This window comes from Furipterus horrens, unplaced genomic scaffold, assembly GCF_987537825.1.
Source record: "Furipterus horrens unplaced genomic scaffold, mFurHor1.1.pri manual_scaffold_17, whole genome shotgun sequence".
Lineage (NCBI taxonomy): Eukaryota > Metazoa > Chordata > Mammalia > Chiroptera > Furipteridae > Furipterus > Furipterus horrens.
In genome coordinates, this window is record NW_028327187.1 from 56,614,329 (window position 1) to 56,686,417 (window position 72,089).

The 72,089-nt window shown below is 40.0% G+C and overlaps 1 protein-coding gene across 2 annotated transcripts; it reads left to right on the forward strand.

Moving 5' to 3' along the window:
• Positions 1-20,097: 20,097 nt before the first annotated feature.
• On the forward strand, positions 20,098-60,482 carry LOC149991045 (thymosin beta-15A). 2 transcript variants are annotated; one of them, XM_090265091.1, is made up of 2 exons: positions 20,098-20,198; positions 60,108-60,482. In XM_090265091.1, the coding sequence occupies exon 1, from the start codon at positions 20,099-20,101 to the stop codon at positions 20,195-20,197; it is 99 nt and encodes a 32-aa protein (XP_090121217.1). In that variant the 5' UTR covers position 20,098; the 3' UTR covers position 20,198; positions 60,108-60,482. The 2 variants fall into 2 exon arrangements, with proteins under 2 accessions (XP_090121217.1, XP_090121216.1); XM_090265090.1 differs by lacking the exon at positions 60,108-60,482 and adding an exon at positions 21,136-21,222.
• The last annotated feature ends 11,607 nt before the right edge of the window (positions 60,483-72,089 follow it).

Here is a 72,089-nt window from a genome sequence, read left to right on the forward strand (position 1 = left end):
TTTTTAAATTGCTAAAAGTAAAGAGGAGTCTCAGTAATAGGAGTATAATGGTTTTTTATAGGTAATGCTTTTTTTGTTTTAAGAGAGAATATAATCTTGTGTTAATATATCAGTTTTTATGTGGAGATCCCTCATATTGACATATTCAATATAATATATATTGATTGACATTATATACTAATATCTATAAAGGTGCCAATAATTCATTAAGTTCTCAAAAAGTAAAAAATACACACACAAATTAGTATGTTTGTAGGGGCACCAAATATTCCCTGTAAAAAGTTTCAAAGGTCTTCTAAATATGTAAATATGTAGGGGCTTCAGATGTTCTTTGTAAGAAGTAGCAAGGACTTGCTAAAAAGCCTTGGAGAGAGGAATGTAAGGAGAAGTATTGTAGCAATTGGTGATTTACAAACTAAAAGGACCTCAGCCTCTATCACCTTCCATTTGCTTGTGTCTGGTTTATAACATTTGTGAAAGTTATACTTTACAGAATATCTAGCCCTTTGAAGATAAATTGCTTTGCAAAGAATTCGTCCCTGACTGGGGAGCTATGCTGCCGCCAGAGGTAACCTTATAGCCTTGCGAATTTCTGTTCCTGTTACTGCCAAGACATTCCTACAGTCCTGCCCAGTCCCCCTCTTCCTAAGGCTGTTTCCTGCCAAAGAAGAAACAAAGAGGCATTGCCAGTATATAAGCCCCTGCTTAAAAAATCCCAGGACATCAGAGCATGTCAGAGACCAGCTCAGGGTCTGCCCGACTTGCCAGCAATCATTAAAATCCTTTGCTTACTTTATACACTACTTCAGAGTGTTCAATCTCGCCTGTGTAGCCATAACATGTTAATTGAGAGGAACTGTGGGATGGAGCACGAAAAAGCTCGATACTTGTATCCAACTGCTTACTTGACATCTTCACTGAGATTTCTTATAGGAATCCCTATGGGAAGCCGGGGTGCTTGGTGGTGGCAAATATAGCTCAGCCCCAGATTTGGAAAACCACTGGGAGCATGGCAGCACATAGAGCCCACTCCACACACTGGTTTTCCTGTGGGGAACCAGGCCTGTGTTTCTGTAATAGCTTGAAAGCTTGCTTTCTGCTAAAGGACCCCCTCATCCTGAGCTGAGAAAAACAGATGTTCAGTGTGTAACCTTGAAGCAGTTTCTTAGGGCCTATTCTGGGCTAATTTTCAAGAACAGGATGTGGCTAGACAAGTTATCCTTATCATCCATGCAGGTGTGACATTATTTTCTCTGTTATGTAAAAATAATAATCATATAAGGCAATAATTGGCACAATGATTCATAACTTTGTTGGATGTAATCCACATAAATAATTAGTAAAAGCCTGTCAAGGCAGGGGCAAACTGCGCTTTCTCCTCTAGAAAATGACCAGTTTTGTCCCCTTTTCTCCACAGGATTCTTGCAGTCCATGCCATTTATTCATTTCATCCACAACACCGTGGACCCTGCTGGTCGGAGGTCTGCAACAAATCCCAAATGTTATATGTCAAAGATGGAACTCCTTAGTCCCTCTACCAACCTGTCCATAGTCTTCTCACTTCCAGTGACATCATTTTTTCAATACTTTCAAATGGAATTCTAACATATAGGGATCTTGACTTTCTCATTCACCATTGTATTTCCGGGGCCTGGAAGAGCATCTCACATATATTAAGTGCTCAATGAATATTGAATGAATGATCACTGGCCTCAAGAAACATTTGATTAAAAATTATTCAACAGTATACACAAGTTAATATATGAAAAAAATTGAAAGATTTCTGTCCTTTCTTTTCTGTTAGACATGTAGCCATTGTTTAGTTCCTAGTTATTTTAAACCTGAACAACTGTCAACTCTTTGTAAGAGGTCTCTTTACCACCTTATAATGTGAACAGCTTACAGGATAAAATCCAAAGTGCTCAACGTGACATTCTAGTTTATCTATGATTTGACACTAGTTTAACATTTCTACCCTATTTTTTCCCTACTTAACCATTACGAATCCTGATGCTCCAACTTTATTAGACTTTTAGGTATTCCCTGAGTATGCCCTACAGTTCCTTTCATTCTTATTTTCCCTTCTTTGTGGAATTCCATTGCTCCCATTTCTTCCCTCACCAAATGACAGCCATCTATTATAACACAATTCAAATGTCATTTCCTCAATGCAGGCATCCCCAACTCTCCCAGGTAGAAATAGGTTTAACCTCTTTTCTACTTTTTCCTGAAACTTATTGATCTTGATGTAGTAGTTACAATGATAGAAGTCATAGAATTATAATGTTAGATTTGGAAATAGTCTTGGGTAATCATGTGGTCCAACTTCCTCATGCCATGGAGGGCCAGAGAAAGAATCCATATCTTTTAATCTGCCTTGTTTTATTATTCATCGTCGGCAGCCGTCCGTCTCAAGAGACGATGGTGTAGCTTCTTAAGAGTCTATCTGCACCGCCGAGAATGGCGGTCTGCTGTTGCCCATGCAGCAGACCCCCCCTCTCTTCGCAGCTGAAGGATCCAAGGGAAAGACGGAGTCAATACAGCTTGGCTTCAGGTGCGCCGCAGGAGTTGCCGGTGTTGACTACAACGTCAAACCGCCTTAGGGACTCCGGCTCCGGATTTTCTGTCGGGGTTTACTCCCTTAGCCTTTCCCCTGAAGAGGTATGCCGCAAGGCAGCGGAGGTTTTTTGGGGTCAGAGTTTTCCTTCTCTGATGTACCCTGACTGGAAGATCGAACCAGCGACACTTAGCTCGCAGACCGACGCTCAATCCACTGAGCTAAACCAGCCAGGGCAATGTTTTATTATTATTTGTGTACATATTTTATTTTCTCTACCTGACATATTACTGGGGGCATAAATAGTGTCTTATTTATCTTGTGTTCCCCATGATACCTAATACAATCTATTATACATAGTGGATATACAATGTGTTTTATAATTGACTTGAGAATTAATACCAGAGAGATAGATAAAGTAGTTACCATTCATAATAGTTAATATTTATTAAGTGCATGCCTTGTGCCAGGTACAAAACCAAAGCTTTATAAGAATTATCTAATTTATCACACAACCCTATGAGATAAGTGCTATTATTAATTTTCATTTGCCCAAGATCTCATGGTTGTAGAACCTGAGCCAGAATACAAATTTGTCTGCTTCTATATCTTTTGGGTTTTTTAAAAAGATTTTTAAATTTATTTTTAGAGAGATGAAAAGGGAGGGAGAAAGAGAGGGAGAGAAACATCAATGTGCGAGAAATACATTGATTGGTTGCTTTTCACACAGCTCCAACTGGAGACCTTGCCCACAACCCAGACATGTGCCCTGACTGGGAATTGAACCAGTGACCTTTTGGTTCATAGGCCAGCACTCAATCCTCTGAGCCACACCAACCAGGGCTAGCTCTTTTGATTTTAATCATTGTGCTATAGTGCAAAGCAACATGGTGGGATCTAAAACATTATGAATTTGGAAGATGATTAATAGATAAGAGACTAATTTTTATTTTCTGGAAGACTTAACAGCTTGATTTAGAAAGGTAGCTTGGGGCTAAATTGTGGAAAGCTTTGAATGCCAGACATGGAATGAGAAGTCATCTCCCTTCCTCCCTTTTTAATCTGTACCACCCTGTATCCTGATTATGTTTTGAAGCTCAATTCAAGCACTACTTATTGTATGAGAACTTCCAGAATCCTCCAAGTCAAAATGAATTGCCCCTACTTCCATAGTACATTGTTTATGTACACTTGTATCTGCTATCATGCATAATACTACTATGCTCATGGCAATATTTGGTGGATGTGTCTGTCTTATTCACAATTTGTAAATTCCTGGAGAACAGGCACACTATTTTATTTATGATTATATATCTATCATTCCTTATTTAGAAACTAATACATATTAGGTGTTCAGTAAACCTTAATTAAATGCTTCCTTGAAAGAATACAGACATGAATAAGGCATGGTTTCTGTTTGCAAGAGAAGCCAACAATTTACTGAGGGAAACAATATATTATTCCATATGAGTAGCTACACTTGCGATATGTAAAAAGGATGTAGAATTCAACAACCAATTAGAAATTGCAATAGAAAAAATAACTCATTCACAGTAACCCCAAAATCTATAAGGCAACTAAAAGATAGCTAACAAAGATGTATAAGCCACTATACATAAAAGTGCAAAATTGTACTAAAGGAAATTTTTAAAAATATCTAAAAGTGGAGAAATATATCTGTCAAGAACTGCACAGAGTCTGGGATTTTATGCTATATAAAGCTAACACAAGAGTGCTGTAGTTTCATTGATTCTGGCATCAGACGTATTATTCACAGCAAAAGCAATAATCAGTTTCATGTTGGTTTATGCCTTTTTCCAATGCCTTGCACATCTCACAAGGGCAATATAAAGGACCCATGATGGATGTCTGCACACATAGTGGATTGTGTTCTAGGAGAGGAACAGTGACAGTGAGGTTTCACTGCTTTTATAGAAAACAGAAGCAAGCCTGTACTTTTCCTATGGGGAGATGTTTCCTTATCCCTCAGGGTTGCTCATTGCAAACATGACCATGAGAAAATGCTCAGGTAAATGTAAATATTCCTCAGAACTTGCATTTTTGGCATAAAGAGAACATGCAAAGATGTTCAGGACCCATGGTGGACTGTCTCTCCCCAAAATACTGTATACATGCATGGGAAGACTTCATGTCAGTAAGTTAGCAATTCTTATCAAATGAATTCATAAATCTAAAAACATTCCAATCAAAATATTAGCAGGCCCATTTTTTGTGTGTGTGAAACTTGACAAATCGATTACAATATTGGAAAAGACATATATGGGAAATGGGTATATGAAAGATGTGACACTGCAAAGGGGCGAAGAAAGGATTGATAATTTAATAAGTATGATTGAAAATTGGTCTTCTTTACAGAAAAAACTCTAAATCCATTCCTTATAAAAAAGGAAGTCTATATGTGTAAAAGACCAGAAGGAAACAGTCAAAAATTAAAACCAATTAGAAATACAGAAAAAAAATCACAACGTCCTCAGAGTAGAGGAGAATTTCCTGAACAAAATCCAAAACACAGTTTTGAACGACAAAATTGATACAGCTGGTTCCATGAAAATTATGTAATAAAAGACATAAGAAACAGAGATCCAAGATGGTAGAGGAGTAAGTGGAAACTACACTAACCTTCTCTCAGGACCAATCTGGAATTACAACTAAATTGTGGAGGAATCATCTGGAATAACCAACTGAACAATAGCTGGAGAGAAGCCTTATCGTTCGTTCGTTCGGCAGCCGTCCGTCTCGAGAGATGATGGTGTAGCTTCTTAAGAGTCTATCTGCACCGCTGAGAATGGCTGTGCAGTCCGACTCGGGAGTGACACGGTATCTGTCTCCTCCCGTGTTGAATCGACATCTTGCGATGACACTGGAGTGTCCTCTCCAGTGAAGCTGAAGCTACAGAGCCTGGGCAGGGTGATATGGAGGGTCTGCTGTTGCCCATGCAGCAGACCCCCCCTCTCTTCGCAGCTGAAGGATCCAAGGGAAAGACGGAGTCAATACAGCTTGGCTTCAGGTGCGCCGCAGGAGTTGCCGGTGTTGACTACAACGTCAAACCGCCTTAGGGACTCCGGCTCCAGATTTTCTGTCAGGGTTTACTCCCTTAGCCTTTCCCCTGAAGAGGTATGCTGCAAGGCAGCGGAGGTTTTTTGGAATCAGAGTTTTCCTTCTCTGATAACCACAGGCAAATAGAAGAAACCACTTCAACAACAACATGGCTGGTATGGGGTTCATAGAAGACTTGAGAGGACTGGCTAGGCTCCCATGGGTGGCAGCTGAAGTTCCAGAGGGAAATGTCAGTGCCTGAGGGATTCTCCCCAAGAAGTGTGGGGTCTAAACCCCAAGCTTGCATCCCCAGCCTACAGCATCAGAGCCAGAAAGGAACCCAGATAACATCCAGTTGTGAAAAGTGGCCAATGCATAAAATTTCATTTGCAGCCACTTACCCTTGGGTCCAGCAGAGGGAGGGCAGAGTGGACACAAGACACTTGAGGAAAGTCTGGGGAAAGTGGCTTTAGGGAGAGAACTGAGGGAACAGCAGATGGGATTCCTGTGCTAACTGATTCCCCATACTGATGGAGCTATCTTTCTTGGGCAAAGCACTCCTCTCCAAGTGGCATCAACCTAAGGAGAACCAATGGCCCCGCCCACAGGAATTACTCTGCCTCACTATGTGGAGCTTCAGCCTGACTGCTGATTACAGAGTGACTAACAACTGAAGGAGACAGCTACAGACTGTGGATCACTGGTAGTCTCAAACAGGCTGCCTAGGTCCAGGCTGGGACACGATCTGACAACACCAGTGGCAGATACAGAAAGAGAAGACAGTGGTAAAAACCAGATGATAATGAGATGAATTCCACCATAGTCTTCTTCATGCTTTGTGTTATTGTCTCTGCAGCACAGCCTGTTAAAATATTTTTTAAATATTTTATTTATTTATTTTTAGAGAGAGGGGAAGGGAAGGAGAAGGAGAGGGAAACATCAATGTGTGGTTGCCTCTTGCACACCCCCAACTGGGGACCTGGCCAGCAACCCATGCATGTGCCCTGACTGGGAATTGAACCAGCAACTCTTTGGTTTGCAGGCCAGCCCTCAGTCCACTGAGCCACACCAGCCAGGGCCTGCACAACTTTTTAATATCCATTTCTTGTCCTTCAAATCTGTGCCTATTGGGTCACTAGTTATTATATTATACTTTATTTCAAATCTCATATTTCACTCTTCCCTTCTCTTACTCCATTTTGCCTTCTTATTTCCTCTTCTTATTTTTGTTTTAAATTCTATTTTCTCTCTTGCTACGACTTGTTTCCATTTTGCACTTTTACTCTTTCTCCCCTCTCCAGTCTCTCAAAACCATTTTTCTTGTCATCATTCATCTCACATTTTTTTTCTTGTTCTTAAAATACCCTTATTTTCTCCCCATCTTTATCAATTTTTGCTCATTGGTTGTGGATATGGTGGTAGTTGTTGCATTTCTTCAATTTTATTCCTAGATCTTCATTATTTTTGTAATTCAGATCTCGAATTTTACTGTTCCCCTCTCCTACTCCATTCTGCTTTCCTCCTGCCATTTCTTTCTTTCTTTTTTTTAATCGTATTTTTTCCCATCTTAGCCTACTTTTCATTCCTCACTCTTAGTATTTCTTCTCCCTCTATCACCTCAAAATCACTTCCCTTTCTTCTAGATATCTCTTAAGATTTTATTTCTTTTTTTCCTCTTATTCCCATCCCACATATATTAATCTTTGTTCATTGGCTGTCGATAGCACTGTAGTGGATCTTTTCCTCCAATTTGATACCTAATTTTCTTTTCTAATTTTTGTTCTCTCTCTCTCCCTCCATATATCTATATATTTCTGTTTAAACCTAATACTACATGCTTCTCTTCTCTTACTTCATTCCTCCTTCTTCCCTACCTTTTAAAATTTACTGTATAAATTTACTTTTTTTCTCTCATTGCTTTGTTCCTATTCCTTACTCTTATTATTGATCCTCGCTCTACCCTCTCAAAATAATTTTTCTTTCAGTTAGTCATCTCGTATTTATTTTTCCTTTCATATAATAGCCTTACTTTCTTTACACCTTTATTAATACTGGCTCATATGCCATTGATAGGGTGATTGTGGGTGGAGGTTATTTTTGCAGGCATGGGTCTCTTTCTTGGACTGTTTGTTTTTGTTCTTGAAGCACTTGTACAATAGCATACAAGACATAGTGGGCAAAGTGACTCTCAGCCAGCTGGAGGGAAAGACTCACCAAAGAATGACCCAACAACAACCAAAACCTAATTACAGCCAGAGAGCCCACATAAACAGCATAAAGGACATCTCAAGAGCACCAAGCTCAAGTGATCTAGGAGACTGCACCACTGAGTCCCACAGGTCTCCTTCCACAGAAAGTCATACCATAAAGACAGATAGGCAAAGCAGATTAATCTAAGACGCAGAAACAAGAACAGTCAACAGAAATGGAGAGACACAGAAACAACCCCCAATCAAAGGAAAGGAAAATCCCCAGAAAGAGTGCTGAATTAAATAGAGCCATGCAAACTATCAGACACTGAAGTCAAAATAATGCTTATAAGGATGCTCAAGGCGCTCAGTAAGAACTACAAAGAACTCCAGGAAAGCTGCGGGGAATTTACTGTGAAATACACCAGCATGAAAAAGGACATAGAAACTATCAGTAAGAGCCGGGAGGAAATAAAGAATACAAATTCTAAAATTAAGGACACAGTAAAAGGAATTAAAAGCAGGCTAGATGAAACAGAGGATTGGATCATCGATCTGGAGGACAAGGTAAAAAAAAATTCCCAGACAGAGCAACAAAATTTTTAAAAGACTTAACAAGAATGATGAGGGGTTAAGGGATCTGCAGGGCAACATGAAAACAGAATAATATCTATATCATAGAGATACCAAAAGGAGAAGAAGAGGAACAAGGGATAGAAAATCTTTTTGAAAAAGTAATGACAGAAAACTTTCTTAACTTGATGAGAGAAAAAGTCATGCAAGTCCAGGAAGCACAGAAGGTCCCAATCAAAATCAACACAGAGGCCCACTCCAAGACATATCATAAATAAAATGGCAAAATTCAAAGAGAATCTTAAAGGCAGCAAGGGAGAAGCAGCTGCTAACATACAAGGGAGCTCTGATAAGGCTATCAGCAGATTTTGCAATGGAAACACTACAAGCCAGAAGGGATTAGCATGAATTATTCCAAGTAATGAACAGCAAAGGCCTGCAACTAAGACTGCTCTACTAAGAAATGCTCTCATTTAACATAGAAGGCGAATAAGGAGTTTCCCAGGGGAAAAAAAAGAAAGCTAAAAGAATACATCTCCACCGAACCAGCATTTAAAGTGATGTTAAATGGACTGTTTTAATAATATGGGGGGGGGCAGAGGTACAAAAGGAAAAATGGCAATGAGTAAGTATGTATTGGTAATAACCTTAAATGTAAGTGCATTAAATTCTCCAATTAAAAGACATAGGGTAGCTGAATGGATAAGAGAACATGACCTGAATATATGTTTTCTACAAGAGACCCACCTCAGAAAAAGAGATATATGTAGTCTGAAAGTGAAGGGATGGAGAAAAATACTCCAAGCAACTGGACATGAAAAAAAAGGCTGGATAGCAATGCTTAGACAAAATCGGCAGCCGTCCGTCTCGAGAGACGATGGTGTAGCTTCTTAAGAGTCTATCTGCACCGCCGAGAATGGCTGTGCAGTCCGACTCGGGAGTGACATGGTATCTGTCTCCTCCCGTGTTGAATCGACATCTTGTGATGACGCTGAAGCTACAGAGCCTGGGCAGGGTAATATGGAGGGTCTGCTGTTGCCCATGCAGCAGACCCCCCCTCTCTTCGCAGCTGAAGGGTCCAAGGGAAAGACGGAGTCGATACAGCTTGGGTTCAGGTGCGCCGCAGGAGTTGCCGGTGTTGACTACAACGTCAAACCGCCTTAGGGACTCCGGCTCCGGATTTTCTGTCGGGGTTTACTCCCTTAGCCTTTCCCCTGAAGAGGTATGCCGCAAGGCAGCGGAGGTTTTTTGGAGTCAGAGTTTTCCTTCTCTGATGTACCCTGACTGGAAGATCGAACCAGCGACACTTAGCTCGCAGGCCGACGCTCAATCCACTGAGCTAAACCAGCCAGGGCATTAGACAAAATATACTTCAAAATAAAGGGCATAAAAAGAGACAGAGAAGGACACTTCATAATAATACTTAAGAATCCATCAAGAAGCTATAATCCTTGTAAACATATAAGGAGCCAAAATAGGAGCACCCAAATATATAAGGGAAATCTTGTAGGAGCTCAAGAAAGAGATTGACAGCAACACACTCATAGTATGGGATTTTAACACATCATTGTCAACAATCGATAGATATTCCAAGCAAATAAACAACAAGGATATTGTGACACTGAGCCACACTCTAGACTAAATGGACTTAATTGATATATACAGAACCTTTTACCCCAAAGAAGCAAAATATACATTCTTTTCAAATGCACATGGATCATTCTGAAAGATAGACCACATGGTATGACACAAACCAGGCCTCAACAAATTCAAGAAAATTGAAATTATATCAAGCATTTTCTTGGATCACAATGGCTTGAGACTAGAAACCAATCTTAAGGCGAAAAAACCTCAAAAACATTCAAATTCATGGAGATTGAATAACATGCTATTAGATTATGAGTGGGTTAACAATGAGATGAAAGAAGAATAAAAAGTTTCTGGAAACAAATGAAAATGAACACACAATATCCCCAAAACTATGGGACACAGCTAAGCTAGTCCTCAGAGGGAAGGTCATCGTATTATAGACCTACCTTTAAAAAAGTAAAAAAATTTCACCCCTGGCTGCTGTGGCTCAGTGGATTGAGCGTCAGCCTGCGAACCAAGTGTCACTGGTTCGATTCCCAGTCAGGGTACATGACTAAGTTGCACATCAGGTCCCCAGTTGGGGGCGTGAGTGAGAGGCAAACACACAGTGATGTTTTTCTTCCTCTCTTTCTCCTTTCCCCTGTCTCTAAAAATAAGTAAATAAATAAATAAATTATTTTTTTTAAGTACAAAAATTTCAAATAAACAACCTACTGCTATATCTACAATAACTAGGGGAACAAGAATGAAAAGATCCAAGAACAAGTACAAGGAAGGAAATAATCAAGATCATAGCAGAGTTAACTGACATATTATAGAAATTAAAACAAGAATTAAAAGAATCAATAAATCGAAGAGCTGGTTCTTTGAAAATATAAACAAAATTGACAAGCCTTTAACTGAGACTCATCAAGAAAGAAAGAGAGACGACCCTGATAAATAAAATGACAAACAAAAGAGGAGAAATTACAACTAATAACACAGAAATACAAAGGATTTTCAGAAATTACTATGAACAACTACATGCCAAGAAATTTCACAACATGGGCAAAATAGACAAATTTCTAGAACACATAATCTTCCAAAACTGAATCAAGAAAAAGCAGAAAGCTTGAGTAGACTGATAACAACTAGTGAAATTGAAGCAGTAATTTAAAAAAAAAAAAAAACAGCACACAAAATACTTGGACCGGATGGCTTCACAGGGAAATTTTACCAAACATTTAGGGAAGAACTAACTTCTTTCCTTCTCAAACTATTCCAAAAAATTCAAAAAGTGGGAAGACTCCCAATCTCTTTCTATAAGGCCAATATTATCCTAATTCCAAGCCAGATAAAGACACAACAAAGAAAGAAAACCACGGGCTAATATCACTGATGAACATAGATGCTAAAATCCTCAACAAAATATTGACAAACTGGATCCAGCAATACATTAAAAAGATCATACACCATGATGAAGTGGAGTTCATTCCAGGGATGCAAGGTTGGTATAATATTCACAAATCAAAAAACACAATACACCACATAAACAAAATGAAAAATAAAAATCACATGATCATATCAATAGATGCTAAAAATGATAAAATACGCACCATTTATGATCAAACTACTCAGCAAAGTGGAATAGAGGGAGCATATCTCAACATAATAAAGGCCATATAAGAGAAACCTGAAGCCAACATCATACTCAACTCGCAAAAGCTAAAAGCTTTCCCCCTAAGATCAGGAACAAGACAAGGATGTACACTTTCACCACTTCTATTCAACATGTTATTGGAAGTTCTAGCCACAGTGATCAGATAAGGAAAACAAAAGGCATCCAAATTGTAAAAGAGAAAGTAAAACTATCACTATTTGCAGATGGCATGACAGTGTACATAAAAAACTCTATAGGCTCCACCAAAAAAAAAAAAAAAAAAAAACTTGACCTAGTAAGTGAATTTGGCAAAATAGTAGGATATAAAATCAATATGCAGAAATTGAAGGCATTATTTGTATACCAACACCGAACTATCAGAAACAGAAACTAGGGGGGAAAAATCCCATTTACTATAACAACAAGAAAAATAAAGTACCTAGGAATAAACTTAACCAAGGAGGTAAATGATCTGTACTCAGAAAACTACAGGACACTGAAGAAAGACATTAGGGAAGATACAAATAAATGGAAGCATATACTGTGTTTACGGATTGGAAGAATTATCATCATTAAAATGTCCATACTACCCAAAGCTATCTATAAATTTAATGCAATCTCTATTAAAATAACAAGAACATATTTCACAGAATTAGAATAAATATTTCAAAAATTTATATGGAACCCAATAACAACCCCAAATAACCTCAGCAATCTTGAGAAAGCAGAACAAAGTAGGAGGGGTCACAATACCTGATATCAAACTATGTTACAAGGTCACTGTAATCAAAACACTCTAGTACTGACCTAAGAACAGACACATAGATTAATGGAACAGAATAAGAGCCAAGAAATAAACCCAGGTCTCTATGGTCAATTAATATTTGACAAAGGGGAAGGAGAATATAATGGAGTAAAAATACCTTCTTCAACAAATGGTGTTGGGAGATCTGGCCGGGTACATGCAAAAAAAAAAAAAAAATGAAACTAGACCACCATCTTACACCATACACTAGAATAAACTCAAGATGGATAAAAGACTTAAATGTAAGTCATGACACCATAGAAGTCCTAGAGAAAAACATAGGCAGTAAATTTTCAGATATCCCAATTAAAAAATGGGCAAAAGACCTGCACAGACACTTCTCAAAGGAGGACATACAGAGGGCCCACAAGGATAGAAAGGATGCTGAATATCACTAGCCATCAGAGAGATGAAAATTAAAATCACAATGAGATATCACCTCACACCAGTCAGAATGGCCTTCATTAACCAATCAACAAATAAAAAGTGCTGGAGAGGATGTGGAGAAAAGGGAACCCTAGTACACTTTTGGTAAGAATGCAGACTGGTGCAACCACTGTGGAAAACAGTATGGAATTTCCTCAGAAAACTAAAAATGGAACTGCTTTTTGATCCAGCAATTCCACTACTGTGATTATACCCTAAGAACCCTGAAACACCAATTCAAAAGAACCTATACACCCCTATGTTCATAAAAGTGTTATTTACAATAGCCAAGTGCTGGAAACAGCCTAAGTGCCCATCAGTAAATAAATGGATCAAAAAACTGGTACATTTACACAATGAAATACTATGCAGCAGAAAGAAAGAAGGAACTCCTACCTTTTGTGACAGCATGAATGGATCTGGAGAGTATTATGCTAAGTGAAATAACCCAGGTGGTAAAAGACAAATACCATATGACTTCACCTATAAGAAGAACCTAATGAACAAAACAAATTAGTAAAAGAACCAGAGGCTTGGAAATAAGGAACAGACTTACAGTGACCAGAGGGGATGGGGGAGGTGACCAGAGGAAAAGGGGAGAAAGAAGGGGAAGTGTCTAGTCAAGGAACATGTATAAATGAGCCATGGACATGGACAACTGGGTGGGCATTGACTGTGGAAGTGGGAGCAAGGGGTCTTTGAGGCAGTGGAAAGCAAATGGGGAAATTTGGGGCAACTGTAATAGAACAACAATAAAAAATGTAAATATAAAAAAAACATAAGAAACAAAGTTATGGTCAAAGGACAAGCAATGATTGGTACAAACTTTTTAGAAAATCACTTGTCTACATCTACTGAAGCTGAACATATGTATGTCTTATGACCAGCAATTCTACTTCATGGTATATGCCCAAGAAAAATGCATATATATGTTCACTAAAAAACATATATAAATACACTCACAACAGTACTGTTTGTAATAGTGCCAAATTGGAAAAAAAATCCCAAATGTCCATCAACAGTAAAATGATTCTTATTTAATCTTTGTGGTATACTCATACATTGAAATGTGGTACAGAAAGAAGAACAAACTACAAATACACATGACAACATGTATGTGTTGTTATAAATCTCACAAACCTAATGTTGAGTAAAAGAAGCTAGACATGGGAGCATATATTGGATGATTCCATTTACTTAAATTACTAAAGAAGCAAAAGTAATTGTTGGGTGAGGGGGTTACCATTCTTGGGCATAGTCTCTGAGAGGGGGCACAATGGAGGCTTCTGGGGGTAATGGTCATGTTTTGTTTTGATCTGGAGGCTGGTTATATGATTGTCTTATTGTGTGAACATTCATCAAGATGTACACTTAAGATATGTTAATTTTTTTGTACAAGAGAGGACCCAAAAAACCTGGAATTTATTTATTAAAAAATGTGCATTTATTCTTACATGTTTAAATTTAAGTCCCCTTCAAAGTACTCTCCATTTGCTACAATACATGTATTGAGATGTTTTTTCCACTGCTCAAAAGGTTTTTTAACTCATCGATTTTGATGCCTTTTAGTGCTTTAGACATTTTTTGTTTCATCTCTTCCACATCAGCAAAATGTTTCCCTTTGAGGACAAAAAAAAAAAAAAAGTCACTTGGGGCAAGATGGGGTAAATAGGGAGGGTGGGGCATGGAGGTCATGCCATTTTTGGTCAAAAGCTGCTGAATACTCAGTGCAGTGTGGGTAGATGCACTCTAAATCACCCATCATAAAATGGCCAAAAGTATTGAAAGAGTCTTAAAAAAAGAAAAAAAAAAGCTCACTGAAGGTGAACACAGCCTCTCACATTGTCAGTTCATACACTGATACAGATGGGTCCCTAGAACATTCACCTAGTGGGGGAAGCCTGTACTACAAGGGCTCCACCCTCCAGAAGATAATTCTTTTTGGGGAGGGGGTCTCTCCTCGTATGTATATTGTACTTAACATTTAGAAAATCTGCCTAATAGGATACTTTCTTTTATACATGGGACCCATCAGTCAAATTGCATGTGTATCAAAAGTATTTCTTCTCAATTTTATTCCAGTTATACTTATTGTAAACCAACAAAATAAGAATGCATAAACAATTTGCAAAATATAGCCCTGGCTGGTGTGGCTCAGTGGATTGAGTGCCAGCCTGTGGACAAAAGGGTTGCCGGTTCAATTCCTGGTCACAAGCCTGGGTTGCGGGCCAAGCAAGAGGCAACTCATTGATGTTGCTCTCTATCTATTTTTCTCTCCCTTCCCCTCTCTCTAAAAATAAATAAATGAAATCTTTAAAATGAGTCAGAAAGTTAAGGGACAGGAGAACCATAGAGTTATTGCCCAGCAGTTTTAAGGGCCTGATTGAGGTTCATGGTCATAGAATTTAAACTGAAATTAGTCATGTGGTTGTGTATTTTCCTCCAGCCAAGTTTAGCTGTGTGAGTTTAGGCTGTGGGGTGTATTTGGACTTAGCCAGAGTTATGAGTTTGCCAGGGAAGCAACAAAAGGGAATGTGTATGTGTGTGGAGGTATATCTAAAAAGAGTGAATACAAAGACTGAGCATAAAATTTGAGCTAGGGAAGGAGGGGAAAATCTGGTAGAGCCAATGCACTAGAGAATCTGATGAGGTTGAAGGATAGTGGAGTCTGGTTACCAAAGGTAGTCACCTGGAAAAAGAGGAGGCAATGGTCATAGAGAGGAATGTTTGAATTGAGATTATGGAAGGACTGTTATAATTGCTATGACAAGGCTTAGAGTATAGCCCTGTGAGTGAGCTGATATGGGGCCAAGGACAGTGTCATGGAGGAAAAATATTCAAGGAACTGAATAAGCCAGTGTATCAGAAGGATCATTTTTGAGCTCACCAGGAATTAAGACAGGGCTATTACCTTTGAGAATGACCACATTCCAGGAGCTAAAATCTTTGAGAAATAAGGGGATAAAACTGTAGTTTGGTAGATGACAAAAAACAATGAGAACTAGTAACAAGCTGTCAAAAGCTTGAAGTTTTCAGGGAGGTGGGAGAGGAATGGTCTAAAAGCAAGAATGAGAAACTAGGAAGACATTATCCAAACTCAAGGCTCTGCTATAATGGTCATGGGAGAGAAAAATCACCTGCTTCTCTTGAGTGGGCTTGAACACAGAAATCTCAGGGAAGAGTCTGGTTTCTGTTAGGGAAAAAGACAGTGAAGGACACAGTCAGAGAAGAGGTTGAAGATGTAGAGAAATTATCAAGGGAGTATTGCGTCTGAGGAGAAGGGGAGGGGTGCAATAAGTGAACTGAAGAGGAGATGTGGTCAACAGTCATATGGAGATTGTGAGGTGTTGAGGGGTATCATGTGGATCTCGGGGTTCTTGTGGTGACTGGTACAAATGGGGATAAATACCATCATTGGATGGGTTCTGATGAATTCAAAGTAGATAGTGGTAGGATTTGAAGTTTGGGTTAGGGAAGGGATGGTGGGTGACTGGGATTTTTTTCTGTCCACCCCAAGTGATGTAGAAATTCAGTGTTACACCTGGAGTATTGGTTCCCACAATGCTCCATATTGCTTCTGGAACCAGAGATCACATAAATCTGCAGTGATAGGAAAATGGGCTTGAAACTCCACTTCACATTCAAAATAGATTGTCCATGAGAAAGTGGGAAGGTGGGTGGCCATGAGACAAAGGCCAAGGATGACTCAATATTTTTGTAATGTTTTATTCCTTTTAAAAGGCAAAGCAAATACACCCAAAAGGTAAAAATATTCAAATTTGAGTGGTGGAAAAACTGGTTTATTATATTTAATGCCTGGGACATTGTATATACTCAATGAATACTGTAGTCAAATAAGTCTGTCTCTCTCTTTTAAAAGTTTCTCCAACATATAAAACTATCAAATTAATACAATATGCTAAGAGTATCGAAAAGAGAATGGAGAGAGGTGAGGAAGGCTTGAGAAATCCTTGTGGAGTGATTGCTGATCTATGCAGAACTCTACCATTGTACATGAACCAAATGGAAAGCATCGGGTGCAAGCTAAAGACATGGTCTTATTTCCATTTATTCAGAAAATGATCTTGAAGATTTAGTCCTTTCAGGTAATTACTGGATCATCACTTTTCTTCCTCAACATAGACACTAGGTGATGCTGCTGTTCAGAATTTCTGCTCTATCATGCATTTATTACTTCAGTCTATAGACAGGTATTTATCTAGTGTCTCCTGTGGGACAACCAAAGAACTAGGGATGGGGATATAAAGAATAGTCTCAATAGGTTCTCCTCTGATCTACCACCATGTCCAGTGGCTGAGAAAATTGAAAGTGTGACTTTTACATAGGAGAGCACCACTATCAGAGAAATGTCCAGCTGTGGGGATGAATGACACTGAACTGTCCACCTTCTCCATGAGGAACCTTCCTCTATGACCTGGCCAAAGATTAAAATAGACAACACAGCACTGCTTCCAAACCACTATTTGTTCATGGCAGGATACTTAGGCTCCAGTTAAGGGAGGACACAGCAGAGCAATGGAGGAACTCTGCTGCTGCTGGCCAGCCTCCAGCGTCCTGATTGTGAGGAAAGGCCTTTTAGCACTGAGGTAGAGATCAAGCCTGTGGATCTAGCTTTAGCGGTAGTTAACCCCTGTTTCACCCCACTTAATTATCATGCTATTATAATGAATTAGCATTGCTGTTTGACCCCAAGAGGGCAAAGGGAATTGCGGGAAAGGCGCCTGCGCACAAGCCTTTGTTTTAAGGTTAAGCATACACAGTAAGAAGCCCACGAAATGAAACAAAGCAATTCACCTCTTTGCTCATTTGCTGCCAAGACAAAGGGTTTCAGAAAACCCCTCCCTTTAAAACCCACGTCTCTTGGAAAGAAGAGGGTCATTTCCTTGTCAGCAACGGTGCTGGCAAAGGCGGTGATCTGCTCCATCTCAGGAGTGTACTTTCCTTTATAAATCACGCTAATCACGCTAACTGCACTTCACTTTGTTCATTTAGAGACATACCTTTTTAAAATAAACCTTGCATGTTATACGTAACCTTGTGTGTGTAGTAAGTCCAATTTATTGTTCGGGACTACAAAGGGCCTGGAGCTGTATCCGTTGGCAGCACTATGACTATAAAAAGTCAAGTCTGCCTAGGTCTCTTTCAGCTTGCATCTCGGAGTTCCAGACATTCAAAGTTAACTGGGCAAGAAGTTTCTGCTTGCCCCTACTATAGTGGAAGAAAGAGTAAACTTAGGAAGAAGAAGGGAAGAGGAAGTAGCAAGAGATGCAGGACAGGCCTGCCAGCGATCCATTCCTGGGCAAATCAGACAGGGCTTGGGCCGGGAATGGGGAGGTGGATCTTGTATGACATTAAAACCCTGTTTCAGTGGGTGAGATCTTGAGGGAAAACAGTGAACTCAGGCCTGCAAGGCTAAAGTGGTAGAAGAGGTGAAAAGGCGGGCCTAGGATCCTCCTGCCAATTGTAAAAGTCTGGGGTGGGGTAAGAGGTGGCGCCTTCCCCGCTGCTTAAACCTGCAAGGCTGTATGCGGGAAGACTAACCTTGGTGGAGTGTTCTCACACAGCTGTGTACCTTTTTTCAGGTCTTCCATCCTTCAGGTGAGGACATAAAGCTCCACCAGAGTCACGACTATGGGGACAAGAGGGCACGATGGCCGTGCGGTGGGGACTGTCGGGCCTTCAGGAACTGGAGAGGCTGGGTTGGGAGTGGTGTTTTGGCTGTGCCTCCTGGCGAGTCCGCACCTTTTTCTTCTGAGGCGCCACCTTCTGAGCCCAAAGCCGAGTTCTCCTGCATGGGTCCCTAGAAGACCCAAGGGGGGCAGCCCCTCAGAGCATGATGTCTACTGTGGCTGCAGGTCAGAGGCTTCAAAGGCAAGGAATTTGGGTGCGGTCCAGAATGGACCTTTGGAGGTTAGCCCTTCACTTTATTCCCTCTTGAGGCCAATAAGTGAGTCTGGGCCCCCGACAACGGTAGTAGTTAATTAAAATGTAAGCAAACTGCTGCCAACAAACTGGCCTATTCACCCAGTCCTGCTGTTAATTATTTACTGTATTTTTAAAAATATTTTATTTATTTATTTTTAGAGAGAGGAGAAGGGAGGAGAAAGAGAGGGAGAGGAACATCAATGTGTGGCTGCCTCTCACGCACCTGGAACTGCGGACATGGCCCACAACCAGGCATGTGCCCTAACTAAGAATTGAACTGGCGACCCTTTGTTTCGCAGCTCGCGGTCAATCCACTGAGCCACACCAGCCGAGGCTGTTATTATTTATTTGACGTCCCTGTTTCCTCACTTCTGGAGATGGCATCTAATTGGTGGTCAGGGGAGGGACTTAGGGTGACATCTACTAAAGGGAAGCATTTTGGGACTTTCGGCTGCTTGGGGCCTCTCCATTCTACTCTGAGCACTAGATGTGCATTACCCCCACCAGGGTGGGGTCAGACACGCCCAGGAGAGCTCTGCGCACCAGTCTCTCTGGAACAAAGCTGGAATGGTGACAGGACACCTCATCTCCTTGCCTCTTCCTTTGCAGAGAAAACATGGTGAAATAAAATAAAAATCAACCCTATTTGGTTTATCTCATTCTGCTAAAGTCTAGGGTCTGACCCTAATTAGCTGTACCTTCTTACAGCACTTACAAACCAGTGACACAGGGAGATATTATGAGACCCATAATTAGTTATGACTGGATTAAATCCCTTCTTCTTTTATTGTAGCTCCCTAATCTACTGTCTTTGGACAGATAAAATTGATAGAAATTAATGCAATTTATGCTATCTTTTTTTGTGTGCAAAAAAAAAAAAAAAAAAAAGTCCTCCCCTTAAAGTGACTAAATAGAAAGTGAAGGTGATAAAATAGCGCCATCTCCTGTTACAAATTCACTGATGAAACCCATTCTTTATTATTTTTCTTCTCTCTCTATCTGCTCTTGTGTTTCTATCACCTCCATTTTACCTCCGCTGTGATTTTAAGAGCCAGACATACTGGTTCTGGATTTCTAGACCATCTTGGTTTCTGTTGCATCCTGATCCAATGGCATTTACCGCCTATCAGAAATGAGATAATGATGATGTGGGATTCAATATATTCTAATAAAAACATGACTTTACTGAGATGTGTTCTGTTTTCTTGTTAAAAATCTGAGGGTAAAATACACATTGATATTACCTGTTACTCCTTAGTGTAATAATAGTTCTATCAGATAAGGTTTTTCTTTCTTCATTTCTTTTTGTAGTCAAGATGAGCGATAAACCAGACTTGTCTGAAGTGGAGAAGTTTGACAGGTCAAAACTGAAGAAAACTAATATTGAAGAAAAAAATACTCTCCCCTCAAAGTAAAGTAAGTCACGGGGGCTTTCTGGTTGAGACAAACGATGGTGAAAATTGATACATTCATTAAATAAGCCCTTCTAGTAAATTCTGCCACAAACTAAGCAATAGCATATCAGCGTATTTAATGTAACATTTTAAAATAACAGGTATTTTTTTTACCTTGACTACATAAGTGGTTTTCACAATATATGTCTTCTAGTAATGGAGTGAATAAAAAAAACCTAGTTTTTGTTAGGAAATTACTGAAAACCATATTTAATCCAATCTTGGAATTTTGGACTTGAAATGGAAATATCTTAGATTTGTCCAATTTTTGGTTATTTAGCATTTTTATGCATCTAGCAATTTGGGTATGTGATCTCATACCTAAGGAGCCATGCAAGCTATGCTTATGGCCTTCTCTAGCTAACAAGATGAAGTGATAGAACCAGTTTAGATCTTGGGTATATATATTCAAGTTTCCCAGAGATAAAGGAATAATTTTTGCCCTTCTGACTTAAAATGTGAGGAACAAACTCCAACCCAAAGGGCACATTTTGTCATGTCAGCATTATTTGAAATTTCCAAAGTTAATCAAAATTGTCTGAAAGGGCATAACTTCCTAATTGTATAGTGACAGATAAACCTGAAGAAAATGCTTTACTTGCTCCTTTTTCTCAGAATAACTGGAAAAATTGGCAGCAGTGTTAATCTACCTCTCAAATAGAGAAAAAATAACCCAAAGTTCAAATAAAGTCTAATGAATTTTCAAGTCATTAAAGTGTGCATGCAAACACACACACACATGACTGAGAATTTGTGGTTACTGCCTTGGTATTCTAAATTTAAAGCAGGTTGGCAGCATCAATGACTTGGCAAAGAGCCTTCATGGAAAAAACTGAACATCTTAGGAAAATCCCCTCTTAATTATGTTTTGTGTTTGTTTTCCCCCACCCCACCCCCAGCTATCCAGCAGGAGAAAGAATGTTCAAACATCATAAAATGAGGGTCTTCTCCTGAGAACAAATGTCAACATTGCCAGAGTGTTTCGGTTTTGGGACTTTTTTTTTTTTTTTTTTTTTTGTAAAACTTTGTGTTGTAGAGATTTTAGGCATCCCCTGATGTCCTCACCCATGTTTCCTGGCTAAGAAGTTGGGGGTAACCAATGCTGCATCACCTACATTTTTAAACTTTCCATTGGTGCATAAATTATAGCTGGCAGGTGCTGCCAATAATGTCACCATTGATGACCTTTGCATGTGTGGTCCTTGCATCCCCCATAGGATAAGCCACTTGTAACCATCTACAAGGGATGCCTTCCTTGCTCCATAATCTTCATGAAGTGGCATGATTTTGCAGCTTCTCACAATTCATTTTCATTTCTAATGTGGCAATAAAATAATGCATATAACCATTATGTTAAAGTTCCTGTTGTTCATTCTTGGTGGTCTTAGGAATTACACATGGGTACACTTTAGCCAGAAAAAAATGGGGGTGCAGGACAGCTGTTTTAGCAGGTTTGTCACATGGAAATGGCACTTTTCTGTAGATCAAGTTGGGTCCTGACTTGAGAATGCTAGGTGATTTTCTGTAGAGTAGGAATCAGAATTTGAGAACCTATGGGAGAAGAGGTCACGTGGGCTAGACTTCTCATCTCAAAAAAATGAAAGAATGAAAACAGAGGGTCTGAAGTGATCCAAGGTGAATAAGGGCTAGATTTGGTTTCTGAAAAGTGCTTTTCGGCTTAACAGGAGTGGGCAGCCAAGGCTGGGATTGGATAGGGAAGAAAGATGGAGGCAATTTCTAACACACTTCAGCACATCACGTTTTCTATTGACCATAAACTCAGATATCTATTATCAGCTAATGGCCCACAGCAGTGAATCTCTGGGTCCTGAATAGAATTCACTGCCTTACAAACCAAGCTTTTTTGGTGTTCGTGGTAAGCATAAATGCTATGGACTGAATCGTCTCTCCTCAGCCCCCACCACACACCAAAAGATTCATATGTTGAAACTCTACCTCCCAATGTGACTGGATCTGTAGATAGGGTAATTAAGGTTAATTGAGGTCATAAGGGTGGGGCCCTAATCTGATAGGACTCTGTCCTTAAGAGAAAGAGACACCAGAGGTATCTCCCCATGCCCTTTCTGACACCATGGGAAGATACAAGAACCGGTGACTTGCAAGCCAGGAAGATAGTTCTCACCATAAACCAACCCTGCCTGATCCTCAGTCTGGAACGTCTATCCTCCGGAACTGTGAGAAAATAAATTACTGTCGTTTAAGCTATCTAGTCTATGGTATTTTATTATGCAACTGGAGCCGGCTAATACAATAAGGAATACATATAAATAGATGAGTGCCAATCCCTGCCCTAAGCAATACTTTCATCACTTGAAATTTAAGAACCAATCACCTATGATCCCACCAATTAGACATGTTAACATTTGCATGTATAACCATCCAGGCTGGTCTATTAATATTCATATCTTTTCCTACAGAAAGTGATTGTGTTGTTCGTATCTATTTGCAATCTCAAGTATTATCTTAACGCCCACCTCTAAGGGCTGACATCCTTAAACAATCACTGGGTTTATAGGAAATGGAAGCTCTTTTCTCTCCAATAGCATAAACTTCCAGTACGTGGGTCAACTGATCAAATGTCAATGAGGTGACACAATCACAGGGTTTAGCGTAGCCAAAGATTGGAGATGTGGAAGTAACCATGTTAGTCACCAATACCTTACATCTTATCTGAAACAATTATCCAAGAGTCATTCAGCCCCTTGCTATAACAGGCTAACTACCCTATGGCCAGGCCTGCACCCCTATACCTTCAATCAATAATCCAATGCTGTGTGCTGGAGACCTGCACAGCCTAATCCCTGTTGCAGTATTTGAAGTCAGCTGTTGTGTGTCTGCCTCCATACTTCTGAGTCTTCTCCTGATGACACCTTCCAGATCCTTTGGATTCAAATTGTGTGCATGGGAAACCATCTGGTTACTGATGTGCTCAAGTTTGCTCATGGAGAGATCCCTTTGCACCTTGGCTCCATCATCCAATTATTTGCTCTCCTTTCAACATTGCCATTTGCAAATTTGAGAAAGGTACTGTATATCCATGATAGAATCATCAGCCTCTGCATTTGCACACTAATCCAGCACAAAAATAAGGCTCATTTCAAATGACTTAAAAAAAGAATAAACATTACCTTGTGAGCTGATGTTGGATAAAACTCCCATTGTTCAGTTGCATCTGGTAACCACTCTTTTCATTAACAGTGGTTCCATCCTAAGCAGTGTTAGTGTTAAACTGGGTCAGAGCAGATGAGAGGTACATGGTGGTAGGTGAAAGACATGTAGCTGCTAAGTAAGTACTCTATATAGATAGGAGGTGGGGAAAGCAATTGCTTACCTAGAGTAGTTTTACTTAGCATTTCTTAAATATATAACATAGAGCAACATTTCCAGTCACTGTATTGACTTGCCTGTTTAACCTGAAAAAGACTTTTTCCCACAATAAATCTACTATTAGCAGGGATTGGGATTTAGGGTGCTGAGAAAACAACAACAACAACAACATACACACAAATGCCACACTGATTGCAAATTGGTGTAACCACTGTAGAAAAGGGTATGGAGGTTCCTCAAAATTTTTAAAAAATAGAACTACTATATGACCCAGCAATTCCACTTCTGGGTATGTATCTGAAGAAATCCAAAACTACTTTAGAAAGATATATGCACCCCTATGTTCATTGCAGAGTTATTTAACATAGTCAGGATATGGAAGCAATCCAAGTGCCCATCAAGAGAGGAATGGATAGTAAGATGGCGGAGGAGTGAGGAGAGGTTGCGGTTTTAGGTTCCGGAGACCCGTCTGCAGTTTGGTCTAATTGCAGACAGAACATCTCAGTGAGCAGCTGGACATTGGCGGGAGTTGAGCCAAGGCACTGCTGGATTAGAGAAAATCCATCTGGGAACAACCTGTTTAGTGAGGATAGCGGAGAAAAAGGGGACGAAACGGGATTCCTGACTGGGGCGGCTGCCCGAGCTGTGGCGGGAAGCACACAAAGGATTTTTGGCGACCACAGGCTACCCCAGAGAGGAGTCAGGCGGAGAGCGGATCTCTGCCCGCTGGCAGAGACCAGACTCGACCAAGTGGCATTGGCGCTGAAGGACAGGAGACAGCGTGCTGCCGGGCAAGTGAGAACATAATTCTCCTTTATATTTTTCTCTAGTGGACGGTGGAGACGGGAGGAAAGTTTGGGGGTGGTAGGCCATTCTGGAGGAGCCCAGGCGCAGAGGCCCGCTCCTCCACTCCTCAACCCTACCATTGGGTCGCGGGGGCGCACATAGGGAAGTGCTCTCATTCACTGGCCCAGGTGCGCGGGGCCGTGAGTCCAGGCGTCCCTCGGACACTCCCCAACGGACATAAGATCAGTGCCCCAATGGGCACAGGGAGGGCCCACTGAACACGCAGAGGACTGTGCACAGATACCCCTAGACAGCTCCCGTGGGCGCAGGGCCCCAGGCCGGAAAGCAGACCACTAGCGCAGGCTCTGTTTGTGCCCGCCCAGACGGGTGAGGGAAGGCGGGCAACTGCAGCACGGGAACAGCGGGAGGCGGCGACCCATGGCTGCTCGATTCCACTGAGAACAAGTGTCCCTGGCCCTGCCCTAAGAGGCGAGAGACCAACTCCCGGAGCTCGGCTCAGCGGGACTGAGGGCACAGGGCGGCGCGCGAGCGCGAAAGCACCTCAGCCCGGGGTCAGTGGGCGCCAATCCCGGGGAAAGCTCTCGGGCCGCCCGCGCGGGCAGGGACACCTCGGCACAAACGCGGAACCACTGCGGCCCAGCGAAAGCAGGAGCCAATCCCGGGGAAAGCGCTCGGGCCGCCCGCGCGGGGAGGGACACCTCGGCGCGAACGGGGAACCGCCACGGCCCAGTGAAAGCAGGAGCGATCCCGGGGAAAGCGCTCGGGCCGCCCGCGCGGGCAGGGGCACCTCTGCGCGAACGGGGAAACGCCGCGGCCCAGCGAAAGCAGGAGCAAATCCCGGGGAAAGAGCTCGGGCCACCTGCGCGGGAAGGGACACCTCGGCGCGAACTGGGAACCGCCGCGGCCCGGCAGCAGTGGGCTCCAACCGCGGGGCAAACTCTCGGGCCGCCCGAGAGCGCAGGGTCTTGCGCGCAAGGGCACCTCAACTGGCTTCAGCAAGCAGCAAGGGAGCGCGCCGTGCCGGCAACCGCGGGCGCGCACCATAGCGGCAACCGGGGGCGCGCACCATAGCGGCAACCGGGGGCGCACACCAGTCCTGCAAAAAACAAGAACCTCTGACCTGCCACACTAGACCAGCTGCGGACCCAGAAAAAGAAGGCAACACACCAAGGCTAAAACGGAGTAAAAATATCGATTTTTTTTTCCAAATTTTTTCTCCCAAATTTTTTCTCCCTTGTTCTTTCTTTCTTCTTAATTATTTCTTTTCTTTCCTTCTTTCTTTATTCTTTTCCTGGGGTTTTTTTTGGCGGGTTTTGGGGGGGTATATGTATATATATATATTTTTTTTTTAATTTTTTTTCTCTCTTTTTTCTTTCTTTCTTCTTTATTCTTTCTTTTCTATCTTTCTTTGTTCCTTTCTTTATTCCCTTTTGGGGTTTTTTTTAGGGGGGGGTTTGTGGTAAATTTTTTATTTTCTTCTCTTTCTCTCTTCTTTCTTCTATTTTCTTGGGGATTTTTTGGGGGGGGTGTTTTTCCTTCACCTCTTCCAATAATAACAAACTTTATCTCTAACGTGTTACATATAACCTCTCCTTCTCATCCTTTCTCTTTAATCGTGGTTTATTCATTTGTGTGTCTAGCTTAGCCCCCTTATCACTCTAAATAATATAATATAATTACTATATAAACCCAAATACAATACAATCCCACTTTCTTACTATACTATGTATTTTTCTATCCTTTTCTTCTATTTTTATTAACATACAATGTAAATATTACTAACTGGCTTGCACAGTCTCAACTATTATTAATCTATCACCCCCTCTATCAAAAATTATATTTTTCCTCCCCCAAAACAACTCTTATCTATTCTTCTTATAGTATTAAAGCTCAAATCTCTTTACATTTATATTAATACGGGCTAGTTGGCTAACGATAGCAGGATAGAGTGGGGGATACTTTCTGAGGGTGTGGGTCTCCTGCCTGGGCTGTGTGTTCATGTCTTTAACAGCATATCCACAAAAGAACTCGAGACAAAGCAGATAGAGTGATTCTCAACCAAGTAGCCAGAAGGAAGATCCTATCAAAGAACATCTGAAATATAACCGAACAGCATAAACAAACGACATAAAGGGTAACTCAAGACCATCAGGCTCAGGATATCAAAGAGACTGCACCACTGAAACTCCCAGACCTTCGATAAAGAATATTACACCACAAAGGAGGGAAGTCAAAGCAGACTACCCCCCCCCAAATAAATAAATAAATAAATAAATAAATAAATAAATAAAAACAAAAAGAATCCAACATGGTAAGACGCAAAAATAACCCCTCAATGAAAAGAAAAGAGGAATCCTCAGAAAGAGAGATAGACGAAATAGACATAGTCCAAATGTCAGACATGGAATTCAAAACAATGGTGGTAAAGAAGCTCAATATACTCGACATCCTTAAAATCAACTATGACAACCTTCAAGGAAGTTACCAGCAGCTCCAAGAAAATTACAGGGAACTGGCAGAGAACTACACCAGCATAAAAAAAGACATAGAAATTGTTAACAGGAACCAGGAAGAACTTAAGAATACAATCTCTGAACTGAAAAACACAGTAGAATCAGTCAAAAGCAGACTTAACGAAGCAGAGGATCGGATTAGTGAGTTAGAAGATAATGTAGAGAAAAACTCCCAGACAATACAGCAAAATGAAAAACGATTGAAAAAATATGAACAAGATGTAAGGGAATTACAGGATAGCATTAGGAAAAATAATTTAAGGATCATCGGAATACGAGAGGGAGAAGAAAAGGAACATGGAATTGAAAATCTGATAGGAGAAATAGTGACAGAAAATTTTCCGAACCTGATGAGAGGAAAAGCTATGCAAGTCCAAGAAGCACTGAGAGTTCCAATCAAGAGGAACCCCCAAAAACCCACTCCAAGGCACATCATAGTTAAAATGGCAACATTCCAAGACAAAGAGAGAATCCTAAAAGCAGCAAGAGAAAAGCAGCAAATAACATACAAGGGAACTCCGATAAGGCTATCAACTGATTTCTCAACAGAAACATTACAAGCCAGAAGGGAATGGTCAAAAATATTTCAAGCAATGAAAAACAAAGGCCTACAACCAAGAATACTCTAACCAGCAAGGCTCTCATTCAAAATAGAAGGTGAAATAAGGAGTTTCTCAGACAAAGGAAGACTGAAAGAATACATCTCCACCAAACCAGCATTGCAAGAGATGCTAAAGGGACTGTTCTAAGAAAAAAAGAAGAAAAACCAAGAGAGGAGAGGAACAGAGGTACAAAGGGAAATGAAAAAATACACGTCAATAATAACCTTAAATGTAAATGGATTAAATGCTCCAATTAAAAGACATAGGGTAACGGAATGGATAAGAAAACAGGATCCACATATTTGCTGTCTACAAGAAACACACCTCAAAACAAAAGATTTACACAGACTGAAAGTAAAGGGATATAAAAAAATATTCCAAGCAAACGGACCGGAAAAAAAAGCTGGGGTAGCAGTTCTCATATCAGACAAAATGGATTTCAAAGCAAGGACAATAAAAAGAGACAAAGAAGGACACTTCATAATACTTAAAGGAACAATCCATCAAGAAGATATGACTTTGATAAACATATATGCACCCAACATAGAAGCACCGAAATACATAAAGCAAATACTAGAAGACCACAAAAAGGATATCAACAACAACACGCTCATAGTAGGGGACTTCAACACTCCATTATCAACAATAGACAGATCATCAAAGCAAAGAAACACCAAGGATATACAGGCATTGAACAACACACTAAACCACATGGATCTAACTGATATATATATAGAACTTTTCACCCCAAAGAAGCAAAATATACATTCTTTTCAAGTGCACATGGGACATTTTCAAAGATAGACCACATGATAGGTCACAAAACAAGCCTCAACAAATTCAAGAAAATTGAAATCATATCAAGCATCTTTTCAGATCACAATGCCCTGAAACTAGAAATCAACCTCAGAGAAAAAAATCAAAGACACCCAAACTCATGGAGATTGAATAACATGCTATTAAATAATGAATGGGTTAACAATGACATCAAAGAAGAAATCAAGAAATTTCTAGAAACTAATGATAATGAGCACACAACAACCCAAAACCTGTGGGACACAGCAAAAGCAGTCCTGAGAAGGAAGTTTATAGCAATACAGGCATATCTGAAAAGGCTAGAAGAATCTCAAATAAAAAACCTAACCACAATGCTACAAGAACTAGAACAACGACAACAAATAAAGCCTAGGGCAAGAAGAAGGAATGAAATCATCAAGATCAGAGCAGAACTAAATGACATAGAGACTAAACAAACAATCCAAAAGATCAACAAAACTAGGAGCTGGTTCTTCGAAAAAATCAACAAAATCGACAAGCCTCTAGCCAGTCTAATCAAGAAAAAAAGAGAGAAGACACAAATAAACAAAATCAGAAATGAAAGAGGAGAAATCACGACTGATACCTCAGAAATACAAATGATAGTTAGAAATTACTTCAGACAACTGTATGACAAGAAATTTGACAATCTAGAAGAAATGGACAAATTTCTAGAAACATACAACCTCCCAAAACTAAATCAAGAAGAAGTGGAAAGTCTCAACAAACCAATAACAAAAAAGGAAATTGAAACAGTAATCCAAAATCTCCCAGCACACAAAAGCCCTGGACCGGATGGCTTCACAGGCGAATTCTACAAAACTCTCAGGGAAGAACTAACTCCTATCCTCCTCAAACTGTTCCAAAAAATCCAAGAAGAGGGGAAAATCCCAAACTCTTTCTATGAAGCCAGTATTATCCTAATCCCCAAATCAGGTCAAGACACAACAAAGAAAGAAAACTACAGGCCAATATCACTGATGAACATCGATGCTAAAATCCTCAATAAAATATTGGCAAACAGGATCCAGCAATACATCAAAAAGATCATACATCATGATCAAGTGGGCTTCATTCCAGGGATGCAAGGATGGTTTAATATTCGCAAATCAATAAATATAATACATCACCTAAACAGAATGAAAGACAAAAATCACATGATCATATCAATAGATGCAGAAAAAGCATTTGATAAAGTACAACACCCATTTATGATGAAAACACTCAACAAAATGGGAATAAAGGGAGCATATCTTAACATAATTAAGGCTATATATGAGAAGCCTGAGGCCAACATCATACTCAATGGACAAAAACTGAAAGCATTCCCCCTGAACTCAGGAACTAGACAAGGCTGTCCACTCTCTCCACTCCTTTTCAACATAGTGTTGGAAGCCCTAGCCACAGCAATCAGACAAGAAAAAGAAATAAAAGGCATCCAAAATGGGAAAGAGGAAGTGAAACTTTCATTATATGCAGATGACATGATAGTATACCTAGAAAATCCTATAAACTCCACTAAAAGACTACTCAATATAATAAGTGAATTTGGCAAAATCGCAGGGTACAAAATAAATATACAGAAATCTAAGGCATTTCTGTACACCAACAATAAAATAGCAGAGACAGAGACAAAAAAGAAAATACCATTTACTATAGCAACAAGAAAAATAAAGTACCTAGGAGTAAACTTAACCAAAGAGATAAAAGACCTGTACTCTGAAAATTACATAACATTGAAGAAAGAAATTAAGGAAGAAACAAATAAATGGGAGCAAATACCATGTTCTTGGATGGGAAGAATCAACATCATCAAAATGGCCATACTACCCAAAGCAATTTACAAATTCAATGCAATCCCTATTAAAATACCAATGACATATTTCACAGACCTAGAACAAATACTCCATAAATTCATATGGAACCAAAAAAGACCCCAAATAGCAAAAGCAATCTTGAGACAGAAGAACACAGCAGGAGGAATCACAACACCAGATATCAAACAATACTACAAAGCCACTGTAATCAAAACAGTATGGTACTGGCATAAGAACAGACATATAGATCAGTGGAACAGAATAGAGAGTCCAGAAATAAACCCAGGCCTCTATGGTCAACTAATCTTTGATAAAGGAGGAAGGAACATAAAATGGAGTGAGAAGAGCCTCTTTAACAAATGGTGCTGGGAGAACTGGATAGGGACCTGCAAAAAAATGAAACTAGACCACCAACTTACACCACACATGAGAATAAACTCAAGATGGATCAAAGACTTAAATGTAAGCCGTGACACCATAAAAGTCCTAGAGGAAAACATAGGCAAGAAAATATCAGATATCTCACGTAACAATCTCTTCACGGATACATCTCCTAAAGCAAGAGAAATAAAGGAAAAAATAAATAAATGGGATTACATCAAACTGAAGAGTTTCTGCTCAGCAAAAGAAAACATCAGCAAGATGAAAAGGAAACCAACCATATGGGAAAACATATTTGCCAATGACATCACAGACAGGGGACTGATTTCCAAAATATATAAAGAGCTGACACGACTCAACATCAAGAAAACAAACAACCCAATTAAAAAATGGGCAAGGGACCTGAACAAACACTTCTCCGAAGAGGACATACAGAAGGTCCATAGACACATGAAAAAATGCTCAACATCATTAGCCATTAGGGAGATGCAAATAAAAACCACAATGAGATACCATTTTACACCAGTCAGAATGGCCATCATCAACAAATCAACAAGCAACAAGTGCTGGCGAGGATGTGGAGAAACGGTAACCCTACTGCACTGTTGGTGGGAATGCAGACTGGTGCAGCCACTATGGAGAACAGTATGGAATTACCTCAAAAGATTAAAAATGGAACTGCCTTTTGAACCAATGACTCCACTACTAGGATTATACCCGAAGAATCTTGAAACCCCAATTCAAAAGAACTTATGCACCCCTATGTTCATTGCAGCACTGTTTACAATAGCTAAGTGCTGGAAACAGCCTAAGTGCCCATCTGTAGATGAGTGGATCAAAAAACTGTGGTACATTTACACAATGGAATACTATGTAGCAGAAAGAAAGAAGGAACTCCTGCCATTTGCAACAACATGGATGGAACTAGAGAGAATTATGCTTAGTGAAATAAGCCAGGCAAAGAAAGAAATATACCATATGATATCACCTAATACAGGAAACTAAAGAACAACACAAACAAAGGAACTAAATAGAACAAAGAGCAGAATAGCAGTCAATAGGGGGGAGGGGAGAGGGAGAGAAGGGGGATAAGTAAGGGAAGGGTTTAATTAAAGAGCCTGCATGAAAGACTCATGGACATGGACAACGGGGAGGGATATGATTGTGGGAGAGGGGGTGGGTTGGGTGGGGGAGAGAAATTGGGGGAAAAGGGGACAACTGTAATTGAAAAACCAAAATAAAAAAATTAAAAAAAAAAAATGAGAGAGGAATGGATAAAGAAGTGGTACATATAGACACTTGATTATTGCTCAACCATAAAAAAGAATGAAATTTTACCATTGTGACAACATGGGTGGACCTAGAGCAGTGGTTCTCAACCTGTGGGTTGTGACCCCTTTGGGGGTCAAATGACCCTTTCACAGGGGTCTTCTAAGACCATCAGAAAACACATACATAATTACATATTGTTTTTGTGATTAGTCATTACACTTTAATTATGTTCAATTTGTAACAATGAAAATACATCCTGCATATCAGACATTTACATTACGGTTCATAACAGTAGCAAAATTACAGTTATGAAGTAACAACAAAAATAATTTTATGGTTGAGGGTCACCACAACATGAGGAACTGTATTAAAGGGTCACAGCATTAGGAAGGTTGAGAACCACTGACCTAGAGGGTATTGTGGTAAATGAAATAAGCCAGTCAGAGAAAGATAAATACATTATGATTTAACTTATATGAGGACTCTAAAGAACATAAACCATCAAAACAGAAACAAACTCATAGATACAGAGAGCAAATGAGAGTTGGGAGGGGGGTTAAAGACTGGGTGAAAAGGTGAAGGGATAAAGAAGTACAAATTGGTTTTTACACAATAGTCACAGGGGTGTAAAATACAACATAAGAAATACAGTCAATAATAATGTAGTATCTATACTTGGTGCCAGGTGGGTCCTAGAATTATTGAGGGGATTGCTTCATTAATTATATATTTGTCTGATCACTATGCTGCACACCTGAAAATAATATAAAATTATACTGTCAACTGTAATTTTTTTTCAATCTTGGCCTGCCTTGTGTGATGTTTTAAAATATATTTTATTCATTATGCTGTTACAATTGTCCCAATTTTTCACCCTTTGCCCCTCTACCTGGTACTCCCCTTCCCTCCAGAAATGACCCCCTTAGTGCATGCCCATGGGTCATGCATGTAAGTTCTTTGGCTTCTCTGTTTCCTATATGATTCTCAACATCCTCCTGTCTATTTTGTACCAACCCATTATGCTTTTTAATCCCTGTACCCTTTTCCCAATTCTCCCTCTTCTTACTCCCAGCTGATAACCTTCCAAATGTTCTCTACATATATGATTCTGTTCGTGTTCTGGTTGTTTGCTTAGTTTTTTTAAGGTTCAGTTGTTGATAGTTATGAATTTGTTGCCTTTTTAATGTTCATAGTTTTTATCTTCTTTCTCTTAAATAAGTCATTTTAACATTTCATGCACTAATGTGTTGGTGACGATGAACTCCTTCAGCTTTATCTTGTCTGGGAAGCACTTTATCTGTCTTTCTATTCTAAATGATAGCTTTGCTGGTTAGCGTAATCTAGGTTGTAGGTCCTTACTTTTAATCATTTTGAATACTTTTTGCTAGTCCCTTCTTGCTTGCAAAATTTCATTTGCGAAGTCAGCTGATAGTCTTATGAGTACTCCTTTGTAGGTAACTCTCTGCACTTCTCTTGCTACTTTTAAGGTTCTCTATCTTTTACCACTGGCATTTTAATTATCATGTGTCTTGGTGTAGTCCTCTTTGGGTCGAGCTTGTCTGGGACTCTCTGTGCTTCCTGGACTTGTATGTCTATTTTCTTTGCCAAATTAGGGAAGTTTTCTTTTATTATTATTATTTTGTTCTTTTAAATATTTTATTTATTTATTTTTAGAGAGAGGGGAAGGGAATGAGAAAGACAAGGAGAAAAACATCAATGTTTGGTTGCCTCTCATGCACCTCCAACTGGGTACCCAGCCCACAACCAAGGTATGTACCCTGACTGGGTATCAAACCCACCCTTTGGTTCGCATGCTGGCACTCAATCCACTGAGCCACACCAGCCAGGGCTCTTTCATGATTTTTTCAAGTAAGTTTTCAATTTCCTGATTTTCCTCTTCTCTTTCTGGTTTCTCTATGATATAGATATTGGCATATTTGGAGTTTTCCCAGAGTCTTCTTATACTATCATGTTTTTGAATCCTTGTTTTTTCTTTCTGTTCTGGATGAAGAATTATTTCTTCCTTACGTTTCGAATTGTTTATTTGAATCCTGTCTTCTTTCCCTTCACTGTTGGTTCTCTGTGGGTTTTTATTTATTTCACTTAGTGTAACCTTTATTTATTCCTTTATGCTGTTGCCATACCCAATGAATTCTTCAAGCATCCTGATCACCAGTGTTTTGAACTCTGCATCTGATAGGTAAGCTATCTCCCTTTGGTTTAGTTCTTTTTCTGGGGGTTTTCTTCTGTTCTTTCACTTGGGCCATATTTCGTTGTCTCCTCAATTTGGCAGCCTCCTTATGTTTCTTTTTGTGTATTAGGTAGAGCTGCTTTGACTCCCTGTAAAAGGCACCTATAAATTGTGTGGGGTGGAGCCTTAGAGTAATCTCCAGGGTGGGGAAACTCATTTCACTGCTTCTTGGCTGTGTGGGGGGAGGGTTTAGAGAGGGCACTATGCTACTGCCTGGATTCTCAGGGTTTTCCCAGCACTCACCCCATTTCCTATCACTTCACCCACTCCCCATATGCAACTGGCACCCTACCAGTTCTTGCCCTGGTGTTGAATCCCAGAGCGGGTAGGTTTGCATACATTTTAAGACTGTATGGGCCCTTTAAGCAAAGTTCCCTGAAAATAGACTAGTTTCTCCTACCGTCCCAACACCCACTAGTTTTTATAGCCAGAAGTTATGGGGATGTATTTTCCCAGCACTGAAACCCTGGGCTGTACTGTCTGGCCTGATGCTGTGATCACTTGCTCTCAAGGTATCCCTCCAATCTGTATCCATCACAGGTGAATGCAGAACTGTCTGTGCCTATTCTGTACTGACAAATACCTAAGGCTCTACCCCTTACAATGTAACAGGTGTGACAGCTCTACCTAAGACACAGAGGCAAACAAACATGGGAGCCTTTCAAGATGAGGAGACAGAGAAGTATGGCCCAAAAGAGAGAATGGATCAAGGTTCCAGTGATAGAACTAAGCAATGAGGAGACAGCCAACCTGCCAGAAGTAGAGTTCAAAACACCAGTGTTAAAGATGTTCGCAGGCTTGACAGATATGGTTAAGTATGGAAAACAAAGAAAGGAAGAGTTGAAGGTTATGTTAAATGAAATTAAGGAAAATCCACACAAAAACAATGGTGAAGGGAAGAAAACCAGGGTTTAAATCAATGATTTGGAACATAAGGAAGAAAAAAGCAGTCGGTCAGTACAGAAGGAGGAAACAAGAATTGGAAAAAAATGAGGAGAGACTTAGGACCCCCTGGGACAACTTGAAACGTGCCAACATCTGAATCATAGGGGTGCCAGAAGAAGAGGAAGAGCAAGGAATTGAAAGATAATGTGAAAAAATAATGAAGGAAAACTTCCCTAATTTGGTGAAGGAAATAGACATACAAATCAAGGAAACACAGAGAATCCCAAACAAGTTAGACCCAAAGAGGACCACACCAAGACACATCATAATTAAAATGCCAAAGGTTAAAGACAAAGAGAGAATCTTAAAACCACCAAGAGAAAAGCAGTTATTTACCAACAAGGGAGCTCCCATAAGACTATCAGATGACTTCTCAACAGAAAATTTGCAGGCCAGAAGGGAATGGAAAGGAATATTCAAAGTGATAAAAAGCAAGGATCTACAACCAAGAGTACTCTGTCTAGCAAAGCTATCATTTATAATTGAAGGACATATAAAGAGCTTTCCAGACAATAAAAAGCTAAAGAAGTTCATCACCACCAAACCAGTATTATCTAAAATGTTAAAAAGGAAGGACCTTCTAGAAGAAAGAAGAAGGAGAAGAAGAAGAGGAAGAAGAAGAAAGCTGAGAAATATAAATAATAAAATGTCAATAAATACATATCTATCAAAAATTAAATCTACAAAACAAAATAAATGAACAGGCAGAACAGAAATAGACTCATAAATACAGAGAACATTTTGACAGTTGCCAGATGGAAGGAGTTTGGGGAATGAATAAAAAAAGGTGAAGGGATTAAGAAGTGCAAATTGGTAGTTACATAATAGTCACAGGGAATGTAGTTAATAATGTGGCCACTATGAATGGTGTCAAGTGAGTGCAGGATTATTGGAATGATCATTTAATACGTTGTGTAATGTCTGATCACTAGGTTGTACACCTGAAACTGATATATAGTACAGTATTTCCTCACTTATTGTGGGTACTACGTTCTAGACTCCCCCGCAAAGTAGGAACCTTACATTTATTCTACACCCTTAAACCTACATAACTTTAACAACATACGTATATAGTAATGCAAAATCCCACGATACAGCGAAAAATCCAGGATAAATAATTAAATATAATATTTTTAAAAATCCCGCAATACAGTGAGGCTGCGATAAGTGAACTGTAATATAGAGAGGGACTACTGTAATATTGTGTTTCAACTGTAGTTGAAAAAATTAAAAAAAATATTTTAAAAAAGAAGAGTTTTTATTCAAAGCTATGGCAGTAACCAGAATATAAGCATAAACATTTTTGTGCTGATTCCCAGAGCTCTCATATTCGAAAGACAGCTAGATAACACCAGCATGGATGATAGGATTGGAGGATTACAGGATTATAGGATTACAGGTTGCATTTCAGGAGAGGAACCCTGAGTTTAGAGAACGTGAACACTCTATAATGGGCCTGCCCTTGCTTGGCTCCAGTGTGAAATATAATCTTTATTGTACCAGAGAATAGAGTATGCCTGCTCTTTCCTCCTGAGGGAAAAACTATCTCTGCCTTCTTAGGTTGTTTACTATAGAAATATCCTTGGAAAGATAATATGGAACAAAAGGGCAGTCGATGCCTTACTTGAAAAACATGCAGAAACCTGAGACTCATGGGGAATTGTTATGCTAAAATATTTACTCTTCATTTTTACACCATCTTGATCAGCCACTCTAATCTGACTAGAAGAGGCTGTGACCAAATCTGTTTAATTTGTTTCATATAATATTTGGTTAAGATTGTTACTTACAGGACTCAAAGCCCAAGGATAAGGGCAACCTACCTTATCCTTGCCCCTCAGGATTTCAGACTCAATCATCTAAACAAACCCCATAACCACCAAGATCAACCATTAAAATCTAGGAATCTTTCTCCTTAAGTTTTTGTATTGACCTTTCCACTTAACCTGAAGTGTTCATATAAGTACAGTAGGATGTATTAGCAGTTGCATGGACTACACCTTGCCCATACGGAGAAATTCTAGGACAATTCTATTTTTCTATAACATCTCTGGCCAATGAGCTGGTGTTTATTTAAATGCCTTCCAGGTCTAAGATGATATCATGGGTCACTCCAGCTAAGGTCAGGGATACATTTTGTACCACCTTTTCAAATTGGAAATCTCCCATTATAGGTAAAAAAGTCCACATGATGCATATAAATAACAAATCAGTTATCTCTCTAGTAAACTCTCTTGAGTAACCAATTTTAGCCTTATTTTGGAGAGATCTTTGCAGTATTCTGAAGGCTAAATAATCTACTGGTATAGATCTATTCTATTAATTATTTATTGTTGAGGTTTTCTTTTTAAAAAATAGGGTAAGCCATTGTCAGAGTGCAAATGCTATAGAATTCTAAGATTCTTATCATGGGCCACAATAGTGTGGATGGAATCAGCTTATTGGGCTAGAGAAGCCACACCATAATGTGAAAATGTGTCAGTAGGGATGAGGTATCACTGATAATCTTGAGGTACGGCCAAAGGTTGCATGTAGCTGATCTCTTAGAAGCTGGCAGAGGCCTACGCTATGTGATCTACTCCACCATGAGACAACCAGGTTAACTTTTTGCAGGGGTAACAGGTCTTACATGCAGTGGTGACCTTTGCATCAGAAATATAGAGTCCCTTACCTTGTGCTCAGTTATGGTGGATGTGTCACCATGTGAAGTACAGTGACAGATTCAGGCAGCATGAGTGGCAATCAGATCAGTAAAGTCTTGGGAAGTATCTTGATTCCAGTCAAGCTCATCAGAGCATGGGCCCTCACTTGACATCTACATGAATGACTTTGACACTTTGATCAGTATCCAGAATTTGTTCCTATAGTCTGCAGCCCCAAGGAGGGAAGTCTTTCACTGGTTATCTATAGTTTTCCAAGTGGCAACTGAACAGCCATTAGTAACGTAAACATCTAATAGTGTTCATTAAGAAAAGTATTGGCAAGAATCATAAGAATGACCTTGAGTTCTGTCCTCTGAGTGAAGTTATCACATCTACTTTCTGTTCTGTACAGCTGGAGCTGAGGTTTAACAGCTTTGGTTCCAGATTAGCCAAAGTATTAGTGAACCAGGTTGAGACATTTAGAGGAAACTCTATGAATCAAGGGTTCCATTGAACTAGTGGATTTTATTTAAATGGTAAATAGGGGGGGTAAATTTCTCCCATAGAAAAAGTAGCCTTTCTTTCATGTAAAGACAAGATGTTGCTGGGGCCAGGTTGGCTGCATTCTTGAATACACCTTTCTTGTTTGAAAACAGAAGCTGGTTGGGGTTTTCCCACCTGAAGCCAAGCTGTATTGACTCCGTCTTTCCCTTGGATCCTTCAGCTGCGAAGAGAGGGGGGGTCTGCTGCATGGGCAACAGCAGACCCTCCATATCACCCTGCCCAGGCTCTGTAGCTTCAGCTTCACTGGAGAGGACACTCCAGCGTCATCGCAAGATGTCGATTCAACACAGGAGGAGACAGATACCGTGTCACTCCCGAGTTGGACTGCACAGCCATTCTCGGCGGTGCAGATAGACTCTTAAGAAGCTACACCATCGTCTCTCGAGACGGACGGCTGCCGACGAGTCATTAAGTCTACGTTGATCCATCCTAAAATGGAAATATCAGGCTGGAGAGTCACAAGACCTTCTTGGAGCAAGTGTTCAATTTTGACAATAGCACAATAGCAATCTAATAGCTGATTTTCAAAAGGGATGTGCTTGGTAGCTGTATCAGAAAAGCAATGAGTCCAAAACTTCAAAGGATGCCTCCAGGTGTAGGCTGTCTCCCTTTGCCAGAGGACATGGTTAGCAAAATCATCAAAGACACTTGTAGCTCAAAGGAGTCATTAGGTTAGTGGGGGCCCAAAAAAAGAGTGTGGGCCAAAGTTTGCTGGACAGATTCCAACTCAGCCTGTTAGTCTGGCCTCCTCTCAAAGGATTATGATTTGTGGGTTAGCTGATATAAAGGACCAAGTAGACTGCCCAAGCACAGTGTACGCTGTCCATAATACCCAAACAATTCAAAAGGATTTTTCTTTTTTTAGTATATTTTATCGATTATGCTGTTATAGTGGTCCCAATTTCTTGTCCCTTTGCTCCCCTCTGCCCAGTACCCCCTTCCCTCCAGAAATCGCCCCCCCTGAGTTCATGTCCATGAGTCGTGCATATAAGTTCTTTGGCTTTACCTTTTCTTGTACTATTCTTAACACCCCCCTGTCTATTTTGTACCTACTGATTATGCTTCTTAACCCCTGTACCACTTCCCTTTTATCCTGCTTCCCCCTCCCAGATGATAACCTTCAAAATGATCCTCATATCTATGATTCTGTTCCTATTCTGGTTATTTGCTTAGTTTATTTAAAAAAAATTTTAGATTCTGTTGTTGATAGTTGTGAGTTTGTTGTAACTTTATGTTCATATTTTTATCTTCTTTTTTCTTAAATAAGTCCTGTTAACATTTCATATAATGGCTTGGTGATGATGTACTTCTTTAGCTTTACCTTGTTTGGAAAGCACTTTATCTACCTTTCCACTCTAAATGATAGCTTTGCTGGATAGAGTAGTCTTGATTATAGGCCCTTGCTTTTTACCCCTTTGAATACTTCTTGCCAGTCCTTTCTTGCCTGCTAAATTTACTTTGATAAATCAGCTGATAGTCTTATAGGCGTCCCTTTGTAGGTAACTCTTTTCTTTTCTCTTGCTGCTATTAAGATTCTCTCTTTATCTTTAACCTTTGGAATTTTAATTATGATGTGCCTTGGCGTGGTCCTCTTTGGTTCCAATTTATTTGAGACTCTCTGTGCCTCCTGCACTTGCACGCTATTTACTTTGCCAAATTAAGGGTATTTTCATTTATTATTTTTTCACATAAGTTTTTAATTTCTTGCTTTTCCTCTTCTCCTTCTGGCACCTCTATCATTCGGATGTTAGCATCTTTAAAGTTGTCACAGAGATTTTAAGCCATTCCTCTTTTTTTTTTTTTTTTCCAATTCTTGTTTCCTCCTTCTGTACTGGTTGACTGTTTATTTCTTCCATATTTTCCAAATCATTGACTTGAACCCTGGTTTCCTTCCTTTAACCACTGATTTTGTGTAAGTTTTCCTTCATTTCACTTAGCATAGCTTTCGTATCTTCCCTTATGTGTTTGTCATACTTGATTAAGTATGCTCAATTCTGTGAGCATTGTTATCAACATGTTTTGAACTCTGTGTCTATTAGTTGGCTATCTCCTCATCACTTAGTTCTCCCAATGTAACCTTGATCTGCTCCCTCTTTTGGGCCATACTCCTCTGTCTCCTCATCTTGGCAGCTTTCCGTGTTTGCTTCTGTGTCTTAGATAGAGCTGTTGCACCAGTTAAGCTGTAAGGGGCGGAGCCTTAGGTATTCGTCAGTGCTGGGCGACCTGTTTCACCATGTTGTGGGACTATGTGATGGAGAGGTCTGAGAGGGAACAATGACACTTGCTCAGCACTCACCCCTTTTCCAGTCACTTCTCCCACTTCCCATATGGGACTGGCACTCCTCTAGCTATTGCCCTGGTTGTAGTTCTCAGAGTTGGTGGGCTTTCAGACATCTTAGGACAGTAGGGGCCCTCTAAACAATTGCACTCTGCTGAGAGACTGGCAGTTTCTTCCTCTACCCCCACCCACACTGGTTTTCACATCAGAAGCAATGTAGCTTTATTTTTCTAGCACTGGAACTGAGAGCTGCACAGTCTGGTCTGGGGCTGGGATCGCTTCCCAGGTTTTCTTCTCTACTGTTACAATGTATGACTGTGTTTTACAGCAGCCCCTGGCCACCAGCCACGGCCACTGCCTTGCCACAGCTGCTGCCACACTGCGTCCTCTCCACCCTTCCTACCTGTCTGGATGAGTATTTTTTCTTTATTTATGCATTTGTTGGACTTTCATACAATTTAGTTTTCTGGTACTTCTGTTTGTTTAGTTTTAATTTTAGTTTTAGTTTTGAGGTAGTTGCAATTCTTTCTTAGTTGTAGAGGTAGATGCAGTGTGTCTACTTATGACTCCATCTTGGCTGGAACTCTTGTTAAATTTTTTTTTTCTATTTGATGTGTGGGACCTAAGAGACAACAGTTTTTCCTTGACAGTCAGAGGGATTAAGCATTGTGAATCTGCCCACATTGACAAGAAACTTCACTTGGCAAGTGGGTCCCTGAATTTTGTTGGGTTTATCAGCCTCTCTACTGGCAGAGATATGATGACACCAGTCAGGGATGTTGAGACTAAGGCTTCTGACTCAACCAATAGGACGACATCCACATAATTAGAGTTATGGACATCAGAGGGTAGAGGCACTTGTGGTAAGTCCTGATGGCAGGAAATTTAGGTAGCCCTGGGGGAACACAGCAAATATATATTCGAAGTTTTGTGACATGAGTGCAAACTTATCTTGATCCTCAATGCTACTGGTATGGGGGGAAATAAGACATTAGCGATGTCTGAAACATCATTCCAAGGGCCATCATTCTGCGTAATAGATTCAGTTGCAGTCACAATGACTAGAAGAACCAGAGCTATGGGAGCAAAACTGGATCCAGCTAGTAATAATTCAGTAAGCCTCTAGCTTCTGTTTGTCTTTTTCACTGTGCATATAAAACTACTGTGTTGAAATAATGTAGCTCTTGCCATAATCACTGCTTTTAAATCCTTAGGGCAATTTCTCTTGTTTCTCCTAGAATGCTACACTATTTCTGTTAGACTACCCAGAGAGAGGGGGGCAGAGAGGAGGGTTGTAGAGCAATGAAATGTATCCCACTATTATTTCTCTACATGTGGCTCTTATCAATTGAGAGAATCTCCACTTATGACATGTGGACATATGATCTCACAACAAATTACTTCTAACTACAAATTTAGATGTAGAATCAGTGGCCATGGTATGATGAATTGGCCCAAGGATCTCATTCACAAACTTATATTAGCTGCTCTGCTTCCCTGGGAACCATATCCAAACCTCATTAGCTGAATCCAGGCACCTTTTCATTCCACAAATCTTGTAGGTTATTAACTGGAGTACCAATATCCAATAGAACCATTAAAGTTTGAGTTCCACCCTTTTCCCAAATTCACCAGAATATTCAGATGAGTATGTATAACTTCTTTCCCCATTGGGATCAGCCACATTTCTGTTCTTACCTTTTAAAAAGATGAGGTGGGGTGCATGGGGAGGTATTGGAGGCACATACAGAGAGAGAAGCTATATGTCATGCAACAAGGCTTTGCATTTACTCTCAGTTTTGACTGGTATAGCACCAGCTTATGTCTCAACTAAATGAATTTTTAATGTTTTCAGCATGCCTAATGCTTTATATCAAGTTGAAAGTTCTTCATGGTGGCACCATTTATTTTAGCTTTGAAACTCAGTGACTCAGCAGCCACAGCCATAGCCACATTGCCTTCTGCCTGGAGCTGTAAGGTTTGTGTCTTATAGCTGACTCAGGCTTCCCTTACATAGTGGCAAATTGTTTTAAGGAGTCCACTTTAATCCAGGGCATCTCTTGTGCCACTGTCATAACATCTACCTTTTGGGCCAGTTTCAACATCTGGGCTTGGGGGAGTTTTCTAGGAAGACACTGGATTGCAAGAATTTATCTAGGTTTCTTTTGGTCAGTTTCTCATTCTCCAATGGGTCACCTTCATCAGCATTGTAAACCCAATCCAGGGCAGTAAGAGCTAGAATACTAGTAAATGCCTCATCTATGGTTTTTCCATCTGAGTTTGTCTCAAAATCTCCCTGAGAATACCTAAACTCTCTTATAGGTATCCAAGTTATAAGGTTGAAATTGTAGACTGAAAGAGGGGATTGATCTATAATAGAGGCCAGCTATTGACATTCTTCCTTAACAAACATTATATTCCCCACAAATCTCATCTCTTTTACTAAGAAAAAAATTTAAAATTTACCTAGTTTTTGCTCATAGCAGCTGGGTAATTGTTGTATGAGAAGGGGCCCATCCAGGCTGAATTTTACTGCCAGTTGTTACAGTGTAATAGACCTTAAGGTAACCACCATATAGAGGAAAACATCTTTTTGTAGGAGAGTTAACAACCATGGCGTCATTCAGTAAGCTGTCTTTGAACCTCCTTCCCAGTTCTCATTCTGAAACCACCTCCCCAATTTCTCATTGATGGGTATTAAAGTGGAGGTCATTTGGTTGCCAAATTAACCATACAATTTTGTCAACAGGTCGCTACTGACTCACAGACTTTCTCTAAGTCCCATTAATTAGCTTATAAGGCCCTCACCCTTTCTCTTCTAGAAAAACTGTATCTTTGTCAGCATCATTGCCCAAACTGTGAAGAACTAACTTACAAAGCTTAGTTTGTCACAGTTTACGGATGCTGATAGAAAACATGGGCAGAATGAAGGGCTGTTTAATATTCAAAGCAAGAGCAGTAGCCAGAGTATCAGCATTTTTTCATTGGTTTTTGAGCCATGATTTCCACAGAGTGACAGGAAGAGTGTAAGATAACACATTCTCATGGAGTCAGTGGTGTTAAAAAATAAACCTGAGTCTAGTGGGCACAAATATTTTATAATGGGCAGTAAATATGCCTGCCTTATGCTCCAGAGGGAACATCACCTCTATATTCCAAGGTTATAAGCAAATTGCTATTATGGGAAAAACTTATCTCTATATTCTAAGGATCTTTCCTATACAAATGTCTTTGAAAAGAGAGTCCAGAACAAAGGGCAGTCAGGTTTTTGCTTGCAACACATGCAGAAACTAGAAAGACCCATGGAGAACTGTACCCCAACATTATGTTTCAGGGCCAAAGAGGAAAATGTAGACTCCAAATGCTATACATGTTGCATTTGTTTGATATACAATATAATGGTCTTAAATTTGCATGTACATATGTTTCAAATAAGAGTGAGAGAAAGAAGAGTTATATTGAATTCATAGAAAATCTACTATATTTCTGATAGTCAGTTAAAATGTGGTTCTAAAAGAAAAATAGGCAAGTTGAACAAATGAGCATGGTCTTTGCAAAACTGGTTTCTAAGAGGTCTGTATTATGGGATAAGTTATAAAACTTTCAAAGCATAAATAAAATAGCTTTTTGTGCACATCTGTTGGGAAGGGAGATTAAGTGGCATAGCTATTGTCATCCAGGAAAATCCCTCTTATCTGATTGGAAAAATGACAAACAGCGATGTAACACATATGACAAATTCACACATGGGCATAAGTAGAGTTTGTTACTATCACTCCTTCCCCTGATACTCTGAAATCACTAGCCCTAACCCATAAGGCTTATTGCCTAGAGAAAGGAAGAGTGGTATCAAAGATCACGGAGCAGGACAAAAGAAGATCATGACAAAGAAACTTTCACTTGATAGGAAGAATTACAGACAAGTTAACCTTCATCCCCATAACAATGAGCACACCTTGTGCCTAGATCTTGGTTTCCAAAACCATTTTCCAATGAAAGGAGCCAAGAATCTTTGGATAAAGGGCTGATTCTAGAATTGGAACAGGAAATATACAAGATGATACTAGAACAGCTTTTAGTGCCATAAAGTGAAGAAGTGCCCCCCCAAAACCCACACAATTGATTGAACTATGTCAAAGGAATATAGGAGCCAACTGAAAGATCTTCCAATGGCCAAAAGAGCAATTTCAGCAAGTAAACAAACAAACAAATAAATAAATAAAGTAGTATTGGATTGTAACTCAATGTATAAAACAAATATCCAGGAGTTCATACAGCTATAAGTAAATGACGAAAGAAAGAATGAATGAGTAAATGAATGAATGAATGAATGGGGGAGAATAGACAAATCTCCCATGCAGAAAAATCCATGTATTTATATAGATACTCTACCCTCAAGGAAATAAAACATATCTCCCATTACTTAAGTATGGGATGTGCATAGTGACTTCCCTCTAAACAGTACAGCATAGAAAAGAAATAAAAGTATAACTTTACAGTAAAGAAACCTGACCCATAATACCTCAGCTAAATTGACAAGGTTTACATCAACAGGGATAAACTATGTTGGTAGTATGTACTTTTAATATTATGTAATGAAAATGACAGTTGACCTCTACGGTATTCTACTCACAAAACACATAATTCCAATATAATCATGAGAAAGACATCAGCCAAATCCCAACTGAGAGGTACTCCATAAAATACCCAGCCAGTACATACCTGTCAGAACATGGAGGCAGCTAGAATGCACACCTGGACTTTTGGTATATGCTAATCAACCTGGCCCAGGATTTAGCTGTTCCCAGAGGATATGTTGATGGACTGAACCCATTTCCAGGGGAAATGGTAATATACCTAGCCCAATGTGTTAACTAACCTGGTGTGGGGGGCAAGCAATGAGATGTAAATGACCTACTGAATATGTTGATAAGCAAACTCACACTCACTGAATAAAAAGGGTGCCTGCAGAAGTGCAGGTGGGACTCCTACAGGCCCACAAGGAGGACCCGGAGTCCCCATACCCTGTTCCCCGTTCCCTTGCTCCCCATTCTCCTTGCTCCTATGGGCCCTTGGGTTGGTCCGGGAGCTGCCTCTCCCCGCTCCCCTCTGCCCCCCTTTTTCCCTCAATAAACCCATTGCCTGATCCCACAGTGGTCTCAGGGTTATTCCTCAGAGCAAGGCTGTCCTGACATTTTGGTGCCAAAACCTGGGAGGGGCTCCGAGAGTGGTCAATGACAGCTTGAAGGCAGGGGAGCAGTGGGCTGAAGCAGCACATCCCAGGCTTACCCCCTGATCCTGTTTGTCTGAACCCTCTCACCCTCTCCCCTTGCACCTTGCTTGAGAGATATGCCTGTCTGATGATCTCTGCCTCCAGACCTTTTGCCGTAGCCTGCCCTCCATCCACACTGGACAACAACTAGTTGAGTTTCATCTCATTGGGCAAGTCTCATCACATTGACTGTCTTGCTTCTGAGCCTATTGTGGCTCTGCTCAAAAACCCTAGGCCTAGGTCTGTCTTCCTTGGGGCCTTGCACCTCATTGAATTTCCAGATGCGGCTGGGGATGCCCTCCCCATGGATAGTTTGCTTGGGGCCTTTGCACCTTGTAGAATCAGCAGCTTAAGTGGGGACACCCCTTAACCCTCCTGATTCATTTAATCTTAGACTCACCCTCTGGGTCATTATTCTCAGTGCCATGGGAGCATATCAGGTCCTGCTAAGAAAATAATTTTTCTCTCCACTGTTGCCTGGCCTCAAAATTCTTTTGATAATCAACACTGTTGACCAGAACACGGAACATTTGACTTCAAATTTCTTACTGGCTTCTACAACTTACTCAGCCATAATGGCCAATGGTCTCAGGGTCTCCATCCACTCCTCCCTCCCCCGTCCCCTTTCAGCTTTGGCCTGACCACAACTTATCCTTTTCCAGGAGGTTACAGGACCCCATGGACCCATTAGGGTGTATGTCCTCTTTTCCCTCTCCTCAGAACTCACTGGCATTTTCCTCCGCTCTCTGCCTCAAACCACCCACCACTCCCCACTCTCTTCCTTCCATTATCAGTCATTTGGAACATCTCACTTTTGGAGTAAAGGAAATGCTGTGTTGTGGGGGTGGACCATTCAAATTTGCTAGGTCAGTGTTTGGAGGTAGAAACAATAAAATCTGAAATGAGTGCTCAGATTCTGCCTGGGCTCCGAAGATAAAAAAGGCACTTCCTCTCTCCGACCTGCGTTCTTGGGCATCCCTACATGAGTAGGGGCCTCGCAGGGGTGTCTGGGGTCAATACCTGAGATGTGCACAAGCCTCATGGGGAACTCCCATCCCTGTGGCGCAATTTTTCAACTTAGGTTTATATCTCGAGAGGATAGAGGAAAATTTTAGCCTGCAATGAAAAGTTCTGACTTTCCATGTCCTGATCTAAGTAGGTCTTCTCGTTCAAATTCCGTCACTCATAAGTCTTTTTCCCTTTTCTTTGACTGCTCCATCTACACCTCTACCACCATCATTTCTCTCTGCTTTACAAAGTAGTTGCTATGTTTGTTTTCCAGCCAATCAGCCAGCTAATCACCTAGCAGGAGGTGATGCTATTCCTTGCTTGCCTGACCCAAGCCTTGACAGAAAGGCTGTAAAAATTTTTTTCTTATATCTGCCTAATAGCCAAAGAAGTTCTGTTTAGTAAAATAATTATGTGTTGTGATACATTACTCAAATACGTAACTAATGTTCAAAAATTCATGTCTCTCAATTCTGAGAACTGAAATTTTGTCAGCCTATATTAATGTTATATATCTTTTATTATCACTTTAAATAAATAGTTAAATATCATTTCATACATATATTCCTTAAATCAAATGTTTGACAATATTTCCAGAACTTAAAATTTAAAGGACTTTTCTCTATGGCTCTGAGGTATTTCAAAGGGCCCTTGAAATATCTCAAGGATTTATTCTTTTCTTACAAAAAAGGAAATTTTAGACTAATCAGGCTTAAGACATTTTGAAATGCTTGGAAAGCTTTGTCAAATAAGGAAATTCTACGAGAATCTCCAAAAGTCTACAAAGTTCTAATATACTTTTATTTATAATTCTAATGATTATTTTAGAATGTTATGTTGCAGAATTGCATATGTTGCAGAGCCTCTGAGCATGCTGAAAAGAGTTTATATAAGTCATAGATGGTCTGTGTCAGTTAAAGAAAGTGAAGGGAAGAAAAGAGAAAGAAAGGAGTTAAGGAATAAGGAAAGAGTTATGCCACATCCATGTATGGCATGAGAAAGAAGGACATGGGGAATAGAGAAGAAATAATAAGAAAAAAATAAGCATATGTTAAATCTGAAAGAGTAAAAGGTATTTAGAAAGTTTGTGAATGTTGCAGAAGGTCTATGGAAAGTTGTAAAGAAAAATATAAAAGGGTGTAAAAGTATGAGCCTGGAGAGAGTTAAAGCTTCACACTATGTAGGAAAGTGAACAAGGGAGAGTGTAAGGCATGAAAATTAAAGGTATATAGAAGTTTTGTTAGATGGTTTTAGTAATGGAAAGTATAGGGCACAGAGATGTAATTTTAGTGAGTATTAGAAGGACAAGAAATTTCCTTCTTCATTTACATTTTTCTTCCTACCTGATCCTTCTAGAATTTGGCTTTCTGGGGGAGTTTCTCTGCATGAAATTAATAAGACTGGTTGTTAACAGGGGTTTTTTTCAACGGAGGCTTTGACTGGAATGTCATGCCTGACGGAGGTGTGCCTGGGCTCTGGCTGTTACCAGAAAGCCCCAAGGAACTGAGATTGACTTTCAAAGCTAATGAAATCCCACAAGGAAAAAACCTGGTACACATACCTTGGCAGGTTGTGTGACTCATGGCAGTCTTTCATGGGAAGGAACAAAGGTTGCTTTCATGAAAGGTGGCTAAAAAGAACCTTAAGGCACAATGGAAAACCTCAAGGACTTGAAAGAAGCAGGTGTTTACAGGCAAGGCCTGGTGGTTAGTGTAGGGCTCAGCTTCTATGCCCTGAAGGGAAAACTAAACAGCTAATCTGAAGGTTCCTTGTATAAGTCCCAGCAAAGTGGACTTAAAGATCATATGTGATCAGTGGTTACTCTTGCTGTGTTCTTGAAAACAGGCTAAATTAAAATTGGACTTAATACAGTTACTTTAATGACAATGAGGGTGATCTTAAGGAGAAAAATCATGATTTAAGGAAAATCACAATGCTCACTGGTGGACTATAGACTAGTGCAACTAACTGTCTTCAAAGTTTATTTTCATTAGGAAGTTGAAACTGGGTTTGTGACATACATCATCAGAGATGCTCAATGTGCAGGCACAAAGAATCTGTCAAGTTGCAGCTGTTAAATATCATTCAAAAAAAAAAAAAGGCTTTGCAATTGAATGTCTTCCCAAGACAGTCCTATAGACTCAGTGACTGGTTTATAGGTTGTGGTATAAATTAACAATTTTTCACAAGTTTGTTCATTGCAGGTTTATCTACCCACCTGACCCATTCCAGCCAGGGGACCGAGTCTTACTAAAGACCTGGAAGACTCAAGGCCCTGACCAGCATCTGGCCAAACAATAGCCTGGTTCCTATGACATCCTGTGGACAATGCATTCTTCCTGAAGCTGATGGGAATCAAATCCTGAATCCCCACACAGCACCAATATTAATTACATATACTATTTTACCCATAGGACTGTCAATACAGCTATAGCACAGGCAACCCACTTAACCATAATGCTGAGAGATTACCATGACCAGCCAATCCCCCAGGATGAGATATACACTGCTTGAACAGGAGTACAGCCCATCCACCACGCTCAGACATACACTTCTTGAATGGGAGTAAAAGCCTCACAGCCCCTTCTTACACCTTTTCTAACACTACTTTTAGCTCTTATTCTAGGACCCTGCCTCCTGTGACTCCTTGTAAGCTGCATCAAAATAACTGTCAATACAGCATGGTACCAACAGCCCACACCCTCATGCCCTGTCTACTCCTCGGTACCAACCTCTACTAACACAAGAAACATGGAAATATAAACCCAGAGGGTAATGTACACTCTGACTATGCCCTTATGTTACAGGAACTAATCAGAACAACTACAACACCCTTTCCCCCTAAACCCTCTATCCATGACCCTGGATCTTAGCATCATTCTTTTTGTTACAAACAAAAGACTAGAGGAGACTTTCAGCCAAGATGGAGGCCTAGACAGACACACTGCATCTCTTTCCACAACTAAGAAGGAATACAACTACCTCAAAACTAGAGACTACCAGAAGTTCCAGAAAATCAAGCTACATGGAAGTCCAACAAACAAAGATATAAAGAAGAAATACTCATCCAGACAGGTAGGAGGGGCAGAGCCAGGGTGGAGCGGATGCAGTGTGGTGGCGGCAGCGGCTGTGGTGGTGGCAGTGGCATGCTGGCAGAAAGCACAGTCACACATTTTTAAAAGTCAGGAAGAACACCTAGGGAGTGCTCCCAGCACCAGACCAGACCGCAGAGCTCATGGTTCCAGTGCCAGGGAAAATAGAGCCCCGTTGCTTCTGACTCTGCAAACCAGTAGGTGTTGGGGCAGAGGCAGAAACTGCCAGTCTATCAGCAGTGTCCACGTGTTTAAAGGGCCCCATGGTCCTAGAACATCTGCAGACCCACCCACTCTGGGAACAACACCCAGGGCAACAGCTAGAGAGGCACCAGTCCCACACGGAAATGGGAGAAGTGCCTGGAGAAGTGGCGAGTGCTGAGCAAGCAGCATTGTTCCCTCTCAGACCCCTCCCCCGCATACAGTGTCACAACATGGTGAAACGGGTTGTCCTGTACTGACGAATACTTAAGGCTCCGCCCCTTACAACATAACAGGTATGACAGCTCTACCTAAGACACAGAGGCAAACAAACAGGAGCCTGTCAAGATGAGAAAACAGAGAAGTATGGCCCAAAAGGGGGAATGGATCAAGGTTCCAGTAGGAGAACTAAGTGATGAGGAAACAGTCAACCTAACAAACATAAAATTCAAAATACTGGTGGTGAAGATGCTCACAGGCTTGACAGATATTCTTAAGTATGGCAAATGCATAAGAGAAGAAGTGAAGGCTATGCTAAATGAAATGAAGAAAAATCCACACAAAACCAATGGTGAAGGGAAGAAAACCAAGGTTCAAATCAATGATTTGGAACATAAGGAAGAAAAAAACAGTCAACCAGTATGGAATGAGGAAACAATAATTGAAAAAAAAAAAAAACAAGGGGAAGTTTAGGAACCTCTGAGACAACTTTAAACGTGTCAATATCCAAATTATAAGGGAACCAGAAGGAGGAGAGGAAGAGCAAGAAATCGAAGGCTTATGTGAGAAAATAATGAAGGAAAACTCCCCAACTTTGGCAAAGGAAATAGACATGCAAGTCCAGGAAGCACAGAGGTCCAGACCAAGATAGACCCAAAGAAGACCACACCAAGACACATCATAATTAAAATTCCAAAAGTTCAAGATAAAGAGAGAATCTTAAATGCAGCAAGAGAAAAGCAGAGAGTTACCTATAAAGGGGTGCCTATAAGACTACTAGCTGATTTCTCAAAATACACTTGTAGGCAAGAAGGGGCTAGTAGAAGTATTCAAGATGATGAAAAGCAAGAACTTTTTTACAACCAAGATTACTCTATCCAGAAAAGCTATCATTTAGAATGGAAGGGCAGATGAAGCGCTTCCCAGACAAGGTAAAGCTAAAGGAGTTCATCATCACCAAGTCATTATTATATAAAATGTCAAAGGGACTTACTTAAGAAAAAGAAGATCAAAATTATGAACCTTAAAATGAGAACAGACTCACAACTATCAAGTGAATCTACAAAATAAAAACAAAATCCAACTAAGTAAACCAAAATAGGAACAAATCATAGTTATGGGGATAATTTGGAGGGTGATCAGCTGGGAGGGGGAAGGGGGAGAAAAGGAGAAATGGTGCAGGGATTAAGAAGCATAATTGGTTGGTACAAAATAGACAGGGGTAAGTTAAGAATAATATAAGAATGGGTGAAGCCAAAGAATCTATATGCATGACCCATGGACATGAACTAAAGAGGGAGGCATTGCTGGAGGGAAGGGGGTTACTGGGCAGAGGGGAGAAAAGGCAGAAACTTGGGACTACTGTAAAAACATAATGAATAAAATATATATATTTAAAAAGAACTGGAAATGTCAGAACATGGAGGCAGCCAGAATGCACATCTGGACTTTTGGTATATGCTAATCAACCTGGCCCTGGATTTAGCTGTTCCAAAAGGATATGTTGATACACTGAACCCATTTCCAGGGGAAATGGTAATGGACCTAACCCAATATGTTAACTAACCTGGCGTGGTGGGAAGCAATGAGATGTAAGTGACCTGCTGAATATGTTGATAAGGGAACTCACCCTCACCAAAATGTGTGGTTGGCAAGTATAAAAAAGGTGCCTGCACAAGCTCAGGTGGGACTCCTATGTGCCCACGAGGAGGACCAAGTGTCCCCACTCCCCATTCCCCATACCCCATACCTTGTCTTCTTGCTCCTCATTCACCATACACCACTCCCCATTCCCCGTACCACATTTCTCATTCCCTTGATCCCCATTCCCCTTGCTCCTATGGGCCCTTGGATTGGTCCAGGAGTTGCCTCTCCCCTCCACCCCTTTCGCCCCTTTTTCCCTCAATAAACCCATTACCTGATTCCACACTGGTCTCCGGGTGATTTCTTAGAGCAAGGCTGCCCTGACACCCACTTCTCCCTTGCACATGCACTTCCTTATCATTAAACACTCAGGACAATGGGGTTCTGGTCAGCATCAAATATTTTTAGGAACAAAGCCTTGAGTCTGTTGACCACATAGAGGTTCAGCCAAACTAGAGATAACATCTAGGCTTGAGTTGTGTTTGAGCTCCAAAATGACCCCACTGACTACATCCTTGGGAAACCAGATAAAGTGATGCCATCGCTGAAATCACAACCATATGCAATAATCAACTACCCTCTACCCTAGTGCCTACCAATCAGTAGAGACTATGACCTTAACCATGACTCTAATTACCTTAGTCCCCTATATAGTCCATCCCCTAGAAGTCATCAGGGAGCCAGCTATTCAAACATTAGCTCACCTGTGACTCACAGTGTGGCTCCACTTTCTCAACTAAGAAACCCTTACTTTATTTGCTGTAAGGTCCAATTCATGTCTTATTGGATTTTGATACATGCAGACAAATGGACCTATTTTTTTCTGGTAACAGTCACATTGTCCTAAGTGTTGTGAGAAATTAAGGTATTGTGTGCATTCTCTGTACCAGGTTGGCACTTTAGGTACTTTATATTTCTTCCTTCCTTTAATCCTTATGAAACCTGAAAGAGTAGCATTACAACTATATTTTGTAAATAAGAAAATTGAGATTTGGAGAGGTTAAATAGGTTGCAGAAGCTCAGGAATTCAAAACCAAGTGTGTTAATGTACAAAGCCCATGCTCTTTCATTTATACCATGATTTAGCACAATGCCTGCCATCTGGTAGATGTTCAACAAATATATTGATTGAATGACTAAAGTACTAGTATCCACTATCCTCTAATTATACACACTACATATACACACTAAATAGAACAATTTAAAGAAATGTAAAAACAAGAAGTTAAAATTTGTAGTACCTACTTATTAATCCTCAATTACAATTCTTCACTACCTAATCTGGCCTTTTAATTATTGGTAACTCACCTTGAAGCCTACCGGGCTCCTTCATGTCAATAATTCTGAGTTGCAGAGGAACTGTAATCCCTTACATCCTTAAAAAATGGTTTTCCACAACTGTTTCTTTCAAGAAATATCTTAAGGTTTAGTTAAGGCAGCTGAAGAGTTACAAGTGAAGTATTTTTTTTCACTTACATTCATTCATTAGTTCATTCATCAACAAATATTTTTTAACAATTCTTATATAGCATGCACTCTGCCAGGGCTGTTAGGAAAACAAGGTTTGATTAATGACACGTTTCTCAAACCCTCATTCTAGCAAGTTTTTTCAGGCCTCAAACCCCTGCAGGAACAGTTTCCTTAATTATGAGGGAAATAAAAATTCAATTCACATTAAATATTACTAAACACTCAACAAAATGCCAAAAATAAAAGACTAACACCATGTATAAGCAAAAATGTGGAAAAACTGGACTACTATGGGGGTGTAGGTGGAAGTGTAAATTGGAACAATCATTTCGGAAAACTGGAATTACCTATTAAAACTAAGAATACACATATCACTTGACAGAACAATACCAATCTTGAGTGTAATATAGCTAACAGAAATGAGTGTGTATGTGCACAAAAAGACAAGCATAAGAAAATTTACAACCACACTGTTCATACAGCCTCAAACTGGAAACAACTCAAGAGTAGAGTGAATGAATAAATTGTGGTATATTCACACAATAGAATGGTGATAAAAATGAAGAATGGTCATTCAGACAGCAAAACAAATAAATCTCACAAAAAATAATATTGAATGAAAGAAGCCAAGTACAGAAGAGTACACAGTATTTCATTTCATTTACATAAAGTTCAAAAACAGACAAAACTAATCAATGCTTTTATAAATGAGATTTATGGTTACCCTTAGACAAAGTAGTTTCTGAGATGGGCCGCTTGGGGAGAATCTAGAGTGCTGGTAGTGATGTTTTTTAAAAAATTTATTTATTTATATTATTTTTTTTAATTTTATTTTTTGGTTTTTTAATTATAGTTGCCCCATTTTTTCCCGATTGCTCCCCCCAGCCCACTCCTTCTCCCATAATCGTATCCCTCCCCATTGTCCATGTCCATGAGTTATTTAAACACGATCCTTGACTAAACCCTTCCCTTACTTATCCCCATTCTCTCCTTCCAACCTCCCCTCTATTGACTGTTATTTTGCTCCTTGTCCTATTTAGTTCATTTGTTTATGTTGTTCTTTAGTTTCCTGTATTAGGTGACATCATATGGTATTTTTCTTTCTTTGCCTGGCTTGTTTCACTAAGCATAATTCTCTCTAGTTCCATCCATGTTGTTGCAAATGGCAGGAGTTCCTTCTTTCTCTCTGCTGCATAGTATTCCATTGTGTAAATGTACCACTGTTTTTTGATCCACTCATCTACAGATGGGCACTTAGGCTGTTCCCAGAACTTAGCTATTGTAAACAGTGCTGCTGTGAACAGAAGGGTGCATAAATTCTTTTGAATTGGGGTTTTAGGATTTTTCGGGTATAATCCTAGCGGTGGAATCGCTGGTTCAAACGGCAGTTCCATTTTTAGTTTTTTTGCGGTAATTCCGTACTGTTTTCCATGGTGGCTGCACCAGTCTGCATTCCCACCAACAGTGCAATAGGGTTCCCGTTTCTCCACATCCTCACCAGCACTTGTTGTTTGTTGATTTGTTGATGATGGCCATTCTGACTGCTGTAAAGTGGTATCTCATTGTGGTTTTTATTTGCATCTCTCTGATGGCTAGTGATGTTGAGCATTTTTTCATGTGTCTATGAACCTTCTGTATGTCCTCTTCGGAGAAGTGTTTGTTCAGTTCCTTTGCCCATTTTTTAATTGGGTTTTCTGTTTTCTTGATGTTGACGCATATAAGCTTTTTATATATTTTGGAGATCAGTCCCCTGTCTGAGATATCATTGGCAAGTATGTTTTCCCATATGGTTGGTTTCCTTTTCATCTTGCTGATCTTTTCTTTTGCTGAGCAGAAACTCTTTAGTTTGATGTAGTCCCAATTGTTTATTTTTTTCCTTTATTTCTCTTGCCTTAGGAGATGTAGCCGTGAAAATATTGTTACACGGAATATCTGAAATTTTCCTGCCATGTTTTCCTCTAGGACTTTTTGGTGTCATGGCTTACATTTAAGTCTTTGATCCACCTTGAGTTTATTCTCATGTGTGGTGTAAGTTGGTGGTCTAGTTTCTTTTTTTGCACATCCATGCCCAGTTCTCCCAGCACCATTTGTTAAAGAGGCTCTTCTCACTCCATTTTATGTTCCTCCCTCCTTTATCAAATACTAGTTGATCGTATATTCCTGGATTTATTTCTGGATACTCTATTCTGTTCCATTGAACTATATGTCTGTTCTTATGCCCGTACCAGACTGTTTTGATCACAGTGGCTTTGTAGTATTGTTTGATGTCTGGTATTGTGATTCCTCCTGCTGTGTTCTTCTGTCTCAGGATTGTTTTTGCTATTTGGGGTCTTTTTTGGTTCCATATAAATTTTTGAAGTGTTTATTCTAGGTCTGTGAAATATGTAATTGGTATTTTAAAAGGGATTGCATTGAATCTGTGAACTGCTTTGGGTAGTATGGCCATTTTGATGATGTTGATTCTTGCCATTCAAGAACATGGTATTTGCTTCCATTTATTTTTATCTTCCTTCATTTCTTTCTTCAATATTATGTAATTTTCAGAGTACAGGCCTTTTATCTCTTTGGTTAAGTTTACTCCTAGGTACTTTATTTTTCTTGTTGCTATAGTAAATGGTATTTTCTTTTTTGTTTCTGTCTCTGATATTTTATTGTTGGTGTACAGAAATGCTTTAGATTTCTGTATATTTATTTTGTACCCTGCTATTTTGCCAAATTCACTTATTATATCGAGTAGTCTTTTAGTGGAGTTTATAGAGTTTTCTATGTATACTATCATGTCACCTGCATATAATGATAGTTTTACTTCTTCTTTCTCAATTTGGATGCCTTTTATTTCTTTTTCTTGTCTGATTGCTGTGGCTAGGACTTCCAACATTTTGTTGAATAGAAGTGAAGAGAGTGGACAGCCTTGCCTTGTTCCTGATTTCAGGGGGAATGTTTTCAGTTTCTGTCCGTTAAGTATGATATTGGCTTCAGATTTCTCATATATAGGCTTAATATGTTAAGGTATGCTCCTTATATTCCCATTTTGCTGAGTGTTTTCATCATAAATGGGTGTTGTACTTTATCAAATGCTTTTTCTGCATCTATTGATATGATCATGTGATTTTTGTCTTTAATTTTGTTTAGGTGATGTATTATATTTATTGATTTGCGAATATTAAACCATCCTTGCATCCCTTGGATGAATCCCACTTGATTGTGGTGTATGATTTTTTTTTGATGTATTGCTGGATTCTGTTTGCCAATATTTTATTGAGTATTTTAGCATCTATGTTCATCAGTGATATTGGCCTGTAGTCTTCTTTCTTTGTTGTGTCTTGAACTGGTTTTGGGATTAGGGTACTACTGGCTTCATAGAAAGAGGTTGGAATTTTCCCCTCTTCTTGGATTTTTTGGAATAGTTTGAGGAGGGTAGGAGTTAGTTCTTCCTTAAATGTTTTATAAAATGACTGTGAAGCCATCCGGTCCAGGGCTTTCATGTGCCGGGATATTTTTGATTACTGTTTCAATTTCCTTCTTTGTTATTGGTCTGTTGAGACTTTCTACTTCTTCTTGATTCAGTTTTGGACGGTTATATGTTTCTAGAAATTTGTCCATTTCTTCTGGGTTGTCAAATTTCTTGCCATACAGTTGTTTGTAGTCTTTTCTTACAATCCTTTGTATTTCTGTGGTATCAGTCATGATTTCTCCTTTTTTGTTTCTGATTTTGTTTTTTTGGGTCTTCTCTCTTTTTTTCTTGATGAGCCTGGCTAAAGGCTTGTCCATTATATTTATTTTTTCAAAAAACCAGTTCTTAGTTTTGTTTATCTTTTAAATTGTTTGTTTGGTCTCTATGTCATTTAATTCTGCTCTGATCTTGATGATTTCCTTCCTTCTTCTTGCCCTATGCTTTGTTTGTTATTGTTGTTCTAGTTCTTGTAGCTGTAGGGTTACATTTTTAATTTAAGATTCTTCTGTCCTTTTCAGATATGCCTGTATTGCTATGAACTTCCTTCTTAGGATTGTTTTTGTTGTGTCCCATAGGTTTTGGGCTGTTGTGTGTTCATTGTCATTAGTTTCCAGAAATTTCTTGATTTCTTCTTTGATGTCATTTTAACACATTCATCATTTAATAGCATGTTATTCATTCTCCATGAGTTTGGGTGTCTTTGATTTTTTTTCTCTGAGGTTGATTTTTAGTTTCAAGGCATTGTGGTCTTTAAAGGAGCTTGATATGATTTCAATTTTCTTGAATTTGTTGAGGCTTGTTTTGTGTTCTATCATGTGGTCTATCTTTGAAAATGTCCCATGTGCATTTGAAAAGAAAGTATATTTTTCTTTTTGGGGTGAAAAGTTCTATATATATTCGTCAAGTCCATGTGGTTAGTGTATTTTTCAATGCCTGAATATCCTTGGTGTTTCTTTGCTTCAAAGATCTGTCTATTGTTGATAATGAAGTGTTAAAGTCCCTTACTATGAGTATGTTGCTGTTAATATCCTTCTTGTGGTCTTCTAGTATTTCCTTTATGTATTTGCATGCTCCTATGTTGGGTGCATATATGTTTATCGGTGTTATATCTTTTTGATGGATTTTTCCCTTAAGTATTATGAAATGTTCTTCTTTGCCTCTTTTTATTGCCCTTGCTTTGAAATCCGGTTTGTCCGATATGAGTACTGCTACCCCAGCTTTTTTTTCATGTTCGTTTGCTTGGAATACTTTTTTGTATCCCTTTACTTTCAGTCTGTGTAAATCTTCTGTTTTGAAGTGTGTTTCTTGTAGACAGCAAATATGTGGGTCCTGTTTTCTTATCCATTCCGTTACCCTATGTCTTTTAATGGGAGCATTTAATTCATTTACACTTAAGGTTATTATTGACATGTGTTTATTCATTTCCCTTTGTACCTGTGTACTTCTTCTTTTTTTTTTTTTTCTTCTTTTTCTTAAAACATTCCCTTTAGCATCTCTTGCAATGCTGGTTTGGTGAAGATGTATTCTTTTAGTCTTCCTTTGTCTGGGAAACTCCTTATTTCACCATCTATTTTGAATGAGAGCCTTGCTGGGTAGAGTATTCTTGGTTGTAGGCCTTTATTTTTCATTGTTTGAAATATTTTTGACTATTCCCTTCTGGCTTGCAGTGTTTCTGTTGAGAAATCAGTCGATAGCCTTATCGGAACTCTCTGGTATGTCATTTGCTGTTTTTCTCTTGCTGCTTTTAGGATTCTCTCTTTGTCTTTGAATGTTGCTATTTTAATTATGATGTGCCTTTGAGTGGGTTTTTGGGGGTTCCTCTTCATTGGGACTCTTTATGCCTCTTGAACTTGCAGAACTTTTTCTCTCATCAGGTTGGGAAAATTTTCTGTCATTACTTCTCCTATCAGCTTCTCTATTCCTCGTTCTTCTTCTCCCTCTTTTATTCCGATGATTCGGATGTTATTTTTCCTCATGTTATCCTGTAATTCCCTTACATGTTCTTCATACTTCTTCAATCTTTTTTCATTTTGTTTTATTGTCTGGGAATTTTTTTCTACATTATCCTCTATTTATTTAGTGTGAAAGGGAGACTAAACAAAACAGACAAACAAATAAACAAAAATTGAAGAGGAAGGGTGAGAAGGAGAGATGGTATGAAATAAATTAAAGAGATAGTTTTAAAAACATTATTTTTAAGTAAAAATTAAAATTAAAATCAAAAACAAGAAATTTAAAAAATGAAAATAAAATAAAATAGAAATAAAAAACTAAAATAGAAATAAAAATTTTAAAAAATACAAAAAGGAAAGCTTTTACTTAGTTCAGCCTTTGTGTGTTGTCTTCTTCTGTATACACAGCTGGTCTAATGAGGTGGGCCAGAGGTTCCTGATCCTTGCATCAGCGCTGTGCTCCGCATTACTCCCACGCGCCTGCTGTGGCCAGTGCGTTCGTTTGGCGCCTGTTTGGAGCCAGCTGGGGTGCTTTTGCGTGCACACGTGTGCGTGCACAAGGTGGCCTGCGCTCTAGCCTCAGGCCTGCCAAGCTGCGCCCCAGGAGTTGGTCTCTCGCTTCTTGGGGCAGGGCCCTGGACACTTGTGCACAGTTGAAGTGAGCGTCTGTGAGTCGCCACTGCCCGTTGTTCCCACGCCGCAGCCAATTGCCGTTCCCGCACCCACCTGGGCGGGCACAAGCAGAGCTAGTGCAAGTGGGATGTGCTCTGGCCTGGCGCCCACTGGGGTTGGCCAGGGGTTTCTGTGCATGGTTTTCTGCATGCCCAGCGGGTCCTCCCTGTGCTCGTTGGGGCACTGATCTTACGTCTGTTGGGGTGTGTCCAAGGGGCACCTGGATGCATGGCTGGCGACCTGGCTACACGCCTGGGCCAGTGTATGAGGGCACTTCCCTGTGCACGCCCACGCTACCCAAGGGGAGGGTTGGGGAGTGGTTGAGCGCACTTCTGCGCCTGCGCTCCTCAAGAATGTCCTATCACCCCCAACCTTTCCTCCCCTCTCCGCAGTACATGAGAGAAAAATAGAAAAAGAAATAACATTCTCACATGCACAGCAGTATGCTGTTTCTTGTCTTTCAGCACCAGATGCCACCTGGCTCACTCCTGGCTCAGCCAGCATGCGGAAATCCTCTCTCTTCCTGATAACTCTCTGGGGAAGCCTGTGGTCACTAAAAAGTCTTTGTGTACTTCCAGCCATAGCTCAGGGAGCCACTCCAGTCAGAAATTTCTTCTCATCCCTTTTTTTTCTGCTATCTTCACCAAACAGGTTGCTCCCAGATGGTTTTCTCTAATCCAGCATTGCCAAGACTTGACTCCTGCCAGTGTCCAGCTGCTCACTGAGATGTTCTGTCTGCAATTAGTCCAAACTACAGACGTGTCTCGAGAGCCAGAAATCGCATCCTCCCCTCACTCCTCTGCCATCTTCTCCCCTCTAAAAATTTATTTTTTAATTATAGTTTACATATAATATTATTTTGTATTAGTATCAGGTGTATAGCATAGTGATTTAGACAACCATATTCTTAACAAAGTATTCCTCCCAATATTTCCAGTAGTCACCTGGCACCGTACATAATTATTACAATATTATTGACTTGATTTTGATGCAAATTGCATGGGTGTGTTCACTTCTTGAGGACGTATGGAGCAATTTGTGCACTTTCCTGTATGTATGTTATATTTCAATAAAAATAAAGCTTATCAAAACTAAACTCGAAAGTATCTTTGTTCTTTAACAGAATTTTCTGAACTTACTTAATCATGAGGATTGCTTGGGGGCTTTCTTTAAAACAAAATTTGAATCCTATCTCAAACCTACTGAATCAGGATCTCTTGAGGCAGCGGAGTGCTGAGAATCAGCATTTTAAGCACAATTATCTAAAGATACACTTAAAAACATGTTATCAAGGTATAATTGACATGTACATATTTCATGTGTATAACTTGATAAATTAGAATAACTATACACCTGTGAAACCATCAACACCATCAAGGCTATAGACATATCCATCACTTCACAAAGTTTCCTTTTGAGCTTTATTATTATTTGTATGTGTTAAGATCACTTAACATAAGAGCTACCCTCTTAGGAACAATTCATGTACACAGAAAGACAAATACTCTATAGTCTCACTTATTTGTGGAATATAAAGTAGTCAAACTCATAAAGTCAGAGAATATAATGATGATTACCTGTGCCTGGGGTAAGGGGAAAATGAGGTAATGATAGTCAAAAGGTACAAAGTTTTAGTTATTCAGTATACTATTGATATGAGGCAAGTTTTATAACACTTTTTCTATAACATTTAAGAGCATTTTGGTTGACAGAAACTTCTTATTTGTTCTCAAGTGCCCATCTCTGATGTTTAGCTACCCAGTCCTCTGTAGGCATAGACTATTTAAAAAGTCCTTTAGAGCCTTGCCTTCAACTTTCTCCTTTTACTTTTTTTTTACATGTTAGGAAGTAGAGATTCAAGTTAGTATTTAACTTACCCAAGGTTGTATTAAGAAAGTTAAAAGACATAAGATATAGCAAGAAGAAAATATATAATCCTGACTATGTATTTTAAAAGACAAGAGATCCAATTTATGGACATATATGCCCCTGAAAAGATCTATGGCAGAGAAAATAGTCTTCCTCCAATATATAAAAAAGATCAAGGATTGGGGGGGTGGTCAAATGTCTTGGGCAAGAGAAGTAATCAAAATAACTTATGCAGCCAAGTGTTTAATATTAGTGTGATAAAGAATTGGAAGAACTGATTTAGATAAATTCATACCATCAATCCATTAACCAAAAAATGAAAGATGCTCATAAAATTGATAGGCTTTATATGAAAGGAAGAAGTCATTTAAAATGAGTGAAAGGCGTCATCACTTCCAATCATATTGTGGCAAGAACCTAAGTTAATTTCTTTAAAGATAGTGAAGTTGGAAGAGTGCATGGAAGTTAAGCAAATTTCTGCTTAGAAGAATTAGAAACATAAGAGGAATGATTGATGGCCTACAAATCCTGTTAATTTTTCAAGATATCCAAGCAGGGTATGTGTGTGTTTGGGGTGGGTGGGTGTAGTGTAAAGATTATTCTAAGGGAAATAGGAAATTCAAAGTCTTAAAAGAGAAAGTAAATCTCTTGGGTAGAAGCAAATGATAAGGGATAGAGCTGTGATTTTAAAACTGTAGTGTTCAATCAGAATTACCAGGCCTGGGAGGATCCAAGATGGCAGAGGAATAAGTGGAAGCTACACTAATCTCCTCCCAGGACCAATCTGGAATTACAACTAAATTGTAGAGAAATAATCCAGAATAACCAACTGAACACTAGCTGGAGAGAGACCTTATAATGGACAGAAGAAACCACTTTATCACTACGGGACTAGTAGGGACTTTGGAGGAGACCTGAGAGTGCAAGATGGGTTCCCAAAGGAGGCCAGCTGAAGTGCTGGAGGGATATTTCAGTAGGTGCGAGATAACCCTGAGAAGTGTGGGATCTAAACCCCAAGCTGGGCTCCCCAGCCTACAGCACCAGAACCAGAAAGAAACCCAGAAAACATCCAGCAGGGTGTCTGTCTTCCAGGGAGAGACAGCAGGAGACACAGAGAGCCTCTTAAAGGGGCAACACACAAAATATCATTTGCAGCCATTTGCCCTGGGATCCAGCAAAGAGAGGGCAGAGTGGATTAGAGATGCTTGAGGAGAGTCTGGGGTTGGTGGCTCTTGGGAGAGAACTGAAAGAAGAGCCTCCAGGATCGCCATGCTGAGTCATTTCCCATACTGCAGGAACCATCTTTTTCAGGCAGAGCACTCTTTTCTGAATGGCACCAGCCAGTGGATGAGGGCACTGTTGATTACTTTTAAAGTCTTTTTGTGGCTCAGTGGATTGAGCGTCGGCCTGTGAACCAAGTGTCACTGGTTCATTTCCCAGTTGGGGTACATAACTAGGTTGCACATCAGGTCCCCAGTTGGGGGCATGAGTGAAAGGCAACCACACAGTGATATTTATCTCCCTCTCTTTCTCCTATCCCCTCTCTCTAAAAAATAAATAGATAGATAGATAGATAGATAGATAAAATTGTCAAAAATTAAAAAAAATTAAAGTGTTTTATTTTTCAAATAGATTATATTACATTATGTTGGGGGGCATTGGTGGTACCGTAGTCCCTCTCCATATTGTGGTTCACTTATCGCAGTCTCACTGTATCATGGGATTTTTAAAAAATATTATATTTAATTATTTATCGCAGATTTTTTGCTATATCGTGGAACTTTGCGGTACTGTACAGTAAATACTGAAATAAATGTACGGTTCCTACTTCGCAGATTTTTCACCTATCACGGGGGGTCTAGAACATAATATCTGCAATAAGTGAGGGGTCATTGTATTAGAAGCACAAATATGTTAAAATATTTAGAACATCTCACTATGTTTAAACCCTGTTTTGAAATGTTGTCATTTTATTTTAATATATCAGAAGATCACAACTCTGAACACTATAATTACAATAAATTCATAACTATCAACAACAGAATCTAAAAAACAAAAACAAACTAAGCTAAGAACTAGAATAGGAACAGAATTATAGGTATGGGGAGCATTTGGAGGACTGTCCGCTGGAGTGGGGGAGAAAGGGGGAAATGGTACAGGGATTAAGAAGTGCAATTGGTACATAAAAAGTAGACAGGGGGATGTTAAGAATATAGTACAGGAATGGGTAAAACCAAAGAACTTATATGCATAACCCATGGACATGAACTAAGGGGGTGGAATTGCTGGAGGGAAGGGGGATAATGGGTGGAGGGGAGCAAAGGGAAAAAAATTGGGGCAATTGTAACAGCATAATCAATAAAATATACTTTCAATTTTTTTTAAAAGAAGCTTCAAATATAACAATAGTGGCTTTGGCCTCTTTTGAACTTTGAGTCCTTATATTTAATTATATACCTGGAACATCCTTCGTATTATCAAAAACTATATGTTTCACTCATGTTCTTATCTCATTACTTCAGCTGTTTCTAGAACATTTTTCATAGTATATATAATTTTTCCTTCTTGATGTTCTTCATGTAATTGTTATTCTCCACTGGTCCCCTAACTGGGGTTTTCCTAAGTTTTTAATAATAGCCTATGTGGTCACAAACTCAAGTGCTCAAAGGGACCAGGCAGTAAACATAAAAGATTCACTAGTCCTTCTCTGGGGGGTTTCTACCTCAGTATCACACCAAAATTTAACATGTCTGTAAAACTCATCAACTTTCTTAGATTCAGTTCTCCCTCCCTCTACTTTATTTTCTTTATCAATGACACAACAGGTCTGATCCATCAATCTGGGACCAGTGAAGAGCCCTGACAGAAATGAGTAAGACACAAGGATGTGTATGAGTGACATCAGCATGGTTGTGATACTGGCACAGGTCTAGTCAGAATCCAAGATTAGGCAAGAAACAGCAATAAGGTCACTGTGAGTCATGGGGGCAGAACAGAACTATGTAAGATTTAAAATACATAATATAATGCCAAAAAGTTTATTCCAAGCCAGGGAAGGCTAAAGCACGTCTGATCAAAGCCCCAAGAAACTTTAAGGAAACAGTTACTTCAACTATCTTTTCCAGTAACATTTTAATTAAAGCAGTTCAGGACTATTGTCTGGCAGTTATCCCAAGGAAGGTACTTCACTAAGTGATTTTTAACCTTTTCTGGGTCATAAAGACTTCTGAGAATCTGATAAAAGTTGTAGAATTTTTCCTAGAAAATGCACAGATTAACATACTCAAAAATTGTTATATATGACTTTAGAGACCCCAGGCTAAGAACACTTGTGATGTAAAACAAAACACCTTGGCTAAATAGATTGATGCTGAATCTTCTAGGATTAGAGTGGGTAAGGGAGGCTGAATTTATCATTTGATGTTGAGGTTGAAGGAGTTTGCCTTGAGAAAAATCAATAGAAGAACATTCTAAGTGAAAATGACAGCATACACAATGACCCTGAAATAGGAAAGAGGTTGCCTTGTTTGAGAAAATAAAACACATCCAATGTGCATAAAGGAGATTACATGATGGGGAGAATGGAAAAATGAGGGTGTTGAAATTGGAAGAGCTCTGATCATGTATGGCCTTAACAGATTGTGATACCTGACTGAATTTTATTCAAAGTGTAATAGGAAGCCATAATGTAAGTCTAAGTAGAAAAGTCTCATGATTTAATTAATATTTTTAAAAATCATTCTGCTGGAGAGTGCAAGATGGTTTTAGAGTAGGTGGAAGTTACATTCATTTCCTCCCAGAACCAAACTGGAATTATAACTAAATTATAGAACAATCAACCTGAATAACCAACAAAAGACTAGCTGAACAGAAGTCTTATAACCAAGAATTTATAGAAGAAGAAGCCAGATCAAGATCAGTAGGAAGGTTGGAGACTTGAAAAGAAATGGCCTTACACACAAATGTGGTGGCTGAGAACCTGCAGGGGTAGCTCAGCTGCAAAGATCCCCCTGAGGAGTGTGGATCTCAACTCCATGCTGGGCTCCCCAGCCAGGAACACTAGAGCTGGGAAGAGGAGCCCACATAACATCTTGGCTATGAAAATCAACAAGTATTCTATCTGCAAGGGAGAGACAGGAGTTTTATAGAAACTCAGGCACCCACTTAAAGCACTAAAACACAAAAGCTCATTCACAGCCACTCATGCTGGGCTCTGGGGAAGTGAGGGAAGCTCAAAGCAGACTAGATTTAAATGAAAAGAGACTGGATTGTGTGGCTCTAGGGAAAGAGTTGAAGGGACAATCACCAAGGTATCTGTGCTGAGTCACTCTCCCACACTGCCCGAAGATGTCATCTTTCTTGGGTAGAATACTCCCTTCTATACAGCATCAGCCTAGAAAAATGCAATAGCCCCACCCTGCCAAGTCCCTGTCATCTACCTTACTGAGTTCACATCCTACACAGGATTCCTCTGTCTATACCCATATTGTAGAGGTCTGGGTGGGCTTAAGAAAAGTCAAAGACTAAGTTGTGTGGCTCTTAGGTGGGAGCAATTCCCCCTTTCCTGTGAGCCTGACTAGTACACCCCTCCCCATGAGAGATTCACTAGCCCCACCATCCCAACTAACAGCGGCCCTACCCTTTCAAGCTTGGGCTCCCAAGTAGCAAGAATCTGGGGCATACTGAGTTGTGAGGCTCTAGGGCAGTGCCCATTTGTCCCTCGTATGCTTAATCAGTGCCACCATTCCTGTGAAGAGGCCTCCCTTCACACAACCAAATCTTGATTTGTTTGAGCCTCACTTCCCCCTGATGACTCCTTGAGATGCCACTATACCACAAAGGTCTGTGGTCATGAAGTGAGTGGTGGCTGGCCTTGTTGTACTCTGGGACTTTCACTGAGGGGCCTCAGATCCATCATCAGGACCAAATTTGAATGTGTATCAATCTGTTGAACACCATTTACCCCAACCTGGTGACTCACTGAGAACCTATCTCACACAACTCACATACCATCAGAGACTCTTTAAGTGACTGAGAGTAACAGGCAACTGACAGGCTTAGGCAGATGGAGGCAGATCTTGGACTACCTTAGGCCTTTTGCAACCTACCTTTGGTCTTGGTGGTGGTGGAAGCTGGAATTAGTGCAAACCTTGTCCCTCTCCATGCACACCCAGGATCAGTAGAGGCACCCACAAGCTGGATTATTTTGTAGCTTCAGATGGGTAGCCCTAGGCCAATCACAGACAATCTGACATTGATATGCATTAGAGTCCCTTCCATGATGCCTCAGTACCAACACACCTGGTGGCAGCCTTCAGACAAAATCAGAGCAGAACCACAAAAAGCTCCACAAGCAACACATTCCAAAGGAAGATCTTGGCAGGCACCAGATCCTAATGGGGAGAAATTGTTTTAGTGTAATCAGTGCTGGCACAGCACCTCATACATTGTGATCAAACTCAATCCTCACAGTCAGCCAGCCTGAGGGTTGACCTCAAGCATGGATGGGTCAACACAGCAATCAAGACTCAACTACAGGGCCCTGGCTTGTGTAGTTCAGTGGATTGAGTACCAGCCTGCAAACCAAAGTGTCACTGGTTCGATTCCCAATCAGGGCACATGCCTGGGTTGCAGGCTGGGTTCCCCATTGGGAGTGTGTGAGAGGCAACCACAGATTCATGATTTTCCTCCCTCTCTTTCTCTCTCCCTTCCCCTATATCTAAAAATAAATAAACTTTTTAAAAGACTCAACTACAGGGACTTCCGGCCAAGATGGTGGCCTAGAAAGACACACTGCGTCTCCCTCCGCATTTAAGAAGGTATACAATGCCTCTAGAGAGAACCAGAAGTTCCAGAAAATCGAGCTGCATGGAAGTCCAACAAATGAAGATATAAAGAAGAAATACTCATCCAGACAGGTAGGAGGGGTGGAGCCGGATTGGAGAGGATGCGGTGTGGTGGCAGCAGCAGCAGCAGCAGGGCAGTGGCAGGCCAGTCGAAAGTGCAGTCACACATTTTAAAAAGTCGGAGGGACACCTGGGGAGCACTGCCAGCATCAGACCAGCGCTGGGTAAAATAAAGCCTCGCTGCTTCTGACTGCAAATTAGTGGGGGTTTGAGTGGAGGAAGAAACTGCTGGTCTCTCAGGAGAATATGTTTGTTTAAAGGGCCTCTATGGTCCTAGAACATCCACAGACCAACCCACTCTGGGAACAGCACCCAGGGCAACAGCTAGAGAGGCACCAGTGCCATACAGAAGTGGGAGAAGTGCCTGGAAAAGGGGCGAGTTCTGAGTAACCAGCATTGTTTCCTCTCAGACCCCTCCCCCCACACAGTGCCACACCATGGTGAAACAGGTCACCCTGTACTGATGAATATTCTTACAATGTAACAGGTGTGACAGCTCTACCTAAGACACAGAGGCAAACAAACACAGGAGCCTGTCAAGATGAGGAGACAGAGAAGTATGGCCCAAAAGAGAAAACAAATCAAGGTTCCAGTGGGAGAACTAAGCGACGAGGAGAGAGCCAACTTAACAGACACAGAGTTCAAAACACTGATGATAAAGATGCTCACAGGCTTGACAGATATCCTTAAGTATGGCAAACCCATAAGGGAAGAAGTAAAAGCTATGCTAAACGAAACAAAGGAAAATTCACACAAAACCAATGGTGAAGGGAAGGAAACTGGGGTTCAAATCAATGATTTGGAACATAAGGAGGAAAAAAACCATCAAGCAGTATAGAATGAGGAAACCAGAACTGAGAAAAATGAGGAGAGGCTTAGGAACCTCTGGGACAAATTTAAATGTGCAAACATCTGAACTACAGTGGAGCCAGAAGGAGAAGAGAAAGAGCAAGAAATGAAAAACTTATGTAAGAAAGTAATGAAGGAAAACTCCACAAATTTCGTGAAGGAAATACAATATTCCCTCACTTATCGTGGGTATTACGTTCTAAACCCCTCCCCTGGGAAGAAGAAACCTTACATTTATTCTACACTCTTAAACCGACATAACTTTAACAACATACGTATACAGTACCGCAAAATCCCGCAATATAGCACAAAATCCGCAATAAATAATTAAATGCAATATTTTTAAATATCCTGCCATACATGAGGCTGTGATAAGTGAACCGCGATATAGAGAGGGACTACTGTAGATATACAAATCCAGGAAGCACAGAGAGTTCCAAACAAGCTAGACCCTAAAAGGACCACACCAAGACAAATTATAATTAAAATGCCAAAAGCGAAAGATAAAGAGAGAATCTTAAAAGCAGCAAGAGAATGGCAGAGAGTTACCTATAAAGGGGTGCCTTTAAGACTGTCAGCTGATTTCTCAAAAGCCACTTTGCAGGCAAGAAGGGACTGGCAAGATGTATTCATTGTGATGAAAAGCAAGGACCTACAACCAAGATTACTCTATCCAGCAAAGCTATCATTTAGAATGGAGGGGCAGATAAAGTGCTTCCCAGACAAGGTAAAGCTTAAGGAACTCATCACCAAACTATTATTATATGAAATGTCAAAGGGACTTAAGAAAAAGAAGATCGAAACTATGAACACTAAAATGACAACAAACTCACAACTATTAACAACTGAATCTAAAAAATAAAAACAAAAAGCAAATTAAGCAAACCAGAATAGGAACAGAATCATAGGTATGGGGATCATTTGGATGGTTATCAGCTGGGAGGGGGGAGGGGAGAAGGGGAGAAATGGGGAAATGGCGCGGGGACTAAGAAGCGTAATTGGTTGGTACAAAATAGACATAGGGAAGTTATGAGTAATGTAAGAAAGGGTGAAGCCAAAGAACTTATATGCACAACCCATGGACATGAACAAAATGGGGGTGTGGGATTGCTGGGGTACTGGGCAAGGGGAGCAAAAGGAAAAAAATTGAAACTATTGTAACAAGATAATCAATAAAATATACTTAAAAATTGTGATACTGTAAAAAATATAGCATATGAATAAGCATTACCCATAAATCCATCATCTAAATTTTTTTTAAAAAGACTCAACTACAACAGAAAGGCTCACATGACCTACAAAAGGGACATTCCTGAAACAACTTGCTTGGGTGATCAAGAAGACTGTGCTACTGAACCCTACAGGACACCTACTATATAAGCTCACCATACCAAGACTTGGAAACATAGCAGATCTATCTTATACACAGAAACAAATACAGAGAATCAGCCAAAATGGAAGGACAAAGAAACATGCCCCAAGTGAAAGAAGAGGAAAAGGGCCCAGAAAAAAAAAAAACTAAATAAAATAGAGGTAAGAAATCTACTACATACAGAGTTCAAAACAATGGTTATACAGATGCTCAAGGAACTTAGGAAAAGAACAGATAAACTCAGGGAAAACTCAAAGTGATAGTAGAATAAAAAAGGACATAAAAAACTTAAAAAAGAATCAGTCAGAAATGAAGAACACACTAACTGAAATGAAGTATACATTACAGAAAATCAACAGTAGTGTATATGAAGCAGAGGACCAAATTGGTGATTTAGAAGACAAGATATCATAAAACACCAAATGAGAGAACATAATGAGAGCAGAAAAAATTTAAAAATAAGAATACATTAAGAAATCTCTTGGACAACACAAAGTGTAACATGTGCATCATAGGGATCATGGAAGGAGAAGAGAGAGAGCAAGGGATTGAGAACCCATTTGAAGAAATAATGACAGAAAACTTCCATAACCTGGTGAAGGAAAGGCACACTAGTCAAGGAAGCACAGAATCCAAAGAGGCCCACACCAAGACACATCATAATTAAAACGCCAAAGAATAAAGACAAGAAAAAAATTTTTTTAAACAGCAAGAGAAAGTATCTATATGCCAGAAAGCTCCTATAAGATAGTCAGCTGATTTCTCAACAAAAGCAGCTCAGGCCAAAAGAGAATGGCATGAAATATTTAAAAGGATGAGACTTCTAGCCAAGATGGAGGCTTAGATTGACACGTTCGGTCTCCCTCTACAACTAGAAAGGAATACAACTACCTCAAAACAAAAGATAACTAGAAATTCCAGAAAATAAAACTACATGGAAGCCCAACCTACGAAGTTATTAACCAGCGGTGCTCGTCAGAAAGGTAGGAAGAGCAAAATTGGGCGGTGTTGTTTGTAGTAGCACCAGGGACAGTGGCAGGGAGAGCAATCCTGGCTGCAGTCAAGCCCCAGCAGCTTGCGACCCCAACGCTGGGAAAGTTAGCCCCCACATTGCCTCGGACGGTGAGGCCCAGAGGGCAAGGGGACAGATCCCGGTCTCCCAGCGGAGAATAACGGCAGGAATTCATCCTGGACACCCACCCCAACACAAAGTGCCACAGCGCCACGAAAAAGGCTGCGGATCACCACCGGTCGTGGGGTTGAGACGAGTACATGGGCTTCGCCCCCTGTAGCCTGCCCAAGAAGCAAAGCAAAACACAAATCTGTCAAAATGAGGAAGACAACTATAGAAATCCCAGTGACATAGCTCACCAAGCAGCAGATGAAGAGTCTGAGGATGAACAAATAAGAAACCTTTCAGAGGCTCAATTCAGAGCTATAGTCATTAGGTGGCTCAAAGAATTAACAAAAGATTTGGAACAAGACGAGAAAGGATTGAAAGCCACTCATACTGAAATGAACAAAAACACATACGAGACAAGTGGTGAGGAAATAAAATCCAGAGATCAAATCAACAAACCGGAATATAGGGAAGGAACAAACAACCAGTGCGGAAAGAGGAAACAGAAAGCAAGGAAAGTGAGGAGAGGATCAGAAACCTCTGGGGCAGCTATAAGAGATTGAACATACAGATTATAGGATTGCCAGAGGGCAAAGAAGAACTAGAAATTGAAAAATTATGTGGAAAAGTAATTAAGCAGTACTTCCTGAACTTGGGGGAGGAAATAGACTTACAGGTCCAGGAAGCACAGAGAGTTCCAGAAAAACTGGACCCAGGGAGAATCGCTCCAAGACACATTATAATAAAAATGTCAAAAATTAAAGCTAAAGAGAGAATCTTAAAAGCAGCAAGAGAGAAGAAAGGAATCATGTACAAAGGGGTCCCAATTGGACTATCAGCTGACTTCTCAAGGGAGATCCTGCAGGCAAGAAGGGACTGGCAAGAAATATTCAAAGTAATGAAAATCAAAAACCTACAGCCACGAATACTCTATCCAGCGAAACTGTCATTCAGAATAGAAGGGCAGAGAAAGTGCTTCCAGGACAAAATAAAACTGAAAGAGTTCATTAGATCCAAACCACTGTTATATAAGATGTTAAAGGGACTGGTTTAGAAAAAGGAGGATCAAAACTATGAACATTAAAATGAAAACTGCATCACAAGAACCAACAACAGAAGCTAGGGATTCAAAACAAAGCGAAACTAAACAGGCAACAAGAATGGAAAAAGAACTACAGGTATGGGGAACATAACGGGGGAGGTTAGCAGGGAGGGGGAAGGAGGAGAGGGAGGGAGATAGTACAGGAATAAAGAAGCATAGTAGAAGGGAATGGAATAGACAGGAAGAGGTTGAGAAGAACTATATGCACAACCAATGGACATGGACTAAAAGGGGGGGACAACTGGAGCAAGGGGGGCCACCAGGTGGAGGGGAGCAGAGGGAAGGGAAATTGAGACAACTGTAACAGTATAATCAATAAAACATATTTTAAAAAAATTTTTTTAATGGATGAAAAACAAGAACCTGCAACCAAGACTACTCTAACAAGCAAGGTTATCATTCAAAATTGAATAAG

Excerpts from the sequence above, each read along its gene's own strand:
- LOC149991045 (XM_090265091.1), top strand. The coding sequence starts at position 20,099 with ATGAGCGATAAACCAGACTTGTCTGAAGTGGAGAAGTTTGACAGGTCA.